The sequence below is a fragment of the Canis aureus genome, chromosome 22 (assembly GCF_053574225.1).
Source record: "Canis aureus isolate CA01 chromosome 22, VMU_Caureus_v.1.0, whole genome shotgun sequence".
In the NCBI taxonomy this organism is placed as follows: domain Eukaryota; kingdom Metazoa; phylum Chordata; class Mammalia; order Carnivora; family Canidae; genus Canis; species Canis aureus.
The window spans coordinates 18477736-18549824 of NC_135632.1; the positions used below are offsets into that span (position 1 = coordinate 18477736).

The 72089-nt window shown below is 40.9% G+C and overlaps 1 long non-coding RNA gene across 1 annotated transcript; it reads left to right on the plus strand.

Moving 5' to 3' along the window:
- Nucleotides 1–24374: 24374 nt before the first annotated feature.
- On the plus strand, nt 24375–34020 carry LOC144294322 (uncharacterized). Its single transcript, XR_013361734.1, has 3 exons — nt 24375–24440; nt 26701–26759; nt 33770–34020. It is a non-coding gene; the product is annotated as an uncharacterized LOC144294322 (long non-coding RNA).
- The last annotated feature ends 38069 nt before the right edge of the window (nt 34021–72089 follow it).

Below are 72089 nucleotides of genomic sequence, written 5' to 3' on the forward strand. Positions count from 1 at the left end.
ACTGGCACCTGGATTTCAGGCTTCTCAGCCTCCAGACTTGTGAGAGAATAAATTTCCATTTTTAAGCCACCTAGTTTGTGACACTTTGTTACAGTGGCCCTAGGAAACCGACACAGGATTGTGTTCTGGTCACTGTGGCATTGCAGGTGCCTAAAATGGTGTGGAATGGAGAGGCAAACTTTAATGTTTGCCAAGGTGAACTGTATGCAGAAATAGGGGACAAGAGTAGTTGACGGAGGAGAAAGCAGACACAAAAAGGGAAAAAAAAATCTTGCCTCCCTAGTGCATGGCCCAGTGGTTGGGATGCCTGGAAATTGGTGTATGCAGTAAATGCCGAGCAAGCGCTCATTCAGTGAGAAAATGAATAAGTGAGTGATTGAGTTTGTGATACTGGACTTCTCTCATCTTTATATTACTTCCAAAAGAATGATCGATCAATTGACATGCCTGTGGACAGAAAATGGTGAAACTGTATGCAAAACAGCAACAAGACAAAACTGTGTCAAGATATACACATATATGAATGATTTGTAGAAAGTGACAGTTCAAGATGCCCAACATTTCTGGGGCTCTAACACCTGAGGATCAGACCTGCCTCAGTCATGACGTGATATTGTGTCCTGCTGTGCCTGCCTCTCTGCCCAACCTGTTTCCTGCTGAATTACAGCCAAGCTAAAGTCTTTCTTCCCCAATTTAGCTCTGCCACCTGATTCCCCCAGGCCCCACCCCTGCATGCTGGCTTCTCTCTGGGAGAGCAGACTGGTTTCTCTTGCAGCTGCGCCACTGCCCCCGCCCTGCTTCCCCTTCCCTCCCTCATTGTTCTTCATTGGCCAGCCTTGTTTGCAGCACAAGGACATGAAGAAGACATTCTTCCCATTCTCCAGTCATTGTCACTAATTGAAATGGGAAGCAAGACAAGGCTCCAGAAGAAAAGCTTATTATAGGCTGCCTTGTTGGAAGAAAATGAGTCACCTAAGCAGATAGGTTTCCGTGATCTCAGGCAAACCTCACTCTTTATTCTACACAACCCCGTCTAATTGTTCAAGAAAATGTTCATCTGCTTCATAATGCAACAGCCATAATGGAAGTGTTGTGAAATCACTGAAAAGTTTATTCAAGGCTTGCTCCTGAAAGCCCAGCCATAATGCATGGGCTTTGGAGGAGTTAATAGAATTGGCTCTCATTGAAATTGCATGGATAACAAATTTCCCTAACACATATCCTTTTAAATATGCTTGTTGATGGAAGTCTGAATTGGCATTTGATAGATGCAAAGCACTAACAAAAGAGGTGAATTTCCCAGTTCTACTGCTAGTCATTCTCCTTGTGACTGTGTCGTCAGAGTCCCTGCCCAGCCTCCTACAACTGAATGGGGCCTAGAAACCCCCACAGTTCCCATGAAACCAAGTTTATAAACAGGGGATATTGAACTCTTTTCTTGAAGTGTAAAACTTACAGAAAGAAGAGAAAACCATTTGTCTTAGTCAGTTTGGGCTCCTATAACAAAATGCCGCAGACTGGGTGACTGATAAACAATAGAAATTAATTTCTCCCAATTCAGGAGGCTGGGAAGTCCAAGATCAAAGTGTTGGCACATCCGGCGTCTGGTGAGAATCTGCTTTCTCATTCAGAGACAGGCAACGTCTTGCTGTGTTCTCACATAGTGGAAGGGGCAAGGGGGCTTTCTGGGGTCTCTTGTATAAGGGCACTAATCCCATTCACAAGGGCTCTATAATAATCACTTCCCAAAAGCCCCACTTCCTAATATCACTCTGTTGGTGGTGGTGGTGGTGTGTGTGTGCATGTGTGTGTGTGTTAGAATTTCAATCTGTGAACTGTGAGTGGACAAAAACATTCAGACCATAGCACCATTCTGTGAAGTGGAAGGAAATCATCCACAAAGAATGGATGGGCAAAACAAGGCTACAGAGCACAAACTACCCTGTGGTGAAATTTCTTTCTAATAACTTCAGATAGAGGAGTCAGAATTAACTGAAGAAAAAGAAGCACAAAAACAATAAAGCCAGCATGTGTACTTTTCATGCACCACACAGCTCTTGGTGAATACAAAGAAAAAATTTGAGGTGAATTTCTGCAATCAAGAAGCGTAGTCAGATTCGTTCATTCATTTTTTCACTGAAGATATGAATGCTTTAGAATCTGTAGCCATTGAAAAATAATGATCATTTAGGTGCAAAATTAGGGGAAGCTGGCCATAAGTCCAAAGCAAGCTCAGAAAAAGAGGAAAAACAGTCAAACTGAAGATTTGGGAAGTTTATTTGGGGGTCTTTCCTATGCTATACACATCCTATATCTTGTCTGAACTATCCCAAGGTCTACCCTTCCAGAAATTTGTGACCTGCGTTGTTGGGCAATAAATATAAGGGTGATTCCCTTTGCTTCTTTTAATGTTCCTAAATGCCACTTACCATGCTGGGAACCATTTGTAACCTTTTTTCTCTTTCTGCTTTCCTACCATGAGGAAACATGGTGGATTACAGATGACTGTATATTCATTAATACCCTCCCACTTAGTGGTGAGGTCTATGTCCCCTCCTCTGGAGGCTCTGTAACTGCTTTGACCAACAGAAAACAGTGGAAGTGATGCTATGCCAGCTTCTAGACCCAAGCCTTGAGGAACAAAGTGGCAACTTCCACTTCCTATCTCTAGGAACATTGTCTTTGGGAGCAGCTCTGAGCTGCCATACTGGAGAGGCTAAAGTGGGCCTGCTGGTCAACAGTCTCATCCAAGCTCAACCTTCCAGCCATCCCTTCTTAGGCATGAGATGAGTAAGTAAAACCATCTTGGGCTTTCTGGACCAGCATAGGTGCTAGCTAACTATCATCAAGTGACCTCAGCTGACAGTACATGAACAATGAATCATCCTACTGTGCCCTACCTTAAATGCAGACCTCAAATCTATGAAACATACGTAATAAAATATTTTCAGCTAAGAAGATCTGGGGCAGTTTATAACAGATAACAGATAACATAAAGAGAAGACTAAAAGCACCCATGATAGGCGTGCTTCATTTTCTCCTCTGTGCAGAAAACGTTTTTGTTTTCTTCCATTGGTGCCTGGCATTAATCTCAAGTCACACATGTCATGGGTCCTTTTTAGTCACCTATACCACAGCTAGCAGGCCATATGAGGGCTCTAGTTGAGGCAATTTTTCCCCTTCTTCTCAGAGACACATCTCTGGGCCAGAAGGAACTTGGCCACACAATGGCCCATGTGTATGAATGTGTGTATGTGTGTGTGTGTCTGCTTTTTGCTTGTGTGAGAAATATGTTTCATTACCAGACTTTATTTTCTGTCCTCAATGGATCCTTTTTCTTTTTCTTCTCTCTTGTGGTGGGGACTATAGAAACCATTTCAAGGCGAGGCCCTGTCTATTGCTTTTGTTTTTCCCTCCCTGTTTCGTTGGAGCCTTTCGCATTCAGCACGGGCATTTCTGGAGGTGGTCTGCATTGTTCCTTCCTCCTGGGCCTGGCAGAGCACTTGGAGGGTCAGTTGGAAATGAAGCTTCTATTATCTGCGATCTGCCTCACCCTCTAAGCCGGTCCGTCCCTACACTAAGGCTCAGCCAAGCATGAAGAAAACTAATTGTCCCCACTCTCTGCTCTACTGCACACCAAACCCCTGTGTGTGCTTCCCCCAGGTTCATGACATCAGAGAAAACCTGGCCCAGCAGAGGCAGAGTGACCCACGTTTCCATGTCCTGCTCTGCCCAGATGCATGGCCTCAGCAGCCAGGACTCAAGTCCACACCTCCCGGGGAGCTGCTAGGGCTAGGAAAGGGGAGGAGGGAGGGCAAGAAGCTGATGACTCTGCGTGTTCCCAGTAATTGCAATGGGCATAGGAAAGAGGACTTGATTAATTTGCCTGATGAATTATGCATCACTTCTGTGAGCCGCCCTCCCAGCCTCAAAGCTTTATTATTCAAGTTGCTTGAATCCCACCACCTCACCCCTCCTTGCCTTGAATGCTGCTGTCCAACAAGTATCAGGGAAGCCTTTGGCACCCGATCTCTACGACCACCTAACGGAGTGCTTCCAGCAAGTTGGCAGAGTTACTGAAATGTGAGTGGTTTAAAACACATGTGCATGTGTGCCCGCACTCTCTCCTCTCTCTCTCTCTCTCTCTCTCTCTCTCCCTCTCTCTCTCTCTTTCACACACACACACACACACACACACACACACACACACACACACACCTGGAGGAATTCATCAATAACAAGCTCAAGATTTATGATGTGAGGGGAAACTCAGCTGTCTTTTGTAGTCTAGGACAAAAAAATTTAAATACAGAAGTGGCAATTATTTTGTTAGTCGTATTTTAAGTCAACACCACATGAAAGAAAGTCTCCTTTAATAAAGAGAGAAGCAACAAGGAATGCCACAGCAGTGAGATTAACTTTGGGTGTTTTCAAGGCTTGTGGATCGCAGATTTGATCTCCCAATTTTTCATCTCTCTCGTCTGTTCAATCTTGGGTTTAACCAGGGGCCCTTTACAATCCCTTCTGAGTGGTTAGTGGTAATCTGGTCTTTCATTAAGGGTCCTAGTACCTCCTAAATGATGCAGTCTGCCTTGCTACCCATCTATCCAGGTGAAGACAGACAATTCTTTGTCGTACTAATCAGAGCAAAAAAAGGCAATAGTTCGTTCCCCAAGTTGGGGTTGAAGAATTGGACAGCCCCCCGCTTTTTTGTCAAGCTTCTTCTGTCAAGGCTCATCCTGAGGGACAAAGCTAACAAAGGAAACAAAATAAGATTATGACTTTTTTTTAGGTTTAGATTTTTAGTAGCAGCTTTATTGAGATATAATGCACACACATTACAATTTACTCTAAGTATACAATTCCATGGTTTTAAATATATTCATAGAGTTGTGCACTTATCACTACAATAAATTTTAGAACATTTTCATCAGCCCTGAAAGAAACTCAGTACTCTTTATTTGTGACCCACCCTGTACCCCCCACCCAAGGCAACCCCTAATCTGCTTTCTATCTCTGTAGATTTGCCAATTCTAGACAGTTCATATAAAAGGAATAATAAAATATGTGGCCTTTTGTGTCAGACTTCTTATGTCAGCATAAGGTTTTTAAGGTTCGTCCATGTTGTAGCATGAATCAGTACTCCATTCCTTTTCATGACCAACTAATATTCTGTTGTCTGGCTATACCACATTTGTGTAACCACTCATCAGTTGCTAGAGCAATATGATGATTTTCTAATCTTTTTATTTGGGGTTTTTCTGCTTTCTGTCTTTATGGAAAGAATTTCATACCAAGTTGACAGGAAAGCTTTTGGATAATACGCTAGGTTAGAAGACTAATGTAAAACTCAAAGCAAGGAATAGATTCTAGTTTCTTCCAAGCTGGGGTTAGAGCAAATAGGGAGGTCCTAATACATTTCTTACAGAATTCAGAAGAATATTTTCAAAGTACTGGTTAAAAAAAAGTGTCTTACATCTTTTCAAAACAGCTAGATTCTTATTCAACAAACACGTATTGAGCACTTATTCTGTTAGAGTTGCCAATCTCAAGGACTTAAAAGTCTAATGCGAAAAAACAGTCCCAGAGGATGGATGAGAACTAATGACAAAAATGGTAGAGACAACACATGAGGGCACAGTAATGGTATGTTTAGGTGGGCTGATTGAGAGCCCAATAAACCAGAAGCCTGGCTGGAGTCAGGCTTGCCTCAGTTTCACCGACTATAGACTGACCTTTCAAACTAGTATCTCTCTTTTCTTAAAAAAAAGTTTTTTTTATTTATTTGAGAAAGAGAGAGGGAGCATGAGTGGGAGGAGAAGCAGAGGGAGATGGTCAAGCAGACACTGCACTGAGCATGAAGCCAACACAGGGCTGAATTCCACAACCCTGAGATCATGACCTGAGCTGAAATCAAGAATCAGATGCTTAACTCACTGAGCCACCCAGGTACCCCAAACTAGTATATCAATAATGCCTCTTTTCCTCAGTGGAGGCAGTGGAAGTTCCAGTGTTGGGGCCTCCCTCTCTGCCTCTGTGGATTGAAGACTCACTTGAATCAGCCAGTCTGAAGAACTCTCTTTTCCTGGCTGTAGGTAAAATGAGGAATTGGACTTACTATTCTGCAGTATTTGCCAAAAAGCAGAGTGGAATGGAAAGACTTCTGTAGCTGGCTTTGAATGACTTCCAAAGGATGGTTCTGTTCTCTCTATAAAATGGAAAGAATACAACTAACCCTAGACATAGTGTAAGGATGAAATGAGGTAATGTCTACAGGTGCCTTTCATTAGCAGGCACTAAGTAAATGGTGATTACTTAAAGCTCTACTAATACTAGCAATCTCCAGTGTGATGATGAATCAGCTACTCAGGCAATAGAGTATTTACTGAGCACTTATTATGTGCCCCCAAACATGAGAGAATAAAAGACAAATGTGGTAAGGAACCCAATCTAATCTGTATGAAACAAATAGTGACCAGGACAAGATACTGTTCCCTCGGTTGGAAATGGCTGCTGTCATTTCCCACTCCCAATAACCATGGCTTGTCCCTCTCCCAGGGCTCTCAGTACTTCCCCTTTGGGTTTGAATTATTAGGTTAAAGGTTTTATCTCTTCACCAGACTGTAATGTCCTTGAGGGTGGGGACCATGTTCTTTCATATTTAATATCTAAGCTTATCAGGGAGTTCCCTCTGAAACTTCACTGTTATCTTTTCTTTTTCTTTCTCTTTGTAGTTATTTGTGATTTTATAGTTAGAGTATGACACTTTAAGGCCTCTTGAGTCATATTTCCTTGCAAGGCATAGTTCTACAGTCATGGCTCTTTCCTCAGAACATTCAAATGTTTAATTTCCTAAAGTCTAGGGCAACACTTTGGATCATGTGATTGATACAATTGGGCACTGGTGAATCTTAACCACTGGTGATTTTTTTCTCTTATGCTGATTAGCAAACTCAAAACAGCAATTATATTCATTGTTTGTTCTATTTTTAGAACCGACTAGTTGTCAGAAATGCAAAGCCAATGCTTTTTCCAGTGGAACAAGCCTTCCCATTGAGCTCTGGAAAGCTGAAGTCCCTAATGCTTTTCTATCTTGCCCAGGTGCCAGGAAATCTTGTGCAGCAGATAGCCACTGACCAATCCAGCTAAGCTCTACCTGTCTCTAGGTCAAGCTAGGGCTCAGGTCCCTTTAGAAAGAGAGAGAATGTTTGGCCAATAAAATGCTAACTATAACCTGGAATAGGTAGATGACCTTACGGATTTATTAATGTGTACAGAAAGGTGATGCATTGAAATGACCTGGGTTGGCTTGCAGGATCAAGGAAAGAATGAATTCAGATTGTGGGAAGGATGAGAGTCAGGGCAAGAGCTTCAGGTGATGTCAACAGCAGGATCTGTGAACCATCCATTTAGGAGCTACCATTATGTTAACTCTATTCTGATGCTCCAGCCTCTAGATATGTAAAACTGTTCAAGATTAAAATTCCAGAAGAGGCACCAGTTGGCCCTGCTTGGGTCAGGGTCAGTCCTTTAACTGCCTTCTCTCACATGGTGTGAATGTAGTTGCTAATACCCACTCTTTTGTTTGCAGCCATTCCTAGAGAAGGGAGGCCGCCACTCTAGTTGGTGTGTACAATAGTGGGTGCTTGCCTTCTTGCCCCAAACTGATCAGCAACAAGCAAGGCAAGGAAAAACTCTACTCAAGTCTCTCTGAGGCAATCACTCTTTCATCTGGGAAAAAGTTACAAGATCAAAGGGAAAAAAATCACCAACCTGTAATTTTCTGGTATTTACGACGCTATCTTCTTTTACATGCTTACCTAGCATTTTAAGTTCTGTTATTTAACAGGCGAGAAATTCATGAGGCCAAGTATTTATTGCAATACGCAAATTTTATGTACCTAAACTGTGCAGCTGGGAATAGGCATTTTCTTAAAACATAGTGCAGCCCTCAAGGAAAAGGCTCTAAATCAGAAAACCCCAGGGATTCTTATCCAACAAAAGAATTCAGGAAAAACTTTGCCCTGAAGACACTGTAGGATCTGGGGCAGGAGAGGGCACTCTTCCATTTATTTCTTCATTGACAACTGAGTGAGCACTTACTTTATGTCAGGCACTGTGCTAGGCACCTGGGACACCTTATGATGCTCACTAACATTAACACCCTTAGGGCTCCATTTGGGATGAAGGGGTTGTATAGAATCATTCAGCAGGGTGACTTCACCTAGCCAGGGAAGATGGTCAAGGGAGGCTGAGACCTGAGAAGAGATGTGAAAAGTAGAGGAAGAGTGTTCCAGGCAAAAGGAACTACATGTGCAGAAGAGATAAGAGACAACATGATGTGTCCAAGGAACTTTATGAGTCTAGAATTGTTGAAATGTAGATAACCAGAAGTCAGTGTGGCAAGATGATGTAGGAACCAGGGATAGCATGAATTAGAACTATATCCTAGGAGCGCTGGAGAGTCTTTGAAGGTTTTCAGTAGGGGGCTACCTTCTGGATTCAGTGAGAAGTGCAGGGCTGTATAGCCCAGAGACCAGGCACATGGGAACCTGGTAGAAGACTTTTAAAGATCTAACAGGGACACTTGGGTGGCTCAGCGGTTGAGCATCTGTGTTCAGCTCAGGGCATGATCACAGTCTGGGGATCGAGTCCACATGGGCTCCCTGCATGGAGCCTGCTTCTCCCTCTGCCTCTGTCTCTGTCTCTCTCTCTCTGTCATTCATGAATAAATAAATAAAATATTAAAAAAATAAAGATCTAACAAACCCTTTTCAGAAAGCTCTTCTGAGAGCTAGTGTTTGTCTCCCTGTGATATAGGGGAGGTTCTCTGAGAGCCAGGGCAAAGTGCTGGAGACCATGGAGCAGAGTGGCATGGCTAAGGCCAAGGCAGGGCTCAGGGAAGGGTTTAAGGAGCTGCTCACAGCCACCATGAGGCTCCATGTACTGACAGAGTTCAGACCAAGAGAGCCTCAGGCCAGGCTCTCTCTCTCTCTCTCTCTCTCTCTCTCTGGTAGGCTCCATGCCCAGTGTAGAGCCCAGCATGGGGCTTAAATTCACAACCCTGAGATCAAGACGTGCACTGAAATCAAGAGTTGAATGTTTAACCGACTGAGCCACCCAGGCTTCCCTAGGCACTCTCTTTTTAAGTGTCTTTATAAAGCACACTGCTGGCTTTGAGCTCCTAGTTCCATTCAGGAGGAGAGGTTTCCAACACTAAGAGATATACTACGCCTTGGTTCAGATCCTTGTGCTGATTCAGAGGCCAGGATAGGTACAGCCTCTCAGCTGCATCTCTCCATCCTACTGGATAGGTCCAACAGCTGGTCTTCTTCCTGTACCTCCTCTGCAATTTTTTCTTTTGCTTGCTTTTACCAACAGTTACTGAATAATTCTCCAGTTCACTTTCCACTCATTTCTCTGAAAGAAGTGGCCCTTTGTCTGAAATGGCCAGACTGACTTGTTGCTGTGTCACTCACTTAGTACTTATTCAGCACCTGTGGGTAAATCTGCATGTAAGACTTTTGAGGAAGTGTCAAATGAATCAGATGCAAACCTTGACTTCAAGAAACTTGCAATCACCATGAAAAACAAGACATGTTGACTCAGCATATATTTATTAAAGACCTATCATATGTCAGGCTCTGCATTGGTTTCCTGAGACACAGCAGTGAATGGCCACTCTCGTAGAGCGCACGTGAAAACACAGAAGTGAGCACCATGTGCTGATATGTTATTTTAAAAGTCAACACATTGGTTTTTTGTGGGGAGAGAAAGAGAGAGAGAGAGAAGCTGTCCTTGTCAGAAAAATGCATTGTTAAGTGTGGAGCATGGAAGTTGGGCCTCTAGGCCTTGGCTATTGGATGCTAGGGCTTTCAAAGAAGCAGCAGCTACTCGACATGACATTGGGGAAGAATTTGGATGCCAGTCTTGCTGGTAGTATGAGCGAAAGCGTGGTGACAGAGGGGGGCAGATATTCTCATTTCAGGATGGGTGTACTCTAGTGGAAACAACACTTGGATGTCAGCTGGGCCAACTGCAGGAAAATACCCCAAGCAGAAGGAATAGAATGTCCACAAATAGAGACCAGGTTAAGTAAAATGTGAAATGTTGCTGTATGATGAAATCCCATAGAATAATGAAAAAACAATCCCTAAATATGTATGTGTCAACATGGGCAGATCTTCAAAAACAAGGCTGTGTTAAAAAGGCACATAGATATATACATGTATACCTAAACCTAGAAGAAAAACACAACAAACTCATCAGAATAATTACCTCTGGGGAGTGGAGATGGGATTGAGGATGGGGCTGAAGAGGTCTTGATCTTTCCCTGTAAATGTTCAGGTTTCTTACAAGGAGAATACATTCATATATTCTTTAAGGAATTAAAAATCTATAATACAAAATGAAAATTGTTCAGTGCTATAGACAGATAGAGATGGGGGGTCTATGGGACAGAAAGGATGAGAAAGATCACTTCCAGCCAGAAGGGGTGGAGGAGACTACGTGAAGCAGACTTGTGGTTGAAGGATGGCCCAGATCTGGCCTTGCAGAGATGAAGCAAGCACAGGGATATGAAAGTGCACAGTGGATAAGAGAAGAGCAAGTTTACTTGGAATGAGCACATCACAGGGAAAATTGGGGGTCAGGGAGAAAAGGCGAGTTAGGGTCTAGTCATTGGGGGCCACATTGAGGGTTTTGGGGGCTTTGGAGCAGATGACACGTTCAGTGGGGCTGGTAGCCACAGGCAATGCAGGAGGTGAGGGTCAAGTCAGGAAGCTATGACAGTGGCCCAGGCCACAGACATTAGGGACAGAATGGGACAGGAATGTAAGTCCCCATAGGTACAGAATGCCAGGGCATGTCTCCAGATCATACAATTCAAACTTAAAACCCCTACCCAGCTTCTTAGAAAGGTTCTTATCTCCAGCGAAGCTCTGAAGAATGACATGCTCTTTAAACTGACACTCTCAAGGAAAGCTTTAGTTTCCTTGAAAAATTCTTTATTAATTTAAACACCACTGCTTTCTGCTAACACTAAGAAGAGATTATAATATTCCAGCGGGACTTCCTTTGCTTAACATGAAAATAAACCTGACAGAAGGATTACAAAACTAAACATGGAATATTACAAGAAACACTAATTACCTCCCATTCTTTCTTCTCACTCACTAAAACAACTATTTAGACAAACAAAGAAGTAGAGAGAAGGCGGGAGCAGAACAGAAGGGTGTATGGCTCTGCTAATCCCTGCTGCTTTGATAAATCTGAAATAGGATCATTTGACATCTGAGAAGTGGGAGGTATCTTTCAAGGAGTGCTTTGCATCGAGTTACCTCAGGTAACTCTGATTTACCTTTTGAATCAAACAAGCTTTGGGCTGAACATATAATTTTTCCTCTGTGAAGCAGTCTTGGAACCCTTCCCTCCTTTTCTCTGGCTGGGGTAATTACCTCCCCTCTGGAGCCAAGCCCCCTGCTCTGTTACAACACCTGGGCCCAGATGCATCTACAGACGGAAAGCTCAGCGAGCCGAGGTCCATAGGGAAGACACGTTTGGTGCCCACCCCGACTAGCTCAGTGCCTGTGCTCATGAGAATTTCCCGAATGGGACGTACATTTGGGGGAGAAGGAGAAGGGACGGAAGAAGGAGGAAGAAGGAAGAAAGAATGGATAGTTCTATACCTAATATTTGTATTCTGGACTCTGGATTTCAATGCAATAGTTAAGTCTCCTTCCATCAGCTCCTTCCCTTCGGCAACCTTTGGAAGGGCCCTTATGATACATAAATTCTTACTAAAAACTCAAGAAGGTCTGAAAGCCCAGTATGAAACGAAGGAGATGCTGCTTCCTAAATAATCCACCTGAGCATGCGCAAACTCACATCAGTTGTATACATGAATACTGATGTTATGATGTTACTAAGTTCATGGTGTGACCATTCATGCTCCCTGTCACGCCTCTCTCTCTCTCTCTCTCTCTCTGTGACAGGTGTGGAACTTCCGGTTCTACCATTGCCCCATTTGCCTTGCACCTGCATCTTGTGTTGTCTGTCTCATTGTGATCAAGGCTGATGAGATGAGTGGATTCTTGGTCTAAGGGTTGAGATAGTAATTGCAGGGGATTCTCAATCCCTCTGTGAATCTTCCTCTCCTATTTATTGTTGCTGCTGAAATCCTGCAAATCTTGGGAGCATGACTCTCCTCCAGTTCAGCCTCTGCTGTGCGTCCCTGAAATGCCTTCTTCTCAGAGTTGTATGTTAGACTAGCTGGGGTTTTGGGTAGAGAGAGAACAGTTGCCAGACTGAGTGTCACCAGAAACAGTTCCCCTCACTTCCATCAGGGCCTTTATTTCCTTTTAATTCTTGCCTGCATTATCATTTGCCCATCTTATGTTAGATGACTTGCTATTTTGTTTGAGCATTTTATGTTTACCTACTTATCTGTTACAAATGTTTTTCAAATATGTATTCCTTAAGTTAGAGAAACAAGTAAAATAACCTGAAACATAACACAAAAATGTGTGTGTGTTTAAGCTTTTCACTGCCAAGGACCAAATAAACCAATCCAATTCATCTCTGGAGGTGGAGTTATATCCAAGTTCACCAAGAGTAATTACTGATTTGCAAAATGCTCCTTTTCAAGAACATAATTCTGCAAAGAAAAAAAAAGAAGATTTGAAGGAAATAAGCAGGAAAATAAAAAGAGATTTGGATCACCAAAATTGGATTACTAAGATTCTACTTAGGCATTGAGGACCTGTATGCTAATGAAACCCCATAATAACTTCTTATCCTATTTGTTTTAAACTGAAAATAGTCTCCATGGGATCCTCAGAGTGCCTTGTAAGCCTATTTGGGGTGAGCATAGTAAGACATATAGGCAACAAATAAGGATTAGAGCTCCGCAAGGAAAGGGCAGCCCCAGAGTGTCCCTGAGCTCTGAGGCCTGGGACAAGTGTGAGGCTGTCTGTTCCTCTGAGTGAGTACAAGTCTCCTGCTCATGCATACAGCCCAGACTAAAGGAACTTATGAAAGAACGTGTGTTATGAACTGAATGGTGTTACCCCAAATTCATATGTTGAAGCCATAACCCCCATGTGTCTAGTTTTGGAGATAGGACATTAAAGAGGTACTTGAGGTTAGGTCATACAGGTATGGCCCTGGTCTAATAGGATTAGTGTCCTTGTAAGAAGAAGAGGAGACACCAGGGATGTGCACACACAGAGAAACCACGTGAGAACCTAGCAAGGAGACAGCCACCTGCAAGGCAAGGGGAGAAGAGGCCTTAGGAGAAACGAAATCTGCCTTGCACCTTAATCTTGAACTTCCAGGTCCTGAACTGTGAGCAAATGAGTTTCTGTTTGCACCACAGAAATTTGCAGTCTATGGTATTTTGTCAGGGCAGCCTGAGCAAACTAAGATAGTACTAAATACTTTTCTTCATCTCAGAGACAATAAGAATGGCAGAGCTGCTGGGGGGCTGTGTGTGGACCAAGTTTCTCCCAACTTTTAAAAAGAGGAAAAATTACATCTTGCCATTTTCTATTTTCCAGAGCTGTCCAAAGATTTAATTGCTTGATTATGGAAATAATGAACTCTTTGTCCCTGAATTTAAGACAGTATTTGCTTAGTAGAGATTTTGGAGCTGGACTCTAAGCATCAGTCAAGGGATTCTCAACTAGGGTAGTACATTGTCTCCTGGGTGTGTTTAGAAGTGTGGGTGAGTGGCTTTGGGTGCTACGGTGACCAGGTAGATAAAACATATCTAGGTAACCAAGTTTCTTTTAAGATTCCACTCTAATAACAGCGAATTCAAAGGTCTGTGACTTTTCTTTTTTTAAAAGCATCTTTAAAAAGATATAGTTACTCACGAATGAGAGCACAGAATTACAAATGGAGTCATACAGAGGTTGTGGCCCACAATGGTTCCATATCTGGGCCTGTAAAGGAATGTTCCCAAACTTGCTGGATGAAAAAACAATTTCTGCAATGCTTATAAAAAGCAAAACAAAACAAAACAATTCCCAAGTCCTGTCCCAGACTGTCTGAATTGGGCTCTCTCAGAGAGGCCTTGAAAAACTCTATGTAGGTTTCTGAATCACGGCTATGTACTGGAATCATGCAGACAGTTCAAAAAGTCTGATGCACAGTGCCTGAGTAGCTCAGTTGGTTAAGTGTCTGCCTTGTTCAGGTCGTGATTCCAGGGTCCTGGGATCAAGCCCCATGTCAGGCTTCCTGGTCAGTGAGGAGCCTGCTTCTCCCTCTCCCTCTGCCTCTTTGCCTGCTTGTTCTCTCTCTTTCTCTCTCTCTCTCTCAAATAAATAAATAAAATCTTTAAAAAAGTCTTAGGCCTGGGCCTCACTCCTAGAGACTGATAGAGCCTGGCTGAGCTGTGGAGGGAGGCAGGGGAGGGGGTGGTGGACATTTCTTAAAGCTCTCTAAGTGATGCTGTTGGGTAGTCAGAGCTGAGAACCATGGCCCCAAGGGATTCTTATACTGAATCATAATGAGTAATGTGTATTGATGAATGAAGTGTTCATTGATGGTCTGATTGGTTGTTAGGACAAGCAGGTGTGAACTGGATATAGGATTCAGGTAGGAATAAGGAGTACATCTCTACTGGAGAATCAGGAATATTTGGGCCCACGTTTGACTGGTAATGGGGACCTGAAGTCATTTGCACAGCTTTACCAGCATTGACTAGAGTGACAAGTGCTACATCAAGCTTGGGGTAACTGAGGAAGAGGTGAGAATGAGGGGTTGAGGAGTGATGCTCTCCAGTGGGGAGGAGATGTTTATCATTGACACTGTTTACAATTGCAAGTGCATAGTGATAATAGAAAGTATGCCAGTGTTTAATTAGCTCCATTATTGCTTTTTAAAAATAAGTTCTTAATTTTGAGTAGTTTTAGATTTACAAAAAAGCTGGGAAGATAATACAGAGGAGTTCTGTACGTGCTGCATCTATTTACTCTCTCATTAACATCTCACCTGAGTATGATACATTTGTCGCAATTGGTGAATCAGTATTGATACATTATTATTAATTAGAGTTCATATTTTATTCAGGTTTCCTTAGTTTTTACCAAATGTCCTTTTTCTGCTCCAGAATCCCATCCAGGGTGACTAACATTACCATTAGTCATCATGTCTCCTCTGGAGTGTGACAGTTTCTGATACTTTTCTTCTTTTTGATAGGCTTGATGGTTTTGAGGAGTACTGGTCTGATATTTTATAGGAATTTAGGCAATGATTCCTGAGAGAAGAGAAACAAATAAGATAAGCTCTACGATTGTTCCAGCTTAGTGTTTGGAGTTTTGAGCGTAGGAAGGGGAAACACAGAGTCCGGTAGTCTCCCTGAGTTGAGGAAACAATTCAGTTCAGGGAGACCAAATTTGCAACAAATCTGAGGGCAGAGTACAAGGGAGAACTTTGCACAAAGAGAATGCTCTAGACAATGCAGGAGATTCTTTTTGCATCTTCAACTGAGTACTGATCAGGGCATATGAATGAAGAGACCATTCAAGCCGAGAAGAACTACTGGACACAGCTCACACAGAGTCATGAACCATTTTGGTTTCCACTAGCCAGAAGAGCAAAAGCTCCAAACACAGTGGACATTGACTAGAGTCCTCTGAAGGGTATTGCTTATATAGATGGGTCAAATTATCCCTAGATTAAGGATGTATAGGGCCCACTGAAGGAAGCTTAAAAACAAACCTTGAAAAAAAATCAGATTTTTTTCCAAGAAATTTAACAGTGCCCCCTGAATAAAGACAAACATATAAAGGAATACAGAAAAATTCCTGCATCTAACAACATAAAAATCACAATGCTTGACATCTCCTAAAACATTATCAGGCATGCAAAGAAGCAGAAAACTATAATCTATAATAGGCAGAAGAATCGATTGATTAGAAATAGCTCCAGAAATGGCACAGATGATAGAATTAATAAAGATATTCAGAAAACTATTATTAATATACTCCACGTGTTCAAGAAGGTAGTAGAAAATGTGATGAGGACAGCTACTAAAAACATTTTTTAAAGTCTTGGGTTAAATCCTACAGATGAAAAATGCAGTATCTGGGATGAAAAACACACTGTGAGGGCTTAAAAACAAAACAGTGCAGGAAAAAAGATTAGTAAACTTGAAGACATAATAGAAAGTATCCAAAATGAAACACAGAAAGAGAAAAGACTGAAAAAAAGAACAGAGTATTGAATTGTGGGTCAAAGTTAAGTGGCCTGGTAATGTGTCCTTAGAGCACCAGCGGAAGACAAAAAGGCTGAGGAGAGCAGAAAAATAACTGAAGAATTAACAGCTGAAAAATTTTCTAAATATAATGAAAATTATAAACCTGCAGTTCAAGGTGAGCACCATGAGGTGCAAAGATGAAGATTCTGGACTTAGAAATAGTCAGATCTAGGTCCCCAAGCAGTTTTCCAAGTCTTGTCTATGTGACTTGACTTATTTACTTCCTCATTTGCAAAACAGAGATAAAAATTGAACAAAAACATTCATTTTTTTCATGATTTTTAATAGGAAAATATTTGCAACAACTTAAATGTCATCTGTAAGGCTTGACTACATTAATTATGGTACAGGTGTAGCATAGAATATTATGCTGATGACAAAAGAGAGGAACATCTATACGATTTGCTATGGAAAGGTCTTTGAGAATACTACTATATGAAAAAGCAGATCACATGGTATGATTTCATTTAGGGATTCAAAAATCTTGTATAGATAGACACATATTTGTGTGCAGATACACACGAAGGGGACTGGAAGGATGCTCTGCAAACTGCAGAGTGTGAGGCATGAGAGAGGGCGAACCTCTTCCATGTTTATCTCTGTAAATCACTGCACTGCATACATTTTTTACAGAGAGATAATTTTTAAGAGAGAGCAAACAGAAGCAGTATGGTTGTGGGAGTGTGTCGGCTACCCATGCTGGAGGATGGAGGATGCATGTAGCCCTTAAAGATCAGGTGAACTGGTGTTTTCAAGCAAACCACTCCCCTCCTGAAAATCCTTTTGTGACCCTCTATTCCCTGGGGAATATAAACCAAGGCCATGAGCAGGGCTCACAGGAGCCCATCTGATGGCCCTGTCTGATTTTTCTGGATGTATTTTCCTCAATGCGCACACACCTGAGAGCTCTTGCCCCTCTCACACACTGGCCACCTTTTGGTCATTCTCCTGTACTTGGTTTATTTAGTACATCATTTCTCGCTGTCCCTACCCCTGGAGAGTTAATCTCTCACTCCTATGCTTCCTCTCACCTACACATACCTCCAGTTTGGAATTTATTAAAACGTAGTGCTGCTGTGTAATCACATGTGCATTTACACAGAGGGGGTTGATGATGTTCATTTTTGAGATCTCAGTGCCTAGTGCAGGTCCTAGTGTATAGCAAGTGCTGAATAAGTATTTGTTGAATGAATGGATGAGTAGACACAGACTTCTTTATGTACATCTATTAGCAATAGCATTCATAAGGGAAGGCTTATCATATTGGAAGCATGGACTGATAGCTTTTTAAATTTTTAAATGATTTCATCTCTGAGGGTAAAGAAAGCAACAATAGGAAATTTTGGTCTAGATACAAGTCTGACATGAAAATTATATTAATTTTCTAAGACTGCCATAACTAAATATCACAGACTGCAGGACTTAAATAATGGAAGTTTATTTTATCACAGTTCTAGAGACTAGACGTCCAAGGTCAAGGTGTTAGCAGATTTTGTTTCTTCTGGGGCGTTTCTCCTTGCCTTGCAGATGGCCACCTTCTTACTCTGTCCTCAGACACCCCTGGTGTCTCTTTCCTTAGTCAGAGTGGATTAGGAACCACCCTAACAGCCTCATTTTAACTCAATCGCCTCTTTACAGGCTCTGTCTCTAGATACAGTCACATTCTGAGATACTGGGAGTCACATTCTGAGATACTTTACCATATGAATTTCAGGGAAACACAATTCAGCCCACAAAAGAATTGCTGAAAATCTCAGAAGAAAATGGTCATTTCATTTTGGAGTTGGTAATAGTAATAGTATCACAGGCGTTAAATGGGTAAACCTGTAAGAAGACATATTTAAAACAAAGACAGTTCAAGTAAAATCACACACTAGAAACTCTACACAGGCAGATACTGTTCAACAATTTTATAGGCTGCAGTATAAGGTAGTGAGACCATCATCATTGTATGTATTCTATAAGGAAGATCTCTGCGTTGGACAGGAATCATGCTCGATGACCTCTCAAGCCCCTTCCAGTTTCAGCCTTTTCATTTTTGTATAACTCAGACCCCAGACTGCAACATAAGGTGATAAGATAGAGTTTAAGCCCAATCTTTTCTAAATGAAATAGGAAGTGAAAAAGAAACCCTCTGAAAACCAGAAGGGAAGGTGGGAGACACTGACGGGAACTGCCCACCCAGGGGTGAAAATACAGACAGCCAAGGATGAGGTGGGCTTGCTCTGGCTCTTGGCACACTCCTAGAAATACCACTAGCTCCTGCGGTCATACTTAAGAAAGAAGGCTGGTTGCAGATTTTTGATGTCTTTGTTCTGGTGCCAGCGAGGATTGAGCCCTCACTGAGATCTTTTTCTGTTGCTCCTGCATTGCCTGGTTAGTGCGGTCCTTGGAGGCATGCGCCTTCTGACTATCTAAAGAGGTACATTCTTGCTTTTCCTATTCAGAGCCATAATGTGAATTGGGATGAGATACTGGATACCCATCGCCCTTAATCTATCTGTGTTAAGAATCTGCACTTTGAAAGGAATATTGGAGCTGTTGGGATACAGTCTGCAGGAGCCAGGGCTGCCTTATTATACAATCCATACTTATTCCCCACCCTACCTTTTTTTTTTTTTTTATTGAACTGGTTACTCAGTCATACTAAACATGGAATAAAGTGAAATAAATAAATATATAAAACTCAGAGTGCACTGAGTCTTTTCACTGTCAAGCTGGCTCAGATGTTCTCAAAGTTTATCAGAGAGCTTGGTTGCCCCGGAGAAAATAGCATTGTGCAGTGAAACAGAAAATAAGATGTCATGGCAAACTAAACATCTTCACTTTCTGGACAAATATCTGAGTTGACTGGACCATAGAGAGAGGCCCAGGGAATGACCAGAGTGGGGACGCCCAGCTTCCCCGCCCCATGCTTTGGGTCTCCTTGGGGTTGAGGTGAGCGCCGACACCTGGCTCCTACTAAAAGTTCTGGCGACTTCTGACCAGTTCAAGTCTACACTCAGGCGGCTCTTTTGTTTGTTGTGAAAGTGAAGTTGTTTAGTTTGCCATGACATCTTATTTTCTGTTTTACTACACAGTGTTATTTTAACCAAGGCACCTTCTTCCCTCCCTGATAACCTGACTGGGACTTGAGATCTGCAAATGACTGCCATTAAAATGAAAAGCTATTAAAATCATTGTGTGTGTGTGTGTGTGTGTGTGTGTGTGTGTGTGTAGAAAGGAGAAGGTGAAAAGTAGAGGGATGGGGAAGGAAAAGTCAGGGAGATCTATATTCACTTATTAGCTTATTATTTAATCTGTATACAAACCTCAGTTAAAAGTGGGGGTAACAATGCTACTAACCTCAGGGGGGCTGTTATGGAGATTAAATAAAATGCTTGGATCATATCAAGAACCCCATAAATAAAGACAAAATGTATACTGACTATATTAAGTACTCTGTAAGTGTTAACTGTATTTTATTATTTATAGAAATGTAAGGAGGAAAAGAAGAAAAAATAAGAGAAATTTTAAATTTGGAGAACACATTGGAGACAAGAGAGAAAGGATCTGATTTCTTTGCAAAGATTATAGCTACAAGGCCAAATTCACACATTTATTTATTAATTCATTCAACAAACAAGGGCAAACATGTATGAAACACTAACACAAATAGATAAAGCAGGAAGGTATTCTAAACTCTCAGTGCTCCACTAATACCCCCATGAGTCCTTTACCGTTTTCCCAAATGCTAGTTCCTCAGATACTTTCATCCCTAACGGTGAGAGCTTGTGCCTCTCTGTCAGAGGGGTTTCTTCAGGTATCTTAAAAGCCACTTTGCCTGAGGTCCCTTTGAGAGCTGCTCTTGACTGAGGGATGACACCCTTGCCTCCCCCTCTTCTTTTCCTTTGTTTACTTTCTCCACTCCCTTCCTGGGTTTTCCCTGACAACACATCCTAATGAATCACTTGCTTCTTGGGAATCTAGTCTAAGATAAGGCTGTATCCAGCTTAAAACTGTTTCCCAAAATAAAAGGTTTATAAATCAATTTGGAAATTAAAAAATATATATACATTTTGTGGAAAACATATTAGAATCATTAGAATCCACAATACTTATTTAACTCATTGTGTAATTAAAATCCTGGGCATTTGCAGAAAAAGACTTTACAGAACTTTACTGTTACTCTGCTAGCAACAAAATGTAATGGGAGGAAGAGTAAAACAACAGCAACAACACCAAAAAGCATTTTTCCTCGAGCCTCAGTTCATGAGGGAATTTCTAGGAATTTCCAGGAATATGAGAAGTTGCTAAAACTGACTCTTTTTTGTCTAGTCTTTCTTTCCTTTCCTTGGTGCAAATGCACCACAGATACGTACCATTCTTTCCTCTTTCTAATAATAAATAGTAAAGGGAGCCGGAGGACCCTGTGAGAGGGCCCTATGGGAGGAAGGGAGGAGAAGAGGATGGGAAGAGATATTCTTAGGGGCTGAAAAAAGACAAAAAGGGGAGAAAGGATTTATGAGAAGGACTATAAACATGGTGAGCGAGGTGTAGAGGGAGGAAGTCATCAATTGATGCAGGTTGAGAGACAAAGAAGAACCAATATATGTCCCCAACTGGCCACCTTTGGAGGTTATAGAGAACTCAGGAATGAGGAATTGAGAGGGGAGGTCAAATGTTCTAGAAGGGCATGAGGAGGATTGGAAATGTTTTCCTGGGGCCTTTCCTCCCGTGGCCTTCCCCTTTGTGGTCTAGAGCTGAATCGCTTTCAGTGGATCCTGTTCTCCCTGTTCAGAGACCTACAGATAAAGTAAAAGAATGCGGAGTTTCTTTTCCTCATGGGTTCTTAAGCTCTTTTCAGTTTGACTGGCAGCCCACTGCCAACACATAAATGAGTCTAGTTGAGACCAGAAAATACAACTGAGCCAGCCCAGCACAGATTGTCAGTCCACAGAATAATGAATGATGTAAGTAGCTGTTTTAAGTACTATGTTTCGGGAGTGGTTTGTTTTACAGCATAAGTATCTGGTATAGTATCTGATATAGTATTTTAAAGATAGTGCATTCATTATCATTAAAAGCATAATAATGACAATGCAAATTATGCAAAAGATGTATTACTACTGCTTGAAAGTTACACGAGTATAGTTTGAAATGAAGTTTTTACTTTTCATTTCTTTATTAGTTCCCTAGTGTTTATTATCAGCCCAGAGTCTTTCATTTAATCACCGACACTCTCACATTTAAAGGCAAAGTGTTTAGGTTTGACTTCTGCAGCTATGGAGAACCCTGATTATTGGTACTGCATGGTTCAGGATCAATATTAACTCAACTTTGCATCTGAACACTCCTCATCCACTGTCCCTTGTGTCAAGGAGGGTCCAGTCAGAAAAACAGAACCACATTAGTTATTTTAGCAGAGGGAATTTAATGTAAGGAATTGGTTAAAGTTATTGGAAGACTTAAAAGGCCAAAAAGGAAAAAAAAAAAAAAAAAAAGGCCAAAAAGGAACACAGCAGTAAGAAGCCCCATACCCCAAAGGCTAAGAGAACACAGTGGTAGAGATCTACGTGATTGAAACTAGAGGCTGGGAGGAGCACTGTGGAAAGCACTGTGAAGCTCCTCAGAAAGAAGAGGAGAGGCACTGCCTGGATAGTACTGACACTTCTGCAGGGATGTAAGGAAACTATGTCTGGGAATGCTCGAAGAAGCTGGAAACTGGAACCTACTACTCTTACAATGAAGACTCATTGCTGGGGCATCCTGACAGAAACAAGTAAGCAAGCAAGCAGGAAAGAACAAGTTCTGTCTCCCTCCTGCCTTCCAGTCTCCCTCTGGAGCTCTTATCATTAGGGAATAAAAGGAATCATTTGCTTATGGCAAAGAAAAGTTGTACTTTCCAGAGTTCCAGCACCAGCATCACAGAGCAGCATGTAAAAAAAATTAGTCTGGAGCTAAGTTACAAGAGTTTAATAACTGACTTTTCCCATCTTTATCTTTTTTTAATAAATTTATTTTTATTGGTGTTCAATTTGTCAACATACAGAATAACACCCAGTGCTCATCCCGTCAAGTGCCCACCTCAGTGCCCGTCACCCAGTCACCCCTACCACCACCCCTAGTTCATTTTCCAGAGTTAGGAGTCTTTCATGTTCTGTCTCCCTTTCTGATATTTCTCACTTATTTTTTCTCCTTTACCCTTTATTCCCTTTCATTATCCCATCTTTATCTTAAAGACTCCCTGAGAATGTCTTTCTTCTCTTTTCTCGGTGCCCGCCTTGGATGTCCTCGTCTTGGAACAGCAAAATCTCCAAGCACAAAGTTGATGCTTAACAACTTCTGGTTGAGTAACTAAATAGGAGGCTAAAGAGCTATTTTTTAAATATCTCTTTTGGGTCAGATGCTATACAAAGCACTCTTTATGTGTATCTTCTTTAACATTTACAACAACCATATAAGGAGATCGTATCTCTCTCTCTCCTTGTGTCAGTCAGGAAAACAAATCCACCAAGTCTTTCAAATAGAGGAAACTTAATACAGAAATGGGTTACAAAGGTTGTAAGGTCTGGAGGAACAAAAGGGGAAGGTGATGCCACCCAGAGCTCATTGGTGTGTAGTCACTGCTGAGGCCACAGGGCTCTACTGCTGCACCCATGTGGTGGGTGGAACCACACTGCTGTTGCTCAGCACCAAGCACAGGTGCCCTGCCCTCCACTGTTGCTCCAGCCACTGCCTCGCTGTAATGACCACTGTCACTACTATGGGGGCTTGTGGTTACCTGTTGCTGTAGCTTCAGCAGTTACCACCGTTTTAGGACATCTTGGTCACCTGCAGTAGCCTCCAGTCCCTGGTCACTCACTGCTAGACCCGGAAGGAGAAACAGTTTCTCTCTTCCAACTGTCTTCTAATCTCTGGTCAGTGCCTCCCTTTGCTGGAATTTCACAGAAGTCATATGGCAAGAGAGTTTGGGAAGTGTAGTTTTCAAGCTTCTGGTGCTGGTGGTATAGAGGAGAGTACAGAAGAACAAGTGTTAGGCTAAGAGCCAAAGATTAACATCTGGAACATCCAGCCTTTTGGCTGTTTAACATCTACATGTACTTTTCTTCTTTTTAAAAACTTTCATCAACAATATCAACAAATCCATGTTTTCATTTAATACAGTGTTCTATCCCTTATACAAACCAATTCACTTTTTACTCTCTTCCCAAAAGGAGAAATGTAAAGTTCAAGTGGTTATCCATCTTTGGTATTCACTTCAGTTAGACCTATCCAATGTTTTTGCTCTTCCTTGATCTAACAACCTTATAATCCATTTCCCTGTATACTTCTTAGGGTTTTGCCAATATAAATGAACAAAATCTTGCAATTATTCAGGTATATAAAGCTTCAAGGCCAGACATTAAACTTTTGCCTTTAGAATTGCTGGACTCTGATATTAGGTGTGAGTCTGAAGGCCATGAAGGTAGGAGAGAGTGAATTTTGAGAATTGCAACCTCTTTTAAGGCAATGCCTTGGGGTGAGGTTATTAAGAGAGTCTTCTTGAAAGGGAAGACTAGACTTCTCAGGTGGGGGAGGAAGAACTGCTCCAACTGACAAGTGCACTTGGGAGATTAGGATTTCACAGATTTGCATGAGTCTATCCCGGGGCCCCCCTTCCAGTTCTCAGGGTTCCACCCACTCCTTCCAAATCAATCCTCAAACTCTCACATACAATATCTGATGAGCTCACGAACTCAAATTACATTGTAATTCTCTGATCTGTAAGTTAAAATTTGGGACCTATTCATCCTGTGGCTGAAAAGATAAGAGATTCCTTTAGGGCCATCACAGAAGTTCTCTGGTTCTGTGACCAGAATTTGAGCTGAGAGATTAAAGCCCTAAGCTTGTCATTCTCTTTCTGAAATGTGTCCAGAAAAGTCAGACATAGCCATCCCAGCCATGGTCTTATAGTTATCATTTCCCACTATCACGCCCATCCTGCTGTTACATGATCACTACCATTCTTCAAACAGCCCCTAATTACCATCTGAGGGCCTCCATAGCAATTGTTACTATACTACTGCTCCTGTTTCCAGAATCAGAAACAGAAAAATGACTTTCTTTTCCTGTTGCTTTTAATCTTCCTCCAGTGTCTCCCATTGGCAGAGACTAATCTTCATGTGGCCGACATCAGAAACAGAGAACAATGTCATAGGTAGGTTTCCTGCTTTGGCAGTACAGAATAGAACTGAAGGCCAATTGTTGGACTGAAAGTCAATGAGTTATCACTTCTTTAAAGATGAGGAAACTGAGGCTGGAGAGCTTGTTATGTCCTGCCCAGAACTCATAACAGAACTGAGACATTCTGATCTCTCTAAACCCAAGTCTGTGGTCTTTCCACCATGCAGGATATTCCCAGGAACCAATCACCAGAGAGTGTGACAAAAATTGTCAGAGAGTCTGAAAAATGATAAGAGTTTGAGCATTTCCAGCTTTCCTGCTCCATTTTAGATTCACCAGTCATTGCTCCCAATTGATTTGGACATGCTGATAGGCCTCCTTGCCATCAGCAAAGGTTCAACAGGGTTGGAGAAGATGCAGTGGCGCACGAAGAGGCAGCCATAGTGCAGTGGTTAAAGTCACAAATGGCCTAAACTCGTAGCTCTGCCCTGTGACTTAGTAGTTGTCTAAACTTGAACAAGTTATATAACATCTCAATGCCTCAGCTTCTTTATCTGGATAATGGTGATAGTACTCCCTGCCTCACATAGTTTATGTGAGGAATAAAAGAGTTAATCCATGCTGAGCTCAAAGAATAGTTAAATCCAGTTGTTATTATTATGACATTTAATTGCCTTTGTCTACTAAGAGACTCCTAAAGATGGGGCAATTATCTTCAGTGTCTTTCTCAGAACCAACTGTGTCTCCTAAGAGCTCTCAAGAGATGCAGATTCTAAAATTCTCCCCAATGTCAAAGGCAAGGGTGTTTGGGGGGGGGGAACCCAGGTGTTCCCAAGAGACAGGAGAGGCTTGAGGGAGAAGGCCTGGAATGAAGGCAAGGATTCATTATTAATGATAAAGCCCAGGAGGCCAGGTGTAGCTGTGGACTGAGACCATACCTTGTGCCCAATGTGAGGAAGGAGAACCAAAAATGCTGCCTGCTTCCTGGGCAACAAGAGGGACTCAGGCATTGGGCATTGTAAAAAAAAATATGGTAGAATCAGGAAGAGAAGCCATATTCTTCAGGCATCCTGGCCAAGGTATGGTCTGGAATGAAAGGCCTTGTGAGGTGTCAGACCTCTAAGACTTATTTCCTGGCTGTGCAAGTCTAAGCCCTGTGACCTTGGATTATAGCTGGCATTATTTATCTCTTTCTTTCTTTCTTTCTTTCTTTCTTTCTTTCTTTCTTTCTTTCTTTCTTTCTTTCTTTTCTTTCTTTCTTTCTTTCTTTCTTTCTTTCTTTCTTTCTTTCTTTCTTTCTTTCCTTCTTTCTTTTCTTTCATTTCTTGAGAGAACGAGTGTGAGCAGGGGGTGGAGTGGGGGGAGGAAGGGAAGGGGCAGTGAGAGAGGTAGACAGACAATCTTAAGGACACTCCATGGCCAGTGCAGAGCCTGATACAGGGCTTGATCTCACAACCCTGAGATCATGACCTGAGCTTAAATCAAGAGTCAAACACTTAACTGACTGAGCCACCCATGTACCCCTCTTATTTCTTTATCTTATTCAACAGCTATTCATTAAGCAAACATTTACGTGTCAAACTGATTTGAGTTCCTAATACTATCCCTATTTTACAGATGAGGAAACTGACATGTGGACAGGTTAGATAACTTGCCCCATCACACAGGGAGTTTTGGAGGGGAATTCTCATTACCTCTACCTACTGCTTACTTTTCCTAAGCTGTATTCTCTTAGGAACACCTAAGTCTTTGTTGGGGTAGCAGAGAAAGTAGGAGTGAGGTCAGGTTAGTGAAAGTTGTGTCACAGTTACTCAGGCAATTGATCGATGGGAAAAGCATTAGGCAATGCTCTTTATTATCAAGTGGAACTCTCACTGCCTTTGAGGGGTTTGGTCTGAATACGTTTTGCGTGTGTGTGTGAAGGACAAGAAAATATCCAATAATGATGTAACTGGATTTTCCTGGAAAGTTTGATGGACTCTGCTTTTGACCCAGTAGGAAACCTGAAATGCACCAAACTTGCTGTAAAGGGACATGCCACAGCAGAGTTTGGCTCAAACCCTAGTCCTAGGTGAAGGAAGGGGTGCTACTCTCTGCCAGTTCTGCGTCTGTTTTATTATTCATAGTACCTGGCCGATTGTGTAAGATAGGGTTAGGAAGGTCAGCACAGCATTAATATGTTGAATTGGGAGATGGCATGGACTGGAGATGGAACCTGTCACACCAGAGTGATTCTTATTGAGGGGGCTTGATTTGATATTAATATTAATTTGATGTTTCTTTCCATCTTCAAGAAATTTGTCTTACCCAGATAGGAGAAAGCCTGAATGCTAGCCCCATGCAAAGCAATAAGGTATGTTGGATTTTATGGTGGGGGTGGGGAGTTGGGGGCAAGAGGAAGGAAGATCAGAGTATCTACACTCTTTAGTGTGAGGCTCTAACAAAGATGTTTGGGAAGGTATATATGGAGCCTTTAATGGAAAATAAACAGGTTCCACCTTTCTGCCCCAATGTATAGTTTCTAGGAATGTCTATCTACTCAAAAGCATTCTTCATCCTGACCATTGATTATTTCAAGAAATTTCTGTTTACTGTGCAGCAGGCAGACAAACATGCTCCACAAGTCCAACTTATATATTTAGCAGATTAAATTTGACATTATTATTAAAGAAAAAAGTCTCCAACTTGCAAATACACTAGAATCACCTTGAGAGCTTGTTAAAACAGATTGCTGGGCTCCACTGCACAGCTTCTAAATTCAGTGGGTGTGGGGTGGGCCCTGAGAATTAGCATTTCCACCTGTTTCCAGGTGCTGCTGGTGCTCTCTGGTCTGGGGATCATAATTTGACAACCACTAGCCAACACAAATGAAGGTTTCAGCCAGTTGAGTTATGAGATCTGTGTGATGCTGAATAGCTGTTCTCACTAGCTTTTCCAATTGATAAAATTTTGTTCTCACCTGGCTGCTGCTGCAGCTAGGCTAGGGGAAGCAGCACTGTGGTTTCAGCAGTAAATGGGCTCATGATTTTGAGCCTGGTGGTCAGCAATTGATGTCCACGCTTGCCATGGCAGACCCAGCCCAGTGTCCTGGCATGAGGTAAATTTCCTCAGACCACCCTGGGAATTGGCAGTTGCAGGATCCTGGGGCCCCATTAGAAACATGCTTTGCTGCTAATACGATAAACCCAGATGTTACACTGAGATTCAAAGTTGCTTCTGGAGTGTGAGCTTCACAAAGGCAGCACTGTGTCCCTTCACATCTGTATGCCTAGCACAGAGCCTGGAGGGATTGGGCACTAAGTAAAGATTTGCTGAAGGAGATTGCCCCCACGCACCATCCTCATGTCAAGCTTAGCCCTGTCCACGTTCCTGGGTCTTGCTAAGATTCAACAGAGTTGGCCTCTTGGAATTGGAAAGTCAACAAATCTCTCATCAGAACCACTAGCATCCAGTTCTCTCTTTCCTTTCAGCAATTCCAGACATTTCAGCCTCCTCTGATCTCCTGATCTGATCTCCCACTTATGTCTGCTTCTAGCCAGTGGTCTGTTAGAAGTGACACGGGTGACTTCCAGGCTGAGAAAGTGAAGAGCCCTGTGTGTCTTTCCAAGCTCTCTCCCTTCCTGGCCAGTGTGGAGGTCCTGTGTTGAGATGGCCAAGCCTCAAATGGAAGCAGCCTGGATTGTTAGAGTACCGCACATGGGACAGCTACCCTGGAGAGTTTCTGATTCACTTGAGTGAGAATAAAGTTTGCTGGTTTCATGACCTTGAGATTTAGCTTTTCTTCAGGACTTGCAACTTTTAGCTCTTGGTGCCTTGTTAAGAATTTCTTTCCTATGGGCAGATATTGCCTTTTGGGTTTTAGACTCAGCCTGAGGTCAGATCAGATATACTTTACCTGCTCCACCAAAAGCCAGAAAACAATGTAAGGTCATTCTTTGTCATGTTGTATAATGACTGCTTCCATTTGAGGGAGAATAAAACTCGGTGTGATGCTTCTCCTTCCAGACACTTGCATATTATACACTCTCCCTGTAATTAGAGGGAGGAGAAGGGGAGGGAGAGTCAGGGAGAGGGAAGAAGGGGAGAGACAGAGAAGAGAATTTTCTGTGGATTGACGAAGTTTTAGGCATTAGTAATCATGTGGACATGTGGGGTGATTTGGAGGGATTAAGGAACCTTCTTAGCACCCACAAAATTTATATACCTACTTGTAAGTGTTGTCTTAAAGACAGAATAAAAGATAAAAGAGGATGCCATATTTGAAGCAAAACCAACACACATTTGTTTCCTTCTCCTCCATCCTGCAAGTTAGTTACTAACCTAACTTTCCAGATGAGGTCACTTTGCCTAGAGATGATGTAACTTGTCCAAGGTCACATAGCTAGAAAGTAGCACAGCTGAAAGTCCCATCTGTTTGTCTAGCTCCATGTCTAGCTCCACCACTTTTCTCATGCTAAATTGGCAGGAGTTGCTCATCTTGGGACAAAACCCGATTAGCCCCCCAGCATTATCCTGTCTGTAATCACTGGAAAGGGATAAACTGGCATATCTTTTCAAGGTCCAGAATCTGCCTGACCTGAGAAGAATCCCTCAGATCCCTCCCTTCAACTCTTCTTCTAACTGCTGCCCTGTCTTCCCCATTGACCCAGAATGTGCCAGGACAAGATTCCTTGTTCACCTCCCTCCTAGGCCAATCCCTTTTATCTGTAGCCCAAGGCTTCAGCTGCCAGGACTCTTGAGGAAATTGCTCCTACACAGTATCCCAGCATACTGGGAATGGACTATAGTATACCTACCTATACTGATTACTATTTCCCTCCACCCCAGCTTGGAACCACCACAGGGTTGCTTCTGGCGTGAGTAACCTCATCTAATTTCCCTTGGCATGCCATGCACACACTATTATCTCTCTTAGCCATGCCATGCCAAGGGCTGAGGAGTGCTAACCTGTAACACATTCTATCTGCTAAGAGGAAAAATCTGGTAGAGAAAGAGGCTGTGTTTAGGGAGAAAGGAGGCATAATTGATGAATGATGGATAGAAAGTTTTTATAAAATTACAAAGTGCTATAAATATTCAGTGGTTAAAACCAGTGTGTATAATGATCTTTTTGTGATTTGTATCTTGCTTCCTTTCAATTAATAGCATTTTGGATTGCTTTCCATTTAGCACTTATAGATTTACCAAGCTCTTTTAAGTGACTGCCTGTGGCTTTTTTTTTTTTTTTTTTTTGGTACAATATTTTACTTGACTAGTTCCCTATTGGTGCATGTTTAGATTGTTGTAGGGTTTTTTTTTTTTTTGCTGCTATAAATAATTTTGCAATGAGCATCCATACATATATGGTTCTCTTTCTTTCTTACCTTTTTTTTGCCCCCACATTTTTTGAGTAATAGATACAAGATAAATTTATAGAAATGTAATTGCTAAGTCAAAGTGTATGTTTTTAATTTCAATACCTATTGCTAAATTTAGAGGTTTTAAAATGTATATAGTTCACCTTGTTAATCTTTTCCATTATGGTTTATGGGTTTTGTGCCATGCTTAGAAAGGTGTTTCCTCTACAAAAAAGTTTCCTTCTAGTACTTTTATGGTTTTATCTTTTTAATGTTTAAATCTTTGCTCCATCTGGAATTCAAGTTAATGTAAGAAATGAAATAGAGAACAGGTTTTATTATTTTTCAAATGGCTAGCCAGTTGTCCCAACACTGTTTATTGAATAATCCATCTTTTTTCTTGCTGATTTGAAATGATACTCTTATTATGTACAAAACTCCCACATGCATTAGATCTTTTCATTTTCAATTCTCTATTCTGTTCCACTAAACCTTCTATCTAATCCTATGGAAGTTTTTTTTTTAAGATTTTTTTATTTATTTACTCATGAGACACACACACACACACACAGAGAGAGAATGAGAGAGAGACAGAGAGAGAGAGGCAGGGACACAGGCAGAGGGAGAAGCAGGCTCCATGCTGGGAGCCTGACATGGGACTCGATCCCGGGACTCCAGGATCATGCCCTGGGCCAAAGGCAGGTGCTAAACCACTGAGCCACCCAGGGATCCCTCAGAAGTTTTGATTACTGTAGGCTGATTATATATTTTAATATGTGGTTGGGTTAGTTTCCTATTTTCTGGATATTATGACTTTTTACATTTTATAGGTGAACTTAAATATGATTTGTTGAATAAAAAATGATGCAGGCGTTTTGACTGGGCTAACACAGAATGTAGAGATCTATGGAGGAAAAATTAACTTCATTCATTAATCTTCCCATTCACTAGGAAGGTATTCCTTTCTATTAAGATATTTATTGTTTTTCTTTAGAAAATAGTAGTGAGTAGAAATTTTTCCTCATCTTGGTCTTTCACAGTTATTCCAAAATGTATTCCTTTTTGGAAGGTTGGGAATAGAGAATGATTTTGGCTGCAATATTAAATAGGATATTTTTCCTTTTAACAACCAATTGGTTATTATTTGAGTACAGGAAAACTACTTTTTTATATTAACTTTGCAGCTATTTATCCTAATAAATTCTACTTTTTCTAATAGTTTTCAGTTGATTCTCTTGGGTTTTCCATATATGCAATCATAGAACCTAAAATCATGATACTGTTTTTATTCCAATGGGAAGTCCTCTAGTGCTTTGACATTAAGCATAATTCTGGCTTATGTGTTAATGTCTTAAAATATGTGTTAATTTTGCACATATGTATCAATATAAATGTGTAGGTACATGCTTACTCATACACACATACAAAAATTAAACATTACACATGTATACACATGCAAAATGTCTGCACATTAACCAAGTTAAAATTTATACCTGTTTATACTTTACTTGGAGTTTTCATTGTAATTCATTTTGAATTTTACCAAATGCTTTCATTATATTTATAGAGATGATCTCTGTTTTCCTCATTTGACCTACTAATATAATGAATTATACGAAAAGATTTTCTAATATTTAATCCTTTTTTCATTCTTGAATGAATTCTACTTTTCGGTGGATTTTTCATTTAGACAGTTACTACATTCCTTTTTTAAAATGATTGTATTTATTTATTCATGAGAGACACACAGAGAGAGGCAGAGACACAGGCAGAGAGAGAAGCAGGCTCCTCGCAAGGAGCCGGATGTGGGACTCAATCCCCGGACCCAGGATCATGCCCTGAGCCACCCAGGCATCCCAACAGTTGCTATATTCTATTTGCTAATATTTTACTTCAGATCTGTATGTCACCATCTATAGAATGATTAGTCTATATTTCCTTTTTTTGCTATCTTTGGCAAGTTTTGATAAATATTTTTTCTAGCTCCTTTATTAAAAGAGTTTGGAAGTATAGTAGTCTTAAAAGTGCATACCAGTAGTGAAGAAAGGTGTACTACACATGCCATTTTAGGGAGAAGTGTGTTTAGAGAACAGGAGCCACATAACAGCCTGGTGTTTGTGTGTGTGTGTGAGAGAGAGAATGTGTGTGTGTTATGTGTGAGAGTGTGTGTGTGAGTGTGTATGTCAGAGCATATGCGTGTGAGTATGTATGTGAGTGTGAGAAAGTATATGTTGGGAAAGTGTGTGAGAGAGTATGCGTGTCTAAGAGTGTGTGAGTGTGCATGAGAGTGTGTGAGAGAATTGTGAGTGTGTGAGAGCACATGTGTGAGAGTATGTGAGTGTTCATGTGTGAGGGTGTGTGAGAAAGTATGTGTATGTGAGAGTGTGAGAGTATATATGTGAGTATGTTGAGAAACTGAGAACACACATAAGTGTGTGCATATGAGTGTGTGAGTGCACAAGACTGTATTTGTGTATTGAGAAGATGTTGAGAGAACACGTATGAGTGTGTGAAAGACTGTGTATGTGAGTGTGCATGTGAGTGTGCAAGAAAGTGTGTGAGCATGTGAGAATGTATGAGAGAACCTGAGAGTGTGTATGTGAGTGTGTGTGTGTGTGTGTGTGTGTGTATTACCTAGCAGGGGTAGAACTGCCATAAGTGGGCCACTATCAGATGAGAAAGGCTGTTGTGTTTCTTTTTAAGGATCTAGGGTGTATTCCAGCTGAACTGAAATCTTCAAACTCCCCTTTTCTCTTATTTTTTCTTTATTTAAATTCAGTTTGTTAAGATATAGTGTAACACTCAGTGCTCATCACATCACATTTCCTCCTTCATTCCCATCATCCAGTTACCCCATCTGCCCCACCTCCCCTTCAGAAACCCTCAGTTTGTTCCCTTTAGTTAAGAGTCTCTCATGGTTTGTCTCCCTCTCTGATGACTTCCCATTCAGTTTTCCCTCCTTCCCTTATGGTCCTTTGCACTATTTCTTATATTCCATATATGAATGACACCATATGATAATTGTCTTTCTCCTGCTGACTTATTTCATTCTGCACAATACCCTCCAGTTCCATTCATGTAAATTTAAATAAATGGTAGATATTCATCCTTTCTGATGGCTGAGTGGCTGAGCAATATTCCATTTCAAAATCCCTTTTAATTCACCCTCTATCAATTAAAAAAATTAAGGCTGCACTTTTAAATGTTTGTTTACTCATATTTATAGTTCTGTATTAGGAAACCTCAAAAGAAGCCTTTTAATATTTATCTAGCTCAGTGAAATCTCATATAGTATGACATCATGTCTCCCATAACTTGAACACCACTGAAGAAATTATAATTTTTTGGCTGATATGATAGTTTTACCATTAGGAACCAGCTAAAATTATGATATACTCCTGGAGTCAGGTTCATTTTAAATGATGAGTATAAAATTACTATTACAGTCTTTTTAAACTTAATTTTTAATGCCAACTTCTTGTCAAATCTGACTAGTTTGCCACTGTTTTGGTCTGACATTTTGGCTGCTGTTGAACTTGTCCTGGGTGTGCAATGCCCATTGACTGTCATTTCTCATTGTTCATGGGTGCTTACCTTGTTAGTAATGATGGTGCAGCCCATACTTTTATTTAACTGGGAACATGTGAACATATAATACAGCTGATGTGTCTGATAAGTGAGAGGCCCATGGGACATTCACTCGCTTCCATCAGGGAACCAGAAGAATCCTGTATGACAAAGACCCTCTGATAAATGGATTGGTGAGCGTGCCAGGGTCAACCCGTAAGTTAAAAAGTAAGTTTATTTCTTACATTTTTAGATGAACATTAAATATAGATCATCATTAATTAATTTTGAACCTATGGAGATAATCTCATGAAAGATTCTAGTGTTTTCTTTCTATACCTGTGAAGAGGGCATAAGGAGTGACTGGACCTCTCTCCAGATTTGTGAAAGATCTGTCACTTGCATCTTGGTGAACACAGCCCTTCCCCACATGCCCTAAAGTCTCTCACTGGTCCCACAGGTCCTATCACAAGAGTCTGAGGCCAACTGACCTGGATCATCAGCCTGAGCATACCTGGGTAGATGGCAGCAACCCTGCAGCAGCCCTATCATGGTAGGGCCAGGAAGGACTGCCCCAGGAAGGTCACCAGACCACTGATCCCATGGAGGTCCCATCTCCTGCTGTGTTCTGCTCATCTACATCTGGCCTACTTCCCCTCTTGACAATTCTATTTTGTTGGTACCATACATAAAGGTGACATTAAAAGGAAAACTGGGGTCTCTGACAACTGCTCCTCCAGAGATTTTTTGTGTGTTTTGTTTTTGTTTTAGCATCTCTTAACTGTACTGTGACCAGAGGGCCTCAAGGGGGAGAATTCTAATTTGCAAGAGGGGAGAAAGGACCTAATGGCTATAAGACCAGACTTCAGAGCAAGCCACCTGGGTTTGCCTTCAGGTTCTGCTGCTTACAACCTATACAGCTTTGAGCAAATTACTTAACTTCTCCAAGCCTCAGTTTTCTCATTTGTAGAATGGAAACTATAATGTCATGAGGTTTCAAAAAGACAGTCCTTATAAAGCGCTTAGCATACTAGGTGCTCTATCAACCTTGGCTAGTTTTAAGCCAGCATGAGGGTGACCTAAAGACAGCACTGGTTGGGCTGGTCAGAGGAGTCACCAGGAAGGGGCATTGGCCTCTAGTCAAGGCCATAGAGTCCTCATGCCAGTATGCCTAGGGTGACAAGGTCAGGGAAATCTGACCAGAAAGTAGAGACTTTTAGTTAAAAATCCCACTAAGTACCTAAAGTAATGAATTTAAAAACAGCTTACATTAAGCTTACATTAAGGGTTCTGAAATTTCAGAACCCTTGGGATAAAAGACAACCCTGAAAACTTCTGGAATAGAAAAAAAAAGGAATTATTAAAAAATGAGAACCAGAATGACATTAAACTTCCCAACAGTGGGTATTGCACACCAGATGACAGTGGTACAGTGTCTTCAAAATGGTGAAGGAAAATAACTGTTGATCTAGACTCATATATTCAGCCAAATGATCAATCAAAATGGGGGGCAAAATGGACACCTTTCATATGTACAAAGATACAGACAACTTCTTGTCTTAGAATGTGCTTAAGTAGAACCAGGCATGAAACCAGATAAGGAAGTAACCAGCAGGAAGTGAGAAGCAGTAGAGTCAACTCTGCAGAGCCATGAGGAGCATTCCAGGAGAACACTGGGATGTAGGACCAGATGGTAACTGGTGCCCGTTGTGGGAAAGGCCCTGACTAGGGGGACTTTAGGAAAGGGGGGACTCCATATAATGCTCAACATGATGAAGCATTTGGAAATCGTGTGGGTATATTGATGCCAGAAAAACAGCAGGAAATCAGGAAGGTAATTAGAGACACCAGACAAAACAAAAAAAAAAAGCTACATAGAATGAAAATGTAGTTGTGATACATTCCTTTGCCTTGCAGAGGACTTATTTACTGTGTCATAATGTTGTAAACTACTGATTATGGATTTAACAAAAATAGTGAAATAACTATATTAGGAGGATGTGGACAGGTGAGGAGGGGACAGCCTGAGAGAGTTAAATAGCTATTAATCTTACCTCTATAATCAATAGATAATGTCAACAGTGGATAAATCAAGAAATAGTAGAAGCACATTATCTGGAACTATAGAAGTAACCAATACAAGAAACAGCTTTAAAAAATTAAAAATGCTGGCATCTGGGGAGCAGGAATAGGGATGGGGAGGGCTAAGATAAAGGACCATTGTTTTCCTATTTTTAAAATGCAATTTTAAAAACCATGCATGTATTACATTGATAAAAATAAAGCAAATAATAAAAATGAACTCAAGCTGAGGTATGAGAAAAATATGTAAATGGCATTCAGAAGCCAATTTATTTGTGATTAAGACAGCTATGCTATACAACTGTGGACAATTTTTTAAAATTTCGAATCCTATGACAAATGAAAAATGGCTTCCTTAGAAAAGAAGATGAACCCGCAGCCAGCAGAAATGAGCTTCTATCCATTTCCAGAAGAAAATTCATTGCTCATTATGGGAATACATATAGGGTATCTCTATCAACCTACAACCCGAGTTGTTAAAGTTAAAATTTAACAGTTTTAAAACTTTACAAAGACCATGAAAAGCCTTCATAATGTTGTAAATTCCATCCTGGGTGGAGGCATGAGGTCCACACAAATTCTGGCTTCCTTCAGCTTCAAGTAACTCAGCATGTAAATCCTTAGGAATCAAGATGAATCTTAAAAATGAAATACTTTCACTTTTGTAGAAAAAGCAGTTGAGCAGCATGTAGGTCAGTAAGAAAGGGATTCTGAATTCAACTCAGCATGTACATGCAATATGGCCCCAAAGGGCTTAGGGCTATTGGAGAAGTTGCAAGTGCTGGGTAAGTTGGGCAGGAATAGGTGCCTCTCTCTGCCAAAGTAAGCCCTTGTTAGCTTCAAAATGCCACAAACATCACAAAGTGTACTATTAGCTCAGGTTGCCACAATAAAATACCACAGGCTGTGTTGCTTAAACAACAGAAATTTATTTTCTTACAGTCCTAGAGGTTAGAAATCCAAGATCAAGGTGCTGGGAGGTTTGCTGTCTCCTAAGGCCTCTCTCTTTGGCTATCTTTGCAGATAGCCATCTTCTCATGTCTTCACATGGCCTTTTCTCTGTACTTGGGCATCCCTGGTGTCTCCTCCTCTTCTTATAAAGACACCTATTGGATTTGGGCCCACCCTTATGCCTCATTTATCTTAATTACCTCTTTAATGGCCCTATCTCCAAATATAGTCACATTGGGGTTAAAGTTTCAGGATATGAATTAGAGGTGGGGGAGAGACAGACACAATTCAGTTTATAAACAGTTTATAACACAGTGTCCATCGCAGCAACTTCAGGCTTCCATAGAGACCAGCTCTCCAGAGAAGAATGCGGCATTGAGACAGCTAATCCAATGTGTTTCCAAAAGAGTACATCCAATTTTCCAGGTTCAGTGATTTAAATGAGTCAACATATAAGGCATAGGAAATTGACTTGAGCAAGTTTTCTGTTTCTTTTTCCAAATGACTCTCCAAGCTGAGTCACAGTTTTGATGTTGGAGGAAGAATCTCCAGTTCTCTGGCAAAGGTTTCTGTGCAGGCAGATAGATTCTGGACAGAAACATCTGAGCACATACTTGGTGACCAGATGTTGTGCAGGAAGGAAAAAATATGCATATGTTAAAATATGGCTTAGTTGTGACAGTGTTTAAGTGGTTATAATAATATCCACACAAAATAGTAATCAACCCAAAACTAAGATTAACTCTAAGTCCAGGGATGATGAGGGAGCCTGTATACAATTGACCAGAAAGCAGGCAAGGGACCTGAATCCCCATCTCTCATTGAAAGGTCAATAAATCCTCATCTTGTGGGAAGGAAGTCAACCAATAATGCTTAAAGCAGAAAATTTCATAAATAGAAAATACAGAGATGTTATTTAGAAACATGGAGGCAAATCCTAAAATAATCAGCTAAAATCAGAGAAAGTGACTGGCTGTGGAAAGGGAGAAGAAAGAGACAGAAGGACCTGTAACTTTTAAAGTTTTTAAATAATATATTTTATAGAAGAGTTAACACTTTAAACCTTAGGCATGTAAAACTTTGATTAAAAAATAAATGAATGGGCACGTGGGTGGTTCAGTCAGTTGAACACTTGACTTGATTTCAGCTCAGATCATGATCTCATGCGTTGAGAAATCGAGCCCAGGGTCAGAGTCTGCACTAAGCTGGGAATGTTTTAGAGACTTTCTTTTCCCCTTACCCCTACTCATGTGCTCTCTCTTTGACATTATAAAAGGAGAAATGAAAAAAAATCATACTGGCCCGATTTCATTTGCCCCATGATGACTATATAGAAAAGGCAGCAGCTAGAGGCAGTAATTGTAATGGCAATAGCAAGGCAGATTCCATCACTTAATACTTTGTTGAGAAAACGTGTTTCTTCAATAAACACTTATGGAACACCTACTATGTGCCAGACTATGGTGATTATGATAGTCAAGGTTCTTGCTCTCATAGATTTTATATTCTAGTTGTATAGATAGAAAAACACATAATCAAATAAATAGGATTATTTCTTATGATGTTGAGTGCTTTGAGGAAAATAAAGGACAATGGTTTAGAGAGTAACTGGGAAGAACAAATGATTATTTAGACTGTATATTCAAGGAAAGCCTCTTTAAAGAAATAAGGTTTGACCTCAAACCTGAGCAAAGAAGAGGCAGCCATGGGAAAGGCAGAGGTTGCAGAATGTGCAAAGGCCCTGAGGTAAAACTAAATTTGGTGTGTCTGAGGAATAGTCAGGAGGCCAATGTAACTGGATTGTAGTGCACAAGACAGAGCATGCGATGAGGTGTATGAGGTAAATTTTATTCTGAGCTTGATGGAAAGTCATCAGAGTGTTTTCAGCAGTATAGTGATAAGATCTGATTTACACTTAAAAAAAACTGTGGTTGTGGGGTGATGGCTGGATTGGGGAAGGGATGGAAAGGGAAGGCAAGTTTAATTTGGATACTTGGAGAATTTGGGACAGAGTGAAGCTGTGGAGACAGAGAGCAGTGGACACATTTGGGCTGAGAATCTTAATTTAAGTGCAACTCTAGAGGGTAACTAAGAGATTGTTGGGAGAATCTCAGAGGGAGAGGTACAAAAGGAAGAAATTTTACTTCTGCACTTGATGTCCCCAAATTCCCAGGCTCCCCTTGACATATGTGAACAGGAAGCTCTGGTCAAGGGCGACTGAGGGATCTGAGTGATTATGCAGGGAATAAAGACTTACCAAATTGCTTTAAACTCAGCCCATCTCCATCCTGGCTTTCACCACACTTGACGTGAACGTGTAACTGAGCTTGTAAATAACTGTGCTTGGAGGCAGAGCTGGGAATTACGCCCCTCTAGACAGCTATTCAGAGGCTGAGAGAATAGGGCCCACTCGCTGTAATGCTATGCATTAAAAAGCACTTATGCTGCTAAAACCAGCATTAGAATTGCACATAAACATTGCTGTCATGCTCTCAATGGGACTCTGGAGTCCAAGTGGGACTCTCAGAGTCTGCAGAAGGGAGAAAAGCCATCTGAAGCTGTGCAATGATCTCTGCCCCATGGCCCACTGAGCAACACCGCCTCTTTCTTGTAGAGAATCCTCTCTATAAATGGGAAGAAAAATGAGCTTATTTCCAAGCCAAGATTAAACTGGGTCCACACTGCATGGAGATTATGGGTCTCTGAGAAAAGAGAAATAAAACGAAGCCAAGAAAGTACATTCATTCAGAGGTGGCAGGCAGGATGAGCCAGGTGTTCTTGGGAGTTACACACAGCTCCCTGCACAGTTCCTAATACATGGCAAGCTGTCAATGAATGGATGGATGGATGGATGTGAGATCCATACATTCCCAAAGGTCTAGCCTCAATAGTCCTTTATTCATTCAGTTTCTGTTTAAGAATAAAATGAATTTGCTGGGCTGAGTCTCTACCAAAGGCCTTGGGAGACACGTGTGGACAGTTGGCACCCCCTTATGAATTTGTGTTACATACAGAGTACAAGCCATCCCACTCCAATAATCCAATAATGTGATCTGAAGTCTAGAATTATCCATGACCACCAAAGAGCAGGAAGTGAGTCACGATCAAGTGGTCAATCTGCAATATCTCTATTGGACCACAGCCCACCCTAAGGAAGTAATTGCTGGGATTACCTGGCTACTCAGATAATTATCAACTCTGTGGTTTACTTGGTTCCTAAATAAGTGAAAAGGGATATTTCTCAAACCTCAAGTTTCAGGGAGGAAAAAACTCTGGACTAAAATAGCTGCCGTGGTATGAGCTGTCCTTCACACCATATGTCTCCTTCCTCATCCAAAAAAGGAACCAAATTACTACCAGTCTTTGAAAGGATGCTACTTTAATAAATAGATCCATATGTAAGAGCACTCTACTTCAAGTCCAAAATATGTGAAATTCATAGATGAAAAAAAATTGTCAAAAACAAATAAAATCTCTTTAAACCCCTGACATAGGTGTCCTAAGGCCTTATCACTAAAAAGTCCTTCACTGGGCTTTATTTGCCTTAGTGCCAATATGATTCCTATTTCACATGTAGTTATCAGTAACTTATATATGACTCTACAGAAACTTAAAAAATAATATATATTAAGAAAGTGTAGACCTTTAAGAAAAAGGCCTGATGTTAGCTAGAAAAGACCAAAAATCAGACACAAAACTCATGTTAAATTTGTCTATCTAGAAGAGGTATAGAAAGGAAGGAAGAAAAGAAAGAACACAGCAAATTCTATCACCCCTTGGCAATAGCCAGCAAGACATAGTTAAGTTATGTTTCTGGTCCTCCCTTCCTGAAGACAAAAAAGCATGTCAAAAAAACAAAAACAAAACAAAACAAAAACAAAAACAAAGCATGTCAAAGCTTTCAGAAATTTAGCCATAAGAAATTTCTAAAGTCAAAAAGTCCTAGACATTTTTGTGAGACATTTCTGGAAATGTGCTCTAGATGGTGGTTACATGGGTGTATAATTATATAAAAATTATTGAGTCATTAATCAGGATTTGTGCACTTAACTATACCATACCTCAGTTTATTTTATTTCGTTTATATATTTTTAAAGATTCTATTTATTCATGAGAGACACAGAGAGAGGCAGAGGCAGAAACATAGGCAAAGGGAGAAGCAGGCTTCCCGTGGGGAAACTGATGCAAGACTTGATCCCAGGACCCTGGGATCACACTCTGAGCCAAAGGCAGACGCTCAACCACTGAGCCACCCAGGAGTCCCTCATACCTCAGTTTAAAAAAAAATCAAGACAACAGGAATTAAATTCTAGAAAAATGTATTTTCATGGAACATGTTCTTTCCAAGTGTTGCCAGAGAAATGAAGTATCATTTTATTTATCTCATATGTTAATTGTAAAATAGCCACCACTGATGGAGCATTTACCAAGTAGCATATCCTATGCTGATCCCTGGAAAATCTTCACAAATTTTAAGTCCTTGTTAAGAACTGAGGGTCATAAGAGACTAAAGTATAAGATGTATAATGACAGAAAATGATATCTGTAATTCTGGCTCATCTGTCTTCTGAATCATTGTATTCCCAGTACACACACTGATGTCTGAAATATGGTAGATACTAAAAAAATATTTGTGAAATGAAAGATACTTTGTACAGTCTTACAAAACTAATATTAGAAGATTCAGGTTTGGACCTTGAGTCTGCCTCCAAAGCTCAGGTTCTTAACCATTCCATAATACTCATCTCTGATTAAGCAATTGAGTCTGTGTGCTAGTCTAAAACAATGACAAATGAGCTTTAGGGATATCTAACCGAGGTGTACCATACCTGCAAAAAAGTATATAAAATATAGCTAGATATTTAAAGAATAATGATAAAATGAACAGCCATGTACCCACCATAGTTAATAGATGTAATATTATCAGTACTTTAGGAGCCCTGTAGGTGTCTTCCCTGACTACATCTCCCTCCCCAGATCTCTAGAGGTGACCCGAATTTTGTGTTTATTAATATATTTCTCTAATCCCTCAGCCCCCTTCTATGTCATGTCTTTAAAATTTTAGTAATCAGAGTAATTTTAGTAAATCTTTCCCAATGTTATAATCTCTTTAAATTCTTTCTCTTTTCATTAAGTAGGCTGCTTATAAATACTTAACAAGGAATTTTTTAGTGGCTGATTTGCAGTATTTGCTGATTTCCTTGGTCTAAGTTTTCCTACTGTGGCTGGCTGATGTCAATTCATCCCCATGATGCCACTGAACATGGGGTTGGGGAGAGATGTACACAGTTGGCTCCTGAGAGCCAGTATAAGCCAACTACAATATCCCTGAACCTACTATACAAAACTGCATCCCTGGAAAAGCCCAACTAAACATTTTCTCTCTTGTTATTCCTGAATAATCTTATATCCTTATTTTACAGGAGTAACCAATTAGGCCAAACTGAACCAGAAATCAGAGGGCAAAGCAGCCCTTTTATAGTCCATACAGGTCAGCATCTTAAGGGCAGAGAACAGGATTTTATTATTATTTTTTTCTTATTCCGATTGTAACAAATCAACACAAATGTAGTGCTTAACCCATAGAAATGTATCCTCTTGCAGCTCTGGTGTCCAGAAGTCTGAAATAAGCCTTAAAGGGCTCAAATCAGGGACTCCAGGAGACAATCAGTTCCCCTGCTTTTTTCAGAGTCTAGAGTGACATTCCATGCATTTTTTTGGTTTGTGGCCTCTTCTCTCATCTTCAAGGCCAGTGATGTACATCTTCCCTCTGTGACTCTGCTTCTCTCCGCTTCTTTCCCATGGCTTTCTTTCTCTTCTGCATCAAATATCTTTTGAGAACACTCTGATCACATTTAAGGCCCAGTGCGATAAGCCAGGATAACCTCCCCATTTCAAAATCTTTAACTCCACATAAGGTAACATTCACAGGTTCCAGGGATTATGACCTGGATATCTTTGGGGGCTATTATTCAGCCTCCCACAAGAGCACAGGAGGTTATATAGTATATGTGGAAGAACAAATGGAAGATATCCAGGACTATCCACCTCTTTGTGCCACAGCATGCATTCTTCTCTTTCCTTCAAGTAAAGAGTCTCTGGCACAGGAAACACTCAAAGTCTCAACATATTATCATATTATTGTGGAGTGACATCAATCTGTCATATTCCCTCTGGTAACCTAAAATATTAGTCACTCAATAATCTCCATATATGATAGTGTTGGGGAACGGGGGACGAGGAACAATTAATTCATGTAAGGCATAGTTTCTATAGTTCCTACTTCTACTTACGGTCTTTAGATCCACATTGATAATCAAAGATACCAAAGTTTCTTCCTAGGCTCACTTAGCAGGGAAGGGGTCTAGTTGGCATAACGTCATTAATGTAATGAATGTAATGTAAGGATAATGTTCTGTGGGCTGTCAATATGATAGAAATCCCTCCACTGCACAACTGCTGCACCAGGACCGTATGGGGGACTATTCTAAGAGGATTGTTGCCTCCTTAGGTCTTACTTTGGCATGAGGCATGAGTTCTCTCTACTCTTACCTCTCCAAACTAATGGAGGGGTCTGTCAGACTCAGCCCAAGGTGTGGGTAAAGTATTTCTGGGGGTCTTTTATCTCAGCTGCAAGGGTAAGATAAACTGGTTCTGCGAGAATACATCAGAGTCTGTCTATCTTATATCCAGACAAGTCCATTTTGAACTTAAGAGCCATAATTTGCTGACATTGTTTATCTGGTTTCATAGTGACCTCTTGTCTCAAAGCAGTATATGATTTTTGTCTAACTGGGTTGGCTGGAATCAGGGACAGTCCCTCCGGGTATGAGGCAAAATTCATTGAGTGCAGAGCAGGTGGGAGTGGCAGGGAGCACATCAATGAACTCTTTGAAATATTATCCACACCATCTCTCTCATTTGCACATCACCCTCCAGCAGTCACTCTCTTTCCCATTCTTAGCCAAACTTAGTGAAATCTCTTCATTTCCTCACCTGCCATTCACTCTTCAACCCACTCCATTCTGGCTGACTTCCACCCTACTCTCCACCCAAGGGCTCCTTAAGTTCATGAGGACCTCTATGTCTGGCAGTGATGTTTTCAGTCCTTGTCTTGCTTACCCTGCCAACAAGTCTTTCACTTCTCACATGCACTGGACTATTTTCTGCTCCAGATCTGCTCTTCCTCCTTTCCAGCCTGCCCCTTGTGCTTACTTCTGAAGATTACATCAACGGGCCCCAATCCTTCTGGCTAACAGTTAAATTTTGCCAATGAAAGTCCAGGCAGAAGATCAGAGGGAGGGAAAAGAGAAATTTTGGGATATTAATTCCTCTGACTTTAAGTTTTAAGAAATGCTTTGATAAGATCCAGCTAATCAAGAGATGAATAAAAATAAAGAACTAAAAAATAGAGAACTCACAATAAATGTGATGGATATTGAATCCGATAGATATAAACTAAGACTAGACGAGGTTTGTGAAGAGTGGCTAAGCATCTTGATCAACAGGTAAGGATGGATTTGGAAGGTAGAGAAGATTATAGGAGGAAAAATAAGAATGCTAATTTCTTTAACTTTTAAACCAAGGAGTTGGTTACTGCTGCCTACAATTTAAGCATCTAGTTTATTCAAAAAGGTTATGATCTGCCTTTAAAAATGCTTCTCAAACCTTGTTTTTAATCTTTGTGCTACGTTTTTAGAAATCTCATGTAGTGAAGAAGCATTCATCTAAAGTTCAGACGTTTCTTCAGACTCATTTTGTTTCCTTTTTCTCCTTGAAATTCAGTTAAATTTCAATGTAATTTTTCCCCTTAAAGTGATGTATAGAATTATTTTATCTTTACAGGAATATTTCTTATGCTCATTCTCTCTCACTCACAAAGACATGTCTGAAATGAAGTTTATCTATACTAAGAATAGTCATTGCAGGGTGTGGGATTTGGAGACATTTCCCTATGTTACCACAATTCCATTATAACAGCTAACAAAACTAACAATAATACCTTGATATCATGTAATGTCTAGTCCATGTGAAAAATTCTCCAACTGTCCCCAAAATGGCTTATTCAAACCAGGATCCATTCAAGGATCACACATTGTATTTCATTATTATACTTGTCTCCTTTAACCATAGAACTACCTCATTCCCTTTTGTTTTCCTTAACAATACCTTGTTGACATTAGGCCAGCTGTCCTTTCAGAGTGTATCACCTTGTAGACTTATGATCCCTTGTGAAATTGTTTCACTTGTTCTCCTAATCATTATATCGTAAACTGAAAGTTAAAACTAAAGGCTTGGTTAGACTCAGCCTAAATAGTTCTGGCAAGAATATGTCACACTTGATGTTGTACTTCATGTGTCTTCATCAAAAGGCACATCCTTTCTAGTTGTCGCACTACTGGTGAGGCTCAGATAAAGCACTGAACCCACTCTGTAAAGGCTTTTCCCTTGTGATCTGTGGGGTGATATGTTAACACTAGACAACTGTCCCCTAATGATTTTAGCATCCAGCAGTGATCTAGCCTGAATCCTTCCTCTTATTAGGAGTCATGATGTAGTGATTTTCTAATTTTGTAAGTCCATCTATTATCAGCTAAGGTTTTACAATAAAGGAAAAACGTTCTCTGGTTACCCTGGAATACAGCTGCCACTTGAAAGGCAGGATAGTGTCTAATTATTTCCCATTAATTATAAATTTTACAAGTAAGCAGTTGATGTAATAGCCTTCTGTAATGGTGATAAATCAGGTTTCTTGTTTTTTTTTTTTTTTTTTTTTACCTTTTCTCTTCTGGGTATCATTATAGACTTATGGATTTTTTTATGCATTCAATTTATAGTTATTATGTATTTAATGTTTAAATTGCCCCAACTTTGACCAGTAGGAAACCCTTCAATCTGATGCCCATATTCTTTTGACACAACCCCATTTTTCTTTAAAAGCTAGCTTGCTTGCTTTCTGGCTTAAGAAAGTTGAGTTTTAGGAAGTAAATTCTATTTATTTCACCCCAGGTATTAAGGGGAGAAATTTACTCAAACAGGTATGTCTGACTCATGCCTTTTATATACTTAGTCCAAAGCTGGATACTGTGGAAGAAACCAAAACAGAGGTGTGTTCCTGTTAGCTGGCGAGAAGCTCATACTCCTGCTGCAGAGATGCCTGGAATCAAACATGGTTAGGGAAAAGTGGAGGAGAGCATTTGTTCTGTGTTGACCGTCAATCAAGCAGAGGGTCCCAGGCATAATCAAGGAGGGAGCGGGGAGCTCTGACACTGGGTTCAAGGGCCCCCGCAGGGTGGGGAGCCATGGGATGTTTTCTGGGTCACTGAGATCCCAGGCTGATGTCCAGTATTTACCTGGTTGCCCGAGTGCTCACCTCAAACTCCCACTACTGAAACACCACTTCTGGCAGGTGCTGGGGGTTATTTGAGAGGTTAGCTTTGGAGGGCCGTACAGACTTTCCAGGAAGGGGTATCTAGGATAGGGTGCCATTTCACTCCAAACCTCACAGACAAGCAGAGGTCATGTTCTCAGTGGCCACTGATTGGCTCAGGTAATGGTTTGTGCCACGTCTGTCTCTTTCTCCACTACACAGTTGACTCCAAGCAGATGGCAGCCTGCCTTACTCCCCTTCTGATGCTGAATCTGACACCATGCCCTGTACATCAATAACTATTTGACATAAGGAAAAACTTTAAAAATCACTGAGTTTAGAATTTGAAGGAATAAAGAGGAGAGATAGAGCTTGTTTTATGGCAGAAGACTATTAAACTTGGCATTATAGTAGGCTCAGGGTTAAGTAAGACAGGAGAAAATTTAACACTAAATAATTAAATAATATCTATAAAGAACTTAGCTTTGTGCCAGTAAGGTAGTTAGATGGGTAAACATTGTTAAAATTAGCATAGCATCTGTCTTTGTCAGGTACTTGCTTGTGCAATATTGGACAAATTACTTTACCCTCCTGAGACTCAGCCTCCTCATCTGTAAAATGGGGACCCATAACAGTACCAACCTCACAGGTGTATTGTGAAGATTAAATGAAATAATGCATGTAATGTGCTTACCTGGAGCCTAGCATAAAGTCGCTGTTCCATGTATGCTGGCTGCTAGTAGTTTTACTAGTAGGAGACAAATGCTGCATGTGGTCAGCTGTGCAAGATGCTGCAGAGAATTTCAGAGAGCCAAGAATGGGAAAGAGTGTTTGGCGTTGGAGCAGATGTCATGGGCAAGTATGAAGAAAGTAGCTTTATTACAGTGGTAGGAAATAAGGTCATGAGAATGAAAGAAAAATGGAAACAGGGCAATTAGGACACTCATTTGGTAAGTTTCACTGGAAATTAAAAAAAAAAAAGAGAGATTGGTAGATAGAAGGGACAGCAAAAATGGAGGGGGTAGTGTTATCTTAAGTAGAGGGATGGCCTTTATCTATTTGAAGAATCCAGAACAGAAGAGAAATATAACAGCGCTGGAAAGAGGGGCAACAAATGTGGGTTCAGGTGGTGTCTGACACAGATCCATCCACCCTCCCTGCTGTCTAGCTAAGAAGAGACAGAGGGACCTTCCACTGAGCTAAGGAGATAGAATAGACTTTCCTACCCAAATGGCATTATGGCTCTTCTGTTAAAACCCAGCAAGGCAATCAGGGAAGACTTGAGCCCTGTCTGCACTATTGGCCATATGGCCTTACTCTGGTTATTTAGCCTTTGTGAAATGGCTTCCCTTCCTGGACAGGGGAGATAATACTGCCACCCTGGAGAGGTGTCTTAAAAATGAGAGGCAATGCATATAAAACACCCGTCACTCCCTAGGTGATCAGTAAATGGTAGTTACAGCATTATCAGTAGATCATATTTATACTCTAGCCTCTACTTTTATAAGGGATTTTCTTGAGAATAATGCACTTATATATTTGATAAATTGTTTAAAGAGGCCTTGTAAAGAACAGCTTTTATACAAGCATAATATATTCCACACTGGAAGATTGAAGGAGGCAATCATAAGTTCAGGCTAGGAGCATTACCACATGACTTTGGTGCTCAGTTGTTCTGCAAAAATACAGGTCCACCAAACACAGAGTGATTCCTCAGTATAAAGTAGGGATGAGTTGGGAGGGAGCCAGAATTATGATTATTTTTAAAAATTTTCTTCTTCTTTTCTTCTTCTTCTTGTTTCTTCCTCTTCTTCTTCCCCCTCCTCCTTCTCCTCCTCCTCCTCCTCTTCTTCTATTTCTCCTTCTCCTTCTTATTCCTCTTCCTCTCCTTCTCCGTCTTCCCCTTCTCGTTTTTCTTCCTTTCCTCCTTTTCTCCTTCTCCACCTCTTCCTGCTCTTCCTCCTTTTCTTCTACATTATCATCATAATGGGATAGTATCAGAACGATAGTTTTATTTAATTGAAGTTTCTCTTTTTTTTTTTAAGATTTTATTTATTTATTCATGAGAGACACAGAGAGAGAGGTAGAGACATAGAGGGAGAAGGAGGCTCCCTGCAGGGAACCTGATGTGGGACTTCATCCCAGGACTCCAGGATCACGACCTGAGCCAAAGGCAGATGCTCAATCACTGAGCCACCCAGTTGCCCCTTAATTGAAGTTTCTGATTAATTGAGGTGGATCAGTTAACTCCTGTCACTTCCACATTTGTAAAACATCATTGTGTAACACATGAATCCACTGAATTTTCTAGTCAGTGTCATCACAGAATATAATTGGATCTTTCTTTGATGATTCAGGATTCTATAGTGCCACAGGGTGGTCAATACAAACATTAACAGGAAGTACAGTGTTGTAGGGAAATAAAGAAGGTTGAAGGAATTGGACTCAATTGGTATTGACCCCAGGACATCACCTCTTTATAAACTCATTTTCATAAATTTCTTCTAAAAGTAACTCTGGCTTGCAACTGCAGTTTGTTGGGTTCTGGTTAACCTAATTTAACCAAGGAGTCAAGAGGGCTTCCTAAACAGTTATTTAGGACTTATAATGACTCCTTGGAAGTTCATTCTGTCTTCTGCCAGGTTCTGGGTTCTGGGCCATCCCTATCTGGTGCTATTAGCTACTTTCTTCCCTAGCTTACCATCTTGTCCTATCCTGACTTATTGAATATATATCATTGCAATGGAGCAAAAATAAAACACCAGCACCGCATTCCTGGCTTAGGTACTCAATTGTGTGACAATTATATCTTTTCTTGTGAGATGTTTTGCCATTTTTACAAGCTTGTAGTAAGAAGAGCTTATTTGCATTTCAAAATAGAATTTTACTAGTGGTGAATTCACACCAAGAAGACAGGATCAGAGATTATTTTTTGACAGTGATAGTACTGCAAGGACAGCACATCTTAGTTGAACAAATAGCTTTTTTAGGAGTAACTTACATGCACATGGCTTTCTTTTCCTCAAGGGACACTAACAGCCATTTCAGCTGAATCATAAGAAAAATGTCCATTGAAGAGAAAGTTTGTAAGCTTCTTAAAGGATAGAGTTTAATTACAAGAGAATTAATTTTTATTAAATATTTGCTAAACTATGTAATTTCTGTGCTGATTCAAACATTTCCCCCAAATACTTTTTTTCAGTATAACTAAAACCACGTGTGTTCTATCGAGAAGTTTAATACATATTTCAACTGGAACGTATAATCACACAAAGTTCAAAAGGATATGGGTGAGTTTCAGTAGTGGAAATAGTTCTCATATTTAAAAAGTTAAATTGCAGAGCTTATTCTCTCTGGAGACTAATGTTCGATACAGTCATTTTTCACAAGAGTAAATCAAGTCACACAGCATGCCAGCTCACCCATGGTACAGTGTTGCCACATTATTGTCTTACTGGAAAAAATATTTCATTAAGTCAGATATATATTTTGTAAATAGGTTTTTTCCAACAACTCTCAAACAGTAAATTCCCAGAACTTGTTCAAGATCTCAAGACAGGGCCAATGGGCCCTACAAATTGTCCACCCCAAGCCCTTTTGACATCTTCAGTCATCTGGGAGCTCCATCAGCCTAGAAATGAAAGAGCAGTAAGAAGACAGTCTCGTTTGTGCCTGTAGTTGGGAAAATGCAACTTTACTTTGGGGTGAAGTCACAGCATTCCAAGTGCCCACAAGATGGCACCATTGTACCTATCAATTATGTTGAAGTGCATTGGGCAGCTGCTGCAGAGCCTAAAGAGAACATTTTGGATACTGATGAAAAGCTAAAGGACACCCACCACAGGAATGGAGAGTGTTGCACAGAGAGTGTTGAAAGTTCAGACAATAGAAATCTGGGTCAGCTTTCAATTTATGAATTGCATTTATATTAATACTATAATTTTATATATCTTGGTGCTGGTTACTTCTTGAGAAAGAAACAAGTGAAACTTATGGGTCCTTTTGATTTTGAATTAAGTTTCCTTATGGCTTATCCTCGAATCATTTGCCAAGAAAGCAAACTGGAATCAGAGATTTCTTTTAGGAAGAAAGTTTCAGGCCAAACTCATACATAGCCCAATGTATCCTTTCTGACACCAAAGACTTAATCTATCAGAAGACAATTTTTAAACATCAGTTATCTATAATACTACTACTTTGGATGATTATAGTATCACTGGACATCATGGAAAAAATATGGTTCCTTTTTCACTTTTTAATCTGAATAGATCCCTGGCTGGTTTCAGGGATCTAGATGCAGTGCTTCAACACCTGGGAGGCTTAGTGGGTATGTACATATGCTTCTGTGTTATTCAGGGAAATTTATTTTTAAAAGGCCAAGATTGTCCTTGGTATCTTCAGACATCCATGCTGCTGCCCCCCTCCCCAGCCTCCTATTCCTGTGTACCTCCAGAGAATAAGGATTTGTTAGCAACCCTAAATCAGGCCATATTGATTCTGTTTTCTATGAAAAGAATCCTCCTTTTGTATTAGGAAAGGAGAATTCTAGATCCTTTTGCTTGAATGGGAGTGATTACCAGGAAAAAACAGCACTATGCTCCTTTGACAAGGGTTCTAATTCACATAAGAACATAGGAGAGTCAGTTCGAATAATGTGACAATGTAGGCTCTGAAGTCTAGGGCTGGAACTTTGAGATCAAATTTAAAAATAAATATATTATTAAGAAACAAAACAGATGAACATAGGGAAAGGAGAAAGAAAAAAAGAAAGAGAGAGGGAGGCAAACCATAAAAGACTCTTCATTATAGAGAACAAACTGAGGGATGCTGAGGAGATGTTGGTAGGGCATGGGCTAGATGGGGGATGGGCATTAAGGAGGGCACTTGTGATCAGCACTGGGTGTTATATGTAAGTGATGAATCAATGAATTCTACTTCTGAAACCAACATTACACTATATGTTAACGAACTAGAATTTAAATAAAAGCTTGAAAGATGAAAAAAATAAAAGTATTATACAAAATAAGGCTAAACAAAATGTAAGACAGCAGCACTCATTACTGATAGTATATATTGGAATATTCTTTTCAAAAAACAAAATGCAAAGGACCTTAAAATGTTTCTAGACTTTAAACTCCTAACAACACATATGAGAATTATTCTGAAAGGATCACTCAACAGAAAAAAAAAAGGTCATAAGCAAAATATTCTTTGCAGCATTATCTGTAATTCCAGAATATTAGAAAAACTAAATGTCAAACAATATATATGATTAGTGCTTAGATACATCAAGGTACACCTAGCTACTAGAGGAAACAATAAGCAGCACTACAAATAAAAGTAAACATCATTTAATAATGATGTGCTAATTTCAGGAAGTAGAGTGAAAAGCAATGATCTGCATTGCTAAGGAGGCCTGGGCTATTCCAATTAGAGAAATGGGGCTTCTCTCCAAACCATCCTTTGTACCCAGTGTGTTCGTGGGGCAGCAAGTAGATTCAAAGTATGTCTGTGTCTCCAGAGCGAGTCTTGTAATCAGTATCTGTGCATCCAATTAGTACATTTTTGCTTTGTAGCAGAAGTGAGCTTGGTGTTAGGATGTCTGTGACAGTGGACTTGGCTTCCAAGTGATTTGCCACATGGTCCGCATGGACTCTCCTGGTCTCTAACAACTCTCATGTATTGCTGAGTGCAGTCTGCAAAGTAGAAGCAAAGAAATCACAGCTGCCTGCTCAACCTTGCCACCCCAACTCCCATCCCCAACTGACGCTGATCTGAGTTTAGTGGAACAAAAGATGCTATAAACAAGTGAAGGAACATTAACTCTTCTCTGATTATGAAGCAGTATCCACTTTGCAGATTATCAACCTCGGGGATTGTATAGGGTGAAAATTTGATTTCTCCATGACTGATTGCCCTCCTCCCACCATCTAGCCGACTTCTTCCCTTCTTCCCCTTGCAAATGAATTTTCGTATTAGTCTAAATTATATACAATTAGGGAGGCAATTTGGTTGAAATAAAAATTGCAGCATGTATTCCAAAAACAAATATTAATGGTTTATGGATAAGGTTATAAATTTTCTGGAAGATGTATGTATGTGTGTGTATGTGATCTTCTCTTCAGGAGTCCAAATAATTGATTGTTAATTGCATATTGATTTTTGTGCAGATACAATATAATATAAGCTGATAAAGTTCTGGGTTCATGGCCACAGAGCCATCAGAGTCAAAGCAGTAAAACAGGGAGAGGTTTCCCTGACTCAGCAAACTCCTTTCAATATCAGTTTTTCACCCTGAGACACAATTTTTACTAGTGATCCTACTGTTGCCACTCCCCCTCCATTGGGTAAACAATTAGTATGAAGAAAATTCAAGTCAGTTGTGGTTGTCTAAAATGTCAGTAAGAGAAGCTTTAATTGTTGTGAATTATTTCCTGTGTAAGTTAGAATAAGATATCATGCTTATCTGGAAAAGATAAATTCTGTCTTTGTGACCAATCTGAATAGAAAAGGGGTTGCTGGTGAGTTATCAAGATGATTTTAAATGCCATCTAACTTTCACAAAGAGTCTTTTATTTTTCTTTTCACTTTCAACATAAGAGCTACTTACATTTTGAAATGTCCTTTAAATGATGGTTATGTTTAATCCTTGTCAAGTTTTGAGGTTTGAGTAGAAAAGACAGAGGTGCAGGTTGTCAATTAAGTGCTATTTCAATTAAAAATGGTGTGGAGGCCCCCTGTACTTACCTGTGAATGGTTTGGTCATAGGGGCTTTATGGAGGTGGGGAAAGAGCCAGAAGACAGAAGGATATCGGGCTGAGCTTGAGAGGGTCACCTTGCAGAGACTATTATCAGTACCATGTTACTCCCAGAGGGCCGGGCCTCAAATAACAGCCAAGTTACTAGTGACAAGGCCAGCATCTAGAAAGGAAGGGAATTAAAAATAAAAACAGGCATCACTTTCTTGGATTATCTTTTTCTTTTTATTGCAATGGTCTTATACATGAAAGGGCTACGTTATGCCTCTGTAGCCAAAATAATTTCCATCTTATGTTGTGCCTATGGTGAACCAATTGGAACTCAAGCCTTCAGAGTTTAAAGAGCTATTATAGCTCAGTGTGGGAGCCAGACTGAGGGGCTGTATTCATCAGTGGATCACCACTGTGTTCTGGCCTGGTCCAAGGCCAATAATGTAATGAACGATCCTCCAGAAGACAACGGAAGGTTCCAAAGGTCTCACTTAATATTTGCAACTTTAAGACATGAAAGTCACATAACCTAAAAAAAAAAAAAAAAAAAAAAAAAAAAAAAAGTTGATTAATGAGAGTAAAGAGAAAAAACAAAACAGCATCACTCTGGAAATCAGATGTAGTATGCATCTTCCTGTACCAACCAGATGATTAGCTAATGGCCTGTGCTTAACCTCTACTCACAAACTTATTTATGGTAAATCTCTGAAGAGATTTACTCCAGGCCTCTCTGCCATCTCTCCCCATATAAACAAATAGGTAGAATCATGTTTTAGTATCTTGTTCAAAGAAACATATGCATAGAAGTCTCAACTCTGCATTTTCAGCAAATTTTTCTTTTCAGAAATTGCTTTTGGAATGGAGGGATAGTGGGAGACATGACTGGCCTGTCTTTTGAAAAGGGAGGACTTTTTAAAAATTAAACAAAAATAGAAATTACTAATGACATACCAAATCCATATATTCTGCACTCAATTTAATAAATAGTGTTTGTTGTAATTTTTTTTAAAGAAATACAAAGTTTAAAAGAAACATGAACTCCTCCATTTCCTCTTGCTAGATCCATCCTCTCTCCCTCCCTAAATAAAATCATCGTCATGAACTTGGTGTATGCCTGGGCAATGTTTCTATACTTAACTATATACAAAAATGTACACATAAATAATGAATTTTGTGGGTGCTTTATAAAATTATATAGATGCAGGCTCTCATATCTTGTATAATGCTCTCCAACTTCAATTTTTTTACCATTCTTGGTTTGGATCTCCATTATGTAACTACACATTTGGCCAATAGATTTATTTCATCCTGTGGACTATGCCATAGTCTATCCAATTACTTATTTCTGGACATTGAATTATTTCCATTTTTTTCATCTTTACAACTGTATCAATACAGACATTCTTGTTCACACTTCCATGTGCAACTACACAGGGCTGGCTACATAATTCACTGGCCCAGTGCAAAATGAAATTGTGGAGGGGCCTCTGCTCCCTGTTCAAAACATAGGGGAAAAGTGCTATTAAAGGTACTAAAATATAAAGCCTTTTTCTTTCTCCCACAATCTCTCTCTCTCTCAATTTGTCATGGTGGGTTTTTTGTTTTTTTTTTTTTATGTAGGCTCCATCCCTAGTGTGGAGCCCAATGTGGGGCTTGAAATTATGACCCTGAGATCAAGATCTGAGCTGAGATCAAGAGCTGGCTGCTTAATGGACTGAGTCACCTAGGCATCCATTGACTTGTCATGGTGTTTTTTATTTGCCATCCTGATGCTGTTCTAAAAAAATAAAAATGTAAATTATTATCATGAATTTTACCTTTTACCATTGTGCAATGCCAAGTTTAAAATGCAAACTGAATCATATTTAACACTTTTGGGGAAATCGCTGAAATGATACGATTTGCATTTTGTGGCTCTTATATGCATAAAAATTTCACTCTTACCAGATCAGTGAAAACACTGTACAAAACTAATTGAACTGATTTATTTCATTTGTGGATTCATACACTTTCTAGCCACACTTTCTGCCTTCAGTGTACTGATGAGTAAGGAAGGACCAAAGGGAAAAAGAACTGAGTTGCTCCCTTTTCCTTTCTTTCTATGTCATCATTTTCAGTGTAAGTGGTTGGTTAATATAGGGAAGTAACATGAGTAAGAAAGGATACAATGACAGAGTTCCTTGGTTGTTCAGGCTTTCTTTCTGCCTTTGAAGCAAGTTCTGGTTCAGATGGAAAGCATAGCTTCTTGGGGCTCTCAGCTCCCTGTTTACTTAGTCCCACATGTCACAGGCTTACTGAGTTCTGGCTCTGAGTCCTGCTGAACTCCCACGCATCCTGCACCAGCTGGGATTGTGTGACCATGTGACCCCTCTGCATCCTGAATGCCTTTAGTGAATGGGGCAGCAGGAAAGGAGAGGAAGGGGAGCATACATGTTGCACCCATGTCCTCTGCTCATGATATCCTCCATTGTCCCATCCAACTTCACTTAAAAGCACAATTTGCTTTTAAGCAAATGAAACTATTAACAATATCAAGATGGTGAAAGACAAGCATTAAACTAAGCAAGGGGCCTCCTGGGGACAGAGCCCTGAAGACCACACATGCCTGGTTGAGCTGGTCCTACATCTGCCTGAGAGTTTCTTTAGGACATGAGTCTGCAGATAGATTTCTGAGTGATTATGCACATTGCCAGTTTTAACCTGATATTACCAAAATGGGTTCCGTAATAGCTGTACAAATATACACTAATACCAGTAACATTCGAAAGTTTCTATTGGTCCATATTCTCACTCATACTTAACAGTGATATATTAACTTTTGCCAATTGTATGATTTTTGTTGTACTTTCCCTGCAAGGTGGAACATCTTTTCATTTGTTTTTTTCTGGGTGGAGTGTACTTCTCTTCTGTGAACTTCTTGTTCTAATAATCTTTGCCCATTTATTTACTAGGTCATGTGCCTTAGGGTATTGATTTGCAGGAATTTTTTGTTTTGTTTTGTTTTTTAAAATTCTCAATACTAATCTTGGTTGTTAGTATCTTGCCAATATCTTCTCCCTGGCTGTGTCTCTTCTTTTACATGTGTAAGCAAGGCCCTTTTTCCTACAAAAAAACCTTAAATTTTCTGATATATCACATTCACATTTATCAATCTTTCCCATCATTACCTTTATTTTTTGTGTCTTCCCTGCCCCAAGATTACAAAGATATTCCCTTGTATTTTCCTCCAATAGTTTTAAAGATTCTTTAAAATGTTTTGTTTTATTTTGATCTTTAAAATAAAAAGCCATCCCACGTCAGGCTCCCTGCATAGAGCCTACTTCTCCCTCTGCCTGTGTCTCTGCCTTTCTCTCTGTGTCTTTCATGAATAAATAAATAAAATCTTAAAAAAAAAATAAAATAAAAAGTCATCTGGAGTTTGCTTTTATGTACATGGTAAAGTAGGAATTTAGTTTTATGTTTATTTTAATATGGAAAGTCAGTTACCTTAACATTATTTATTAAATAATCCCTCATCTCTCCTCTCCCCCCCCCATTGATTTCTGTTGGGCTGTTTCTCAGATCTCCATATTATTCCACTGGTTTCTTTACATTTCCCACTTAGTAGCAGAGTTTTTAGAGAGTATTAATGTCTGGAGGACTGAGAGCCTAGTACTTTTAAATAATACAAATCCTATTCCTTAAAAAACACAGAAACAATAAAACCAAAACAAATTTTCTTCTTTTTGGGATGCATTAAGAAATTCTCCAACCTCCCTAGTGTGAAAACACAATGACTTTGAAATCAGACAGGCTTGTCATTTTCTGGCTGTTTGAACTTGGGGCATGTTTCTTAACCTCTGAGGCTAGACTCTCTAATCTGTAAAATGGGGATAATAAGATCTACTACCTAAAGCTATTGAGAGGATTAAGTGAGTTAAGTGCCTGGCACAACCTAACCACTCAGGAAATATTACTTTTCGTCCCCTTTCCTGTCCTTGAAAAGAACTGCGTGTTTCTTAGTTATTCTATTCACTCGTGGACCCTACAAAGGATGACTGGAGCTTGCTTAAAGGCAAAACAAAATCCACCCTGGGCTGATGATCTGATTCAGTCACTTTTCTAAAACCCAAATAATTGCCTGGGCTTTGAAACAGCAGAAGCTACAAGGATATCCTTAAGTGGTTCGGCAGCTGGCTGCTGCTTTTCTTATTAATTAAATGACACAAATAGGTCATAATAAAACCAGAGCCTATCAGCACCCCCCCCAAATCACACAAACTCAACTCTCCTGACAAGTGCTGAAAAGATCAAAAGGACGAGGAATCAATAGGATTAAGAGTTTGAAATTCTAACGTCTTACCCACAGTGAGTCTAGGACCTCCAACTCTTTGGCACTGCTCAGACCAATATCATTGCCTCGGATAGAGAGGAATTCTTTAAACTAAATACACCTTGAAACCTGGGATGGAGTTAAGAACATGCTTGGAATTTCATCATGTTCAGGTAGAAACCTAAATTGAAGTGGCTGTTCTGGAGGATCAAAGGAAAAAAAGTGCATCGAGAATAAATACATGATAATCCTGCCGCAGCCAAAGGAGGAAGCTAATGGGCCTAATGAAGAGGGTGGTCAGGCCCTCTCCAGGAGCTCCCACAGTGTAGGGCACACTCCCAGAAAGAAACAAACCAGTGAGTCGAAGAGCAGGCTGAGTCCTTGCAGGTGATGCTCTGGGGGCATCATCTGATGGAACCAAGCAGCCCAGCTGGATGTTGAAGAAGGGAGTCTGAGGCTGCAATCGTAGATGGCAGTGGCCAGCTCTCTCCTGGAACCACCACTGTGCTTTAACACCTTCCACAAGAATGAGTGTCAGTAGAGCAAGATATGCGGGAGGCAGGGCCTCTGGGGGCAGACCTATGTTCGCATCCTGACTCCAGGACATGCTAGCTGTATGACCTTAGACATGTTAGCCCTTTCTGAACCTTGAATTCTTCATCTACTAAACGGGAGAAAGAATTTCCAACTGAAAGCATTGTTTGAGAATAAACTGAAATGAAATATGATTTATAGGGTTGTTTACACAAGAAGGGTTCAACAAGTGCACCTACTAGCATTTTCCATGTTGAGAAAAACATGGTTGTCTTTGGTGGGTCCAAGGCATGAACAGCACTGGAGTTTTGCAACTTCTCCACAGCAGCACTGAGCCTCCTAGTTCCTTGGCCTTCTACTTCCACAAGAAGTTCTCCATCCACCTTAGCAAGCTTCTCTTCCCTGCCCTACCTCTCAGCACAGCCACACCATTCTTGTCTCAGCTTTATTAACCTGTGTTTATGTGAGTGTGTGTATGTAGAGTTACATGTATGAGTAAGATCTTAACTTACAGGAAGTCTCTCCAAAGTTTGTAAATGGGATGATTGTGACTCAGAACACGTGACCCCTTGGTTACAATATTCAATGTATAAGTTTCCCTTGGACATTCTGATTCAGTGGGTTAAGGGAGGGTCCAGGAATCTATATATAATAAGCAGCTCTAGAACCTTGCTAGCTGTGTGGTTTGGCAGCTCTGGCACTTGGGAGCTTGTTAGAAGTGCAGAATCTTGGGCTTTACCTCAGACCTACTGACTCAGAAGCTGCACTTCACAAAGACACTCAGGCAGAGTTGCCAGATAAAACACAGGATGCTCAGGGCAATTCTAATTTTAGATAAATAATAAACAAAAATTAAAAAATAATAAAAAAATTTTAAATATAAGTATATCCTGTAAGTATATTTGTATTTTTGTTGGCTAAAATCTGGCAACCCTGCCTTCAGGTGATATTTATGCAAGTTAAAATTTGAGTAGCACTGGTTTAAATCAGTGGTCCTCAAACTATCGTATGCTTCAGAATCACTAGAGGCCTTGTTAAAACTGAGATTGCTGGGCAGAGGCCTGAGAATTTGCATTTCTAACAAGTTCCCCATTGCTGATGCACACATGTCAGGGGTACCACAGACTTATATATGACTAGGTTCCCATATCAGCCCACAAAAATCTCTGCAGTCCCTAGAGCTTGGACAAGATGAAGGGCTGAGGTTTCCTCCAACACTCACGTCTATGAATAGAAAGAGAATAAGAGTCTGATTTCAAGCCAACAGCCTCTAAAATCTGACCACCATTTTGGGGCACCTGGGTGGCGCTGTTGATTAAGCATCTAACTCTTGGTTTTGGCTCAACTTGTGATTTCAGGGTTATGAGATGGAGCCCCACATTGGGCTCCAAGCCCAGAGCAGAGTCTGCTTGATTCTATCTCCCTCTCCCTCTGCCCCTACTTCTATCTCCCTCTTTCTCTCTCTCTCAAAATAAATAAATAAATCTTAAACACACACACACACACCACCATTTATAACAAGGTCTATAAGGCTAAGTGCATGAATGGTCGGTTATGTGGAGTACCTGGAGCGCATCTTCTTTTGACTTTGTGTTTCTTCCTTGTTTCCAAGCTACTGGAGGTAGTTCTTGGAGCACAGAGGGTGTAGGAGGGGAAGGATGAGGACAGATGGACTCACAACAAGGACAAATCTCTTAAGGGGATAGGTGAGGGTGGGTTCATATCTGGGGGACAGAAGGAGACCAAGTGGGTAGAGTAGGAAATGAGGTGGCCAGTGTTGAGGAGTGAGAAGTGGGAGGAGTAGGCGAGTTGGGGCAGGACTGGCTCCTCATTAGGACTTGATAGCCTCAGCTGAAATGGCTACTGGAACTCAGAGGAAGGATACCAGGTCTTGGAGTCTGAGTCTTAAAACCGTAGTTCTATAGGGATCAGCCCTGTGACTTTGTGCATGTGGTTCCACCTCTCTGAGCTTTAGTTTCCTCATTCAAGCACTGGCCTCCCTTCTTTGAAGAATGTTTGTGGGGGCAAAATGAGACAATGCATATAGATAAAATTCATGATTACCTGAGTATGCATTCAGTAAATGATAGCAGTTGCTATTTTAGTTGCAAGACGTTCTAATGCTACTTTAGAGTAACATTTTGTTTTAGAGAATCAGTTTACCTATATATATTTTCATAAGATAATGGGTTTAGGGGAAATGTCATCCATACTCTATGGTGATAGAGGCCTCTTACAAAAAAATCTGCATTATTAATGAGATGCACATTCCAACCTGACGTCTCACCTCTACCCACTCTTGTTCCTACTGGCTCAGACAGTAGGGCCTATGAGAGTTGAAGCCTGGAATTAGAACAGACCCCTGGCCCTCAGGTAGTACCATAGCAAGATCAGCTGGATGTCAGGCTGTCTGGTGAGAGGCATTAGATGACAGATCAGAGGGGGCCAATTTAACTTGATAGGTTTATTTCTTTGTGAACACAACCCAAGTGCTCTTCAGTGAGTTTCTGTGCCTCATTTTATAATATTTTTTTATTTTCAAAAGGAACATATAGTACAATTGCCTTTTGATGTACAGTTGTATGAATGTTAACAGGATACAGATTGATGTGATCACTACTACAATCAGGACACAGAACAGTTTCTGCCCCTTTGTTAGCCACACCTCCCTCCACTCTTGACCCTTAGCAACTAAACTTTTGACTTCTTAAGAATGTCATATAAATGGAAGAGATTTTGGTGAATGAAACAGTTAGCCTTGCAATATTTCATATTCTTTTTTTAAAAAGATTTATTTTTTATTTTAGAGAGAATGAGAGAGCACGAGGGGGAGGGGCAGAGGGAGAGGAAGAGGATCCCAAGCAGACTCTGCCCGGAGCACAGAGCCTGACATGGGGCTTAACTCCACGGTCCCAAGACCACAACCCTGAGACTATGGCCATAGCCAAAACCAAGAGTCCGACACCCAATGACTGTGCCACCCAGCAGCCTGCCTTATTTTACATTCTTAAATTAAGTCAACAAACCTTAAACAATTATTTAACATAAGAGCAAATATGAAAAAATTCATTTGTAAACATGGCTTTCATTTTTATTGTCATACTTCCCTTCTCCCCCTCTACACTTTCCCTCAATTTTTTATGAACTTACTTCTTCCAGAATCCTTCTCCTATTAGTTCCACAGAACTTCCTTTTCCTCATTCTCTGGGCCTTTCTTCCACATTCTGTCCCTTCTTTGTCACTCTCTCAAGAAGCACAAAGTGAGCAGCATGACACAGGGAAAAGCACATGTTCTCTGAAGACACACAGATCTCAGTATCAAACTGAGTTTGATAGTGCTGTGAGCAATAACAGAACCTCAATTTCCTCAGGGCAGAATAACATCTGCTCTAGTGAGTGGGAGAAAAGATGAAATGAGAGGACAAACACAAAGCCCTCCCCCGCAACATAGAGTGGGCAGTCAATTGAAGGCAGTAATTATGTTGAGCTATCAGTACTAAGAGTGCTCATTATTATGAGTTTACATCCACTTGGCCATCACAAAAGCCTATAGACCATTCCATTGGAGGCTCTATGTAAGTACAGCATAAAAAATATTCAGTATTAAAAAGGCTAAAAAAAGTGCATTAAACTTTTCATTTTTTCATCTATTGTCCTTGTAGCATGTGAAGTTCATCTCACTTAAGGGTAGGACCAGAAGACCTTGCTCTGCCATTGACCCCATGTGTGGCTTTGATCATGGCACCTTGCTTCCCCAGTCCTTGATTTTTTTTTTTATATGAAAATGTGAGGCTGATCTCAAAGCTCTCAAAGAATTATTTTAGCTCTGAACTTCTAAAACTCTAGTTACTTGCAGACCACTCTAAAACTTAGTAAGTTCTTATATGCTTTTCCCCCATTCTATCTGGTTCAAAACTCCACTGACCCTGAAGATGTGGATCAGCCCCTCTCTTGTTTATTATTCTGACATCTCACTGGGTTTATGGAAGCTTGGAGAGATTCTGAAGTGAATCATTGTATAAACAATGAATAGATAATTGACTTAAAAATATACAGGGCCTTGCTGCTTAAATATCATGGGAAAGGAAAAAAGAAAGGAGGAAAAGTCTGGATTAAGAAAAGAAGTTCCTGGGGTACCTGAGTGGCTCAGTTGGTGGAGCATCTGACTCTTGATCTCAGGTCTTGATCTCACGATTGTGAGTTCAAGCCCCATGTTGGAAATGGAACATACTTAAAAAAAAAAAAAAGTCCCCCCCCCTCATTGGGTTCTACCATGTGAATACAATTCAATCATTACATTTCCTGGGTATTTAATATGCACCAGGCACTAGGCTGGGCACCCTCCTTGTTATCTCATTTAATCCTAATAACACATCTGGTGAGGTGTTGGGATTGCTATTTTAATCTTTTTTTTAACTGATGAGTAGACTAACCCTGAGAGGTATAGTAAATAGTAAATAGCCCGTAGTTATATAAGTAGTAAGTGGCAGAAAACTAGACAGAGCTAAATAAAGTACAGGTAATTTCAAAACAGGTATTGTATTCATTCCTATCATGAAAGGGAGACAGTAGTCTTCAAGGGTTGGCCTCATCCTCCTCTGAATTCTTAGTGCCAAAAAGTGCTTGAATGTGACTGGCACTTCATGATTATGGGTTGAATGAATAAAGGTATAAAGGGAGAGAAAGAAGGGAAGCTGGGGTGAGAAAGAGAGAGAGAGAGAGAAGGCTGCACTGGGCAAAGAGGAAGAGAAAAGCATGGAGGTCAGGTGGGGGTGGGGGTGGCTAGCAGAGGCTGGTTCTGGGAACGAAGACTCAGGGAGCACAGAAAGAGGGTGGGGCCTGCACAGATGCAGTTACCCAAAACGACTGTGATGAAGGCAGAAGGCACTGGAGATGCTGGATCCGAGAACAGCAGGAGCTGGGTAATGTTCTCTCTCTGATCTCAGAGTCGAGAAACTCACTGAAATTCCCCTTGCCATTTCCAATTCCTGACTAGCAAAAAGACCAGTGTTTCTGAAGTAGGAAAGAGTTTTTTCTTTTCAATATAACTTGGACAAAACAGACAAGATTTGTCAATTAAAACATTCCTAAACTGTGTTTTTACTTCTGATTATGCTATGAAGAAAACAAACTGTATAATGATGAGCAAGCTGTGGCCTCATGAGAAGGGGAGGAACCCTGGGGATTCTCTTTGTGTCATTTTATTTTATTTTATTTTTATTTATTTTATTTATTTATTTGTGTCATTTTAAAAAGAAAAAGTATGATGCCACTTTGCAAAGATGAACAGAACACAACCTAAGAACACAGCCTAAGCTGTTATTCTCATTCACCTTAAAAAACATATGGAGAAAGGGATTTTAAAAAGCGAAAGAAAATAAATCATAAATCCCAAATTATAGCTAACACTTATTATGTGCCATGGTACTAAGCACTTTACAACCATAACATCTTTTAGTCCTGAAAACAATCCTGTGAGGTTAGTACTATTTCTATATCCATTTTGCAGATGAGGAAAGCAAGATGCAGAGAAGTACCACAGCTGGCAAGGAGCAGAGCCAGGATTCAGGTCTTGAGAGTCTGACTGTAACACCCAAGGGGTTAACCAAAATGATAATCTGAAGCCTGATGTAGACACAAAAGACGAAACAAACTCAGGGCAGAGGAATCCTAACGAATTAGTAGTTGCTGCAGAGGTGACTGATGAAGGACCCAAGAGTTCTGGAGAAAGCATGTGTTGACTTGAAAGAAAACCATGTGGGGGACCAGGGGGAGAGGTTTGGTGGGGTGGGAGCAAGAGTCTCAAACTAGGAAGGGTGAGTTTCAGGTCCACTTCTGAGTGGCTTTGTGACTGAAAGCACGTCATTTAATTTCTCAAAGCTCTAGTTTCTTCTGCAAAATGGAGATGGTGCCTACAGACAGATGTTTCGAGGACTGCCCTTAACTAACTGAAGGCTGGGTGAGCTGCAAGTGATGAGTGACTTGTGCATCCATTACTGCAGCTGAGCATGGGAGGTGTTGAGCTACAAGACAGTCCTGGAGAAGAAAGGCTGAGCAGATGGAAAAAAATAGTAGTTTGTGAGAGGACGTCAGACCCTCAAATAAAGAAAACCAGCATGGGTCTGCAACAAAATACTTGATTTGTCAGGAGCTTTTTTCTACTATGGAGCTAAACTGCCTTACTGGCTCTTTGTTTCTTTTAACTTTTGCTGAAAGCTACTTTGCAATCTGCGCTGGGAGTGACAAATACAAGGCTACGGGATTTTGAAAACAATCACAGACTTTTCAAGACCACAGATGAAGAATTCAGCCCTCTTGGACCATGAGGTGCTCCAAGTTCAAACAAATATCCAGGGAAATCAGACAAGGGGTTCTGTGTACAGCCCTGGGATTCCGGCTGATGGAGGAGACTCTCTTCCCTGACATGCTGCATCTTTACATGGCACAGAGACACTGGCGTCCACCCATGACTGTACTGCTCGTGATTAGTAGCCTTTCTCTTCTCTTCCTGCCCTCTCCTGCCCAGCTGATCTTTCTAGAGGATACACAGCCCCTACCTCCCAAAGCCTATTGTGATCCCTCCTCCCCTAGAGCCCCTGTTTTCCCCCCAATTACCAATGAAAATGCATTAGGTTTTATACAATATGACCAGTAGACTGAAGACATTCTGAATAAGAAATAAAGCTTAGCACTACCAAGAAAGCACTTAAACTTTATGAGAGAACCTGGTGAATCTTCATATCCTTTCCCTTTACCCCCACAAGAAAATGTGCTGATTGCTTAACGCTTTCTCTTAGCCTCTGAGAAGAATGAGAGAAATGGAAAGAAACAGTGCTGGGACAACACCTAAAAGACCTTCACTATCGACTTTCCTTTCCTGTTGTCAAGCTCTGTGACTTTGGACAAATCACTTCACACCTCTGATCTTTGTTCTTTCTCCTTTATGGTGAAGTGAGCACTTTAGATCAGTGTGCTCAAAGTGTGTGACAAGATATTACGACTGTCATAAGGCAAGAATTTTAATTTAATTAATATTACCAAAAGAACAACCACAATAAACTCATAACTTGTGTACATTATTGGGTAGAATGAGGCTGAAGCAAAAAAAAAAAAAAAAGAGAATCAACTTAAAGAAACATATAAACTAATATAGATGAATATGTCCCAAATTGCAAAGGTGAGACTTGAAAGAAGGCCAACCTTGACCTTTCGTGCTAATCAAAGGGCAGAAACCAGGGCTAGCACTCAGGTTTCTCTTGCCCTACTTGGTACCCCCTCTTCCCTGCCCTCCCAGCCTCAAGGGCTTCCTGTCAACATTATTGAAAAACCTGCCTAACACACATCCACTGGTCTGCAACCCTTCAGGACAAAACTGTTATATGCACAAGTGATCATGTCATCAACTGCAGTTCGTAAATAAAAGTCTTAGTAAGGCCAATAGCATGTCAAATCTCCTTTTAAAATGTTTATAAAATTATCAGATTTTGCTCACGGTTTTCTGGACCCCAGTTCTCCATGGACTCCCTCCTCTGGTTCATACATTCATTTTTTATGTGACTTCTTAGGAATCATCTATATTCCAACAGAGGGTATGATTCTAAAACTAGAAGAGGAAGGAGTAAATTAGAATGTTTCTGAGCAGTTCTGTAAAACTTGTGCTCAAAGAAAGGACTGGGTAACTGAGAGAGTTTGGAATGTCTTGAAATTGCCTTAAACGTAAATATTGTGATTAGTAACTTTTTGTTTACGGCAAGCTTTGATCTTCCCAGAAAGATGGGACAAATGCAAACTATTATTAGCAAGGAAGTGCAAAACCACTTGATATACCATGATTGATATGCAGGAGCTCAATACAGGATGAGCAAGCAAAAACTAGTGTTTGAATCTTAAGGCAAAGACACAGAAGCTGGGATGATTTTAAGAATCAGGCCGAGGATTCAGGGGCATGATAAGGGTAACAGATTTACTAAACCTGACTAGGAGCAGGAGAAGGAGTAACGGGATTGGGAGAAATACTTCCTCTTTCTCTTCCCAACACACTACACTTTGAATTACCAAGTGCCCTGGCCTAGCTGGGCCCTCTGAAAGGAGCATCATGAAATGAGTCTGCAAGGGGCTGGGGCTCATCCTGTTGGCTCTGCAAGAAATCTGGTGTCTGCGGATGTGCCCCTCCAAGTCTGTGATGACTTGGGATTAATTTGTGATATCCTGGTCCCTGGCCATGTCTGCAAGACATAGAAGTGCCAGTGAGACTTGGGCCAAAAAAAGCTGAAGCATCTCGGGCCCATCGTGTCATTCACAGTGACAGAGGATGGGGATTCCATCACATTCTGCATATGCTACTCATCTACCTGAGAAAGGAAACGTGTTGCAATTCCCCACCTTACCCCAAACTCTGCATTTTCTCCTCTTCCTTGGTATTGTCCCCAGCTATGAATTCTGTGGGTCTTCTGCTCCTTCCCCCACCTCCAGTGAGTCCCTGATTTTATGGATAGTAGTGGACAGACAGTGAGTAGTTGGTAAAGCAGTTCTACTGTGAGGGCCATGAGCCCTAGGGGTGAGTCATTTAATGTCTGGGAGACTCAGTTTCTTCCTATGTCAAATAGGGGCAATAGTAGTACCTACCTCCTGGTGCTTTGGAGAGAATTCAACAAGATGGAGTATTTATGGCACCTCACATGCTTCTTTGCACAGATTGCTCAATTAATATCCATTTAGTAAATAATTGTGGCTTTCTCATTGCAAACAGAGTACATCTCCCCAGGGAAGATGGAGACAAATCCTCAAAGTCCTAGAAGGATATATGATCAAAGCATATTTCTAAAACACATTTTACTGAAAGAATAAGTATTCTCACTTATGCTAGCTGAAATGGTACCTAAACATGGTTGACAATATTGGCTTGTCTCTCAGTTACTGATTTCAAAGAGATCAAAATCTTACCCATTTTCATGGAATAGTCTGTTTTGCCCACTAATGTAGGCACAGCTGATGCCCCCTGGAGTAAAATATTAGTTTTCTGACTTCTTGTTCTGCATCCAAGCCAGGGATTTCATTAAATGAGGCTTGGTGGTCAGGCTTTTGCTTGCATGCCAAGGAACAGCTCAAATGTACTCTGGGAATCTTCTGGTCTGGTCTGATCATACTCTAGGTTTTGTGTCTTTCAGCATCCAGGATTTCTCCTAGTAATGCTGTCAGAACTTTTGTTGCTGCTTTTCCTTATCAAGGGAAAGAGTATATGAGTGAACTTGATACCATTAGTAGAGAACTAAATCCCAATTATTAGAACTTTCATGAGTAATCAGCAGAGGTATGCTACTACCTTCATTGCTCTCTTCCCCACCCTGTTGCATTGACAGTGGTGTAGAACCTTAGCATAAGATCTCTGGGTTCCTCAGGGTAGTGGTGACCAGCTGCCCATTAAGGAAAGTAAGGTATTGGGACCATAAGGTTGACAAATGCATTATGAATTAAGGCTTTTTCAATGTGTTTCCCCTTATTAACTAAAGGAATGCTGTTTTGACATCTAATTGAAACTCAGAGGATGACCAGAAGACAGAAATTAGTACATATGCTTTTTGATCTCAATTCAAAGATTTTTTCTCTTGTTAAGCTTCATCCTACTTTTGAGCCATCACTAAGAAAAGTGAAATCATTATAGTACTTTTCTTTTTGGCAACAGTTTGTCACAAATCAAATTTACCCGTTTTCTTCCAGATTGTCTCATAAGAGGATGAGGGCTCCTTTTCTCAGTGGGTTTGATGATTTGGATGTCCATCATATTACATAATGGTTGATAGTAGAGATAACCTAATTTCTCCATCCAATAAAAACAAAACAAAACAAAACAAAACAAAACAAAACAAAACAAAACAAAACAAAACAAAAAAAAGGAAGACAAGAATGAAGTGTCTCTGTAGAATGTCTTCTGAGAGTTGACATGGGGCAGCAAAAGGTTGTCCCAAAAGAGGCAGGCAGTCTTGGTATACCAAGAGACTCCAGAGAGGTCACCTGCAGAAGGATGGAGCTTTAGTAGAAAGAGACCTAATCACAAGGCTTGGCTTCAGATTTGCTCTTAGAATTTCTCTTCCTAAAATAATAATAAAAAAATCAAAACTCACATCTGTTATTATCCATTTCACTTGTTTATTACAAAATATGTTTTTAAGAAATGTTGGAGCAATTCCAACCATCTGCAAAGGAACTAAGGTTGTTAATTGGATAACAGATCGATCTCTCATCTGATTCCAGTCCTCTCTGTCTAACAAGTTGGCCATGAACACGGCTACAGTTGTGTGATATCACGTTGTGTGATACACAGAAGCTTTGCTAGCAAGGCAGGTCTGAAATCCAGGTGTCAGCTGGAGCTGCCCCAGCAGCAGATAAGTAGTCATTTATTTTTACACTTTGTGTTCATATTAGCTCAGAGTATGACCTATTTTTAGAAATGTGTAAAGGACACATTGTAAACCATGGGTATATTTGGACAAGAGAAAAGTTCAGCTCACCTCTTCTGCAGATGACACACCTTCAGGCCTTCTGCGTTGTTCTGAAAGACAACTCAAAGCAAATGGATCCTTCTTATAAGGTACAAGTATCACAAACATTCCAGAGAACCCAGGAGATAAAAGACAATGGTAAGGAGAAATTTTTTAAGTGTCTTAAAGATGTTTTTTCATCCACGTGATTTATATTATAAAGATTCACTCCAATGGGTCTAGAGTTTGAGGTAAAAAAATACACACAGAACATTTCAAGTTCTGAAGGAAATGTTTCCCTTTTGCCTCTTATTCAGTTTGTCTGATTAAAAATTAGGTGGGTTAGAACATGCATTACCACAGCAGAAGGAAGTGAGTCAAGGAAGAAACCAACATGGAGTGGAATGATGCTGATAATATATGAAGACCTACAAAAGAAATTTCTGATCTGATAGTGGTGCCCACATTTCAAAAAGGAAAACTAAACAAGAAGGGGACAAGGAAGGGACAGAGAAGGAATAAGAGAGGAAAAACAAAGTATACATAATAAGTTTTCAGTCTGGAGAGGATTTATCCTGTGGGAATGCATTTACTATTTTTCTTACTTGTGAAAACCATCATCAGATGTTCATGGTTTGTCTTTTACTTTCTTAGGTTTATAGGTCTCCTATCATCCATTTGGGTGACATTGAAGTGGGGTGACGTTACATCACCTCTTTATTTTGGTGAATATGGAGAAAGCATCTATCATGCAGGTTATCATCTTTTATTTCAAGAAAAGTAAACCCTATTCTTAAGTAATCTCCTCCTCCTCTTGGAAGCTCCCAAGTGACAGCACCTCTTATTTCCTTCTTAATACGTGCAAATTTTACTACACAATTATTTAGACCTGGCAACTTTTAACACAAAAGATTTGATGCTGCTCATACCTTGACCAAGCAGAAAACCCTCTGGGAAATATGAACTTGTTCGTACCCATAACAGCTGTTTTAGAGAAACAATGCAAAATTGACCCAACATCTGAATATGCAGAAAGATTCATCCTTTGGTACATTTCTATGTTACAGAAAGGTTTTCAATTGATAAATGTCTTTCTATTGCATGCATATTTTATGGGAAAATAATTGCATATCTTCTGCATATAATTTTTCAGACATGCTGCATGTGCTCAAACTGCAGCAAAGAATGAAAGGTGAATATGGTTAAAATTTGACCCTAAAATCATAAGTTAAATTTGCTGGGATATTTAAAAACAACAAAAACCTTCCCTCCTTACCTATCTTTACCTACTTCATCTCAATCTCACATTATTTTAAATAAAGAAAACTTCATTGCATATTCTAGCAAAGTGTATTGGTAGGCGAAGGTTTAACAGAGCCAGAGAGGATGTGCAAGGAGTGAGAAAGTGAATTGATGGATGGATGGTTAAATGAATATAAATGAACTGACACCTTTACAGGAAAATAACATTTCTTTTCTTTTTTTATTCTATAGATCAGTGGGTTTTGTATCTGTAATTCTTTCATATCAGCAAAGAGGAAATAAACTCTCATGTAAATCATTTTCCCCCCATCTGGAGCATATTAAAACCATGCCTTTTTTTTTTCTTTTAAGCAGACTCTTTTCTCCCTATTTGCTTATCAGTTCATCCACCATTACATTTTAAATGAAATTGCAAGACCCTTGTCCCTCCCCCAAATTTCAGCCTGATGTAGGAAAGTGGGAAGCAGACTTTTCTTGCTTTAGAATAGTGACCTAGATTCAATTACAGATAGACCCAGAAGAGAGAAGTGACACCTCACAATTTTCTTAGAGGTCTTGGAAAAATTAGAAATCCCAAAACAATACTTAATGGAAAAGAATCTGTTTATTTCTCCATTCTCCCATCTTACTTTTTTCACCACCTTAATTGCATTGCTTTGGTACATTTAATTGTTCCTGGTATAACATTGCAATACATTTCCCACGGGATATTTAGCATCCTAAGAACGGGCATTTCAGGGAAATTTCTGAATTTGGTTTTTGAGAGTGGGTATCTACATACGAAGTGTGTGCAATACTTCAAGCTGAACCCAAACAAGATGAAAAATAACCACATAAGAGGCATTTTTCCTTACGTCCTTAAAAAGGCGAACAAATTACATTACAAAAAGCACACCTATTATAATTGCACCGCAGACAAAGCATTGAACGGAAAAAAAAATCGGGGCACATATATTATACAGTGTTCCCAATTACTGTGGGAAAATGTGGTCAAAAGAAATAGAAAGGGAGGAGAATCCTCTGATTCTGCTTATTGACTTTTATCACTAAATTAAGCATATAAATGACCTGAACGGGTGGCTTGGTATATTAAATTAAAAAAAAGAAGAACAATGATTGTCTCTTCCTTTTCCCTCCCTCTCAGATCTCAGCCTGAAAGGAGTCTCCGAGAGATAAGAAAGATGGGATTCGGTCCGTGCTGCTCTGGCTGGTCCTGCTTATCCCGGAGCAGGGAGGCAGTTGCTTTCCACGCAGGATTTCCGTTCGGGGTTCACAATAAGCGGTCTCAAGCGGGGGCACCTTCCCCGCCACCTCCACCTCCCCCCAAACAAAGAAGCCAAATTGGGCTGTCCCAAGCCCAATGCGCTTGGGAACCTTCGAGGTGAGCGAGGGGGAGGCAGGCTACTGTGGACAGGCCTGGACTCCTTAACCCTCTCCACGGGTTTGGAGTCGCCAGGCGCAGCAAGAGGGCAGAAGTGGGCTCGCGTCTATGCGGGTATCCAAAATGAAAAAGAGCTGCAAACCGTGCGGAAGTCCGGGGTGAGGTGCAGAAAACAGAGCAGGGGCGCCGCCTTGCTTCTCAAACACCTTCGATGGATGGGTTTTCCCCGAGAGATTATTTCAGATCCTGGAAATTAGGGTTCCGTTGGGCAGTGGCCGCAGCACTGGGGCTGTGGGTGCGTGCCCAGCCCTGCAGAAAGGGTCCCTCGGCCGCACCGGGGAGCGCGGCAGGCGCCCGGGCCCCGAGGGAGTCGGCAGAGGATTGTTTCATTTCAAAGTGAAAATCTGCAGGCTTTGGGAAACGATATTCAAAAAAGTATATAATCTCCATATGCCGCTCAATGGAGGATCCTCATAATTTACAGAGGCAGATAAGGCTAGAGGGTGTAATAAAAAATCTGAAGCCCTCCCCTCCCCCTCGCCGCCTCCCCGGAATTGCACCTTGGGCAGCGGAGCAGAATCCGGAATGTGAACTTCTCCCGACATATGTTTCCCGCAGATAAGTAAACAATCTGGACGTGAAATGGAAATGGTAATTAATGCAGTAATGCTGTTACACCTCGAGTGTGCAAATCCCATTGACTCGCCGCGCCACGGGGGGTGCCGGGCGATCGGGGACCGGCGGCGAGCGCCCCGGCGTTCCTCTCCCTCCCTCCCCGCTCCCTCCTCCCGCGGTGCCCGGGCGGGGCGTCCGGAGAGCCCGCGGGGGCTCGGCCCCGCTGCAGGAAGCCGGGAGCGGCTGGGCGGCTCCGGGGCTCCGGCTCTCCGCCCTCTGCCCGCGAGGCGGGTGCGCGGCCCGGGCCTCTCCGCGGAACCCCGTGCGCGCGTCTCCTGCTCCTGCTCCTCGCCGCTCCCGCGCGCGCAGAGCCTCGGCGCTCTGGGGTGCCCCGAGCCCTGAGGTTCCCAGGACCAGCTGGGCTCTCGAGCCGCGGCGGCCTGGAGGCCGAAGGGGGCCCGCGCTCTAGGACCACCGGCCTTCCCGTCTCGCGGCCGTCGGGGCTGGTCCTCCATCTCCTCCTAGCTCCGGGCCGAGCGCGCTGCGGCCGCCCGAGTGCTCCTGGTGCGCTGCAGCCCGGTCCCGAGGGCACGAATCGCGTTTGCTGGCTTCTTTCGGACCCAAGAGTGAAAAAGTTTGGAAATGGCCACTGGCCGCCGAATAGCGCAACTCCTTCATTTTGCAGCAAAGAGGAAACGCGGCATCCTTTCTCTGTCCGGCCCGAGGGGTCTCTTTCCTTCCCCAAACTCGGACCAAATTCTTGGGGCCTTGTGAGGGGTCGGAGAGGATGCTCTGAGCAGGAATTCGGGCGAAGAGGATGAGGATCTAGGGAGGTCGCCCAAGAACTTCCCGGGCCCGAGGCCCTACCGGCGTCTCCGGAACACGGCTCCCACACCCCGCCCCGGGGACTGCTAGGGGATCGCGGGTGACAGCTAAGCCGGGCGCAGGGTCGGGGGCTGGGCGAGGAGGGGGTGTCGAGGCTCTCTTTTCTGCCTCCAGCCCCCTTCCCAGTGCCAGGGAGGGCACCACCAGGTCACCAGCCCTC